Genomic DNA, 72,089 nt, shown 5'->3' on the forward strand with positions numbered 1-72,089 from the left:
CAGGACAGAGCGAGAAGCCAGTGTGAACTGCTTAAAAAAACTCTCTGCGTCCACAATACTTCCATTTTTCTCACACCTTTTCACGCCCCAAAAGGTCCTCTTCCTTTTTTTACTCTTACTCTAGGGAACAGCAGCTGCTGTCAAGGATTGTGCTAACTTTGTTTTACATTATCCATAGGCAACGTAAGGCTACTTTACATGTGCGTATTTATCATTTGGCGACTGGAGCACCAAGTAGTGACTTGCATATGTGATTGTGCCACCATGCCCCACCCCTTTCATATCACTTTACATTGCTGCTCAGTGGAGTCAGTACATGCATTCAGCTGCAGGTCCTCAAGTACTGAATAATCATACATGCATGTGTAAACTAACCCGCTGTGTTCAAGATCTACCAGATGAAAAACATATTTATAATGGTCTTCCTCCATTTTTAAGAGGTATTTATTGCAGGGTAACAAGACCAGAACTGAGCCTATGCATAAAGATACATAAGTCTTTTTAGTTTAAAGAACCCTTTTTATGTTCTAGTTAACTGACATCACCACCTATGCAAAGCAAGTATAGGGAAATTTATCTTCTGTGTGAGAGAATAAATAACCCTAAAGGAGTGCAGCTGCATAGCTTAATAGATCTAAAAATTAGGGTTACCAGGCATTATAATTATAGAAATGACAAGTCAAGCACATAGTACTTTTAAAGTAGGCAGATGCTTGGATCTGGCTTAGCCAAGTACTTCCATTCTCAGCCCACTTAAAACATCATTTTTGCACCTACCCCATTTTCAGTAAGTGCATGCTGGCTAATGGCAGCCATCCTTCTCAAAAGTTGTTTATGAGTAATTCAGTAAATTGTACACAAGTAATTTTTTTATTATATGGCTATGCACTATGATCACAGCTATTTCATAGGAAATTAATCCCAGCTACTTTACAGGAAAGTAATTCAGTTGTATCTAATTAGCCAGCAGATGTTTTCTGGAGCACAACCTCTTCACATTCAGCAGAAATGCAATAGATATGCCTGCTGAAGGCATCAAGACAACAAAATACATCTTTTACAAGTAGTTTTGGATTAATTGTCATATTATTGTTTAATGTTCAGCATTAAGTTGCACTAGCTGAGAGTGGCATCCCATTCCTTAAAATCAAACTTTTTATACATAGCCAGGACACTTATTTAGCTGAACTTTGTTTATGGAATCTCCATGTACAGTTGCAGTATCTTTCTCTGACTACCAGAGGCAGAGGACAAACACAATAGGAAGGCCATCTTTATATCCTGCTTGTGAGCTTCCAGAGGCATCAAGCTGACCACAGCTGGAAACAGAATGCTGGATTAGATGGAGCTTGGTCTGATCCAGTAAGGCAGTTCTTTTCATGAAAAAACACAAGCTTTTTTCTACCATGGCCAAAATGTATGTATGGGTTGAGTGTGAACAAATGCCAATGACTTTACTCAATGTTGTAGTGACACTTCTGTTATCTATGCATTCTTTATATCTCACAAGGCAGCCATGTTCATTATGCCTTGGATGTTTCATGTCTTTTTTTGATTAACCTGTTAAATACAGCTTAAATATTTTATTTTATTTATTCTATTTTTACTGAAATATTCAATTATGTTGACATATCTTTATTACTGGATGTGATCTCGCAAATATATCCAGTGCTAAGTAATCTCAGTGTACTATAGGTTGCCAAACGACAGAAGATTTTTGTAATTATTTGTAGTCACCTTTTTAATTGAGTAGGTAGAAGTAAATGGCAAAATAATGTGTAAAGCTAACTTCTATTATTTTTTAAAACACAAAAAGCAAGTTAGATGCTGCTCTCACAGACCACCTCATTCATGTACTCTGTTGAAGGAAGGAAGGGAGATTGTTAACCAGTCATTTATAGTAGCTCAATGCCCTTCTTCTTTCCTTCAGTCTGCAGTAATTCTTTGATGCTGTTACTTTGTTTATACAAATCAACTATTTCTTTAAATATGTTTTTCATGTAAAAATGAAGAACCGCCTACAACAGGAAAGAAATTGCATGAAATGGCATCAGTCCTACTTCTATTACAGGGAGTTCTTAGTGATAAACTTAGTGTGCAGAAATGCCCTACTTTAAAAGGGAAGGGGTGGGCCTTTTATATTTAAGTATAAAAGCCTCCGAAAGCGAAGTACAAAGATGGCACCATTTACAAAGTTGTTAAGAAGTTGTTTATTTTTAAGTACTTTTGAAGTGGATGAAACATGGATGTTGAACAAATAAGATGCAAAGGAAAAATGCTATTTTTATTGCATTAGCCCTTCAGAACTCAGCCTCTAGAGCTCTGTCATTACCACCTTTAGCTCCTCTCTTTGGCAGGCATAGTTATTTTGAGTGAGAGAAGTGTGACTGAGCAGAAGAACGTTTGATTTATTTCACTATCTGCAAAAGAGAAAGGAAAATACACAGAGTTTATCAGCAAGAGCTCTCAGTATTATGTGAAGTAGTTGATTTTAAAAAGAAGTTTTTTCCAACATTGTCCACTTTTTACACATTTAAATGTAATCTGTTGCAAGAATAAATTTAGCTGCATTAAGTGCTTGTCTTGTGTTCATGCAATTGGAGCTTAGTTTTTATTCACAAGATGGAAACTTCGGAGGTGGTTACACCTGTGAGGCTGTCTAGAAAAGCCACCGCTGCTACAAATACTTGTGTCAAGTTAGCAAAAGAAGCACAAACACAGATAATAATTCCATCTCGTACATAATCTCCAGATTAAAATATGAAAAGAGACAGATTTTAAAGAGGGGAGTGGTTTTATTAAAGGAATAAAATGAATTATAGAATATTTAAGCAAAAGTGTGAAGCATTGGCTGATGTAGTACTATTTGATAACTGGGTAGGGCTGTAGTGGCCTCATTCATGAATATGGGCACTTGTGGTAGTATAGAGGCTAAGAATATCAGCTCGGAAGTTCCCATTTGAAATATATCAACCATGGATGCACTACGTCATAGAAAATAAATACTCTACCTTCTCCCTGTAATTTGGGAATAATACTGACCTAACTTGCAGGATTTGTGTAAGGATTACTAGGGATATACAGGATCCAAAGAACCTTGGAACTACTTCCATAAACTCACACAGCGAGGAGGCGGGTGGCCTACATGCTACCCTGAGATTCTGGGGCTGTGTATCGGTGGGGTAAAAATGTAGCAGCAGCAGCAGCAGCTTTCTTTTAATACTAGCCTTCTACCAACAATGGTAAACTGCTTTTCAAACTGAAGAGTGTCTAAAAGAGTTTGCAATATGCAATACACATCTGGTGTTCAAAGAAGAGTCAAAAATTGCACTGGGCTAACACAAGCCCCCTTGCAGAAGCTTATATAGCTCTTAGGCTCCCTGCTTATATAAATACTAATGTATCATTAACCTCAACCCACATCGGTTCTTGAATACTTTTGGAGGTGGATCCAATCCTCTTCAAATTAGATGAGACATATAAATGAAGCCCCAATAACTTCCCCTTAAGATATATCTTTAATTCCATCAGATGGTCCCCATTGTTAGGCTTACTATTTTGACACCTTATTGTAAACATACTTTAAAAAAAGAAAGACCAAGTACACATTTTGTTTAGAAACATAAATTCCATCTTGTTATAGGTTGAAACACAGGGTCAGTGTTTTCACCTAATCCACTACAAAACTATTCAATGATTTAAGGAATCAGTATTATCTTTTAGGCTCATTGTGAATACTGGCTTAAAAAAAATTGAAGAGCGGCTACTTTTCTCTTGCATCCCAAGAGATTAGACTGAGATATTTACACAAGCCCCCAAGAAAAACATGATATACACTATCCAAGGAACAGATCAGAACACATAATGTTCACCTTCCTTTTTCTGGGAGAAAATTCTCTCTACTCAAGGCCCTCTTTATTCTCTTCTTACCAGCCCAGCCCACACCTGAAAATAATTCAGGTTTGTTGCATGTTATGTATCCTGCTCAAATTGCCCACCCCTCAATACTTAAATCTAGTTATGTATTACAAGAATATCCTTCTAACAAATGGTGGAAGACTGTTTTGTATGGTGCACCAACATGGGCGGCTAATCTAATAAATAATATGTCTTTTTGTTTCCACCATATCTGTAACATAGTTCCACCATGTCTGAAGGATAGTTTGAAAATGTGGCAAGAGCCATATCCAAGAGGCTCATTCAACTGTGGCTCTTTGATAAGTGTTTACTACATATTTTAAGATTAATACCCTTCAAACATTACAGAAAGAATGCAGTTAACCTATGGCGGAAGTGTAGGGCCATGTATTTACTGTAATATAGAAAGCAGTCCAAAAACCCTTTATGTTACAATTAGACCTAGAAAATCTTGAGTCAGTTAACAACATACACTAAAGCAGCAGAGGGGGAATAAAAGACTACAGTTAAGAAAGGCATTAATCAGGAATTGTTTAATAGGTTTTGTTTCCATTTAATTGTGCTGCATAATAATCTGAAGATTTATACTGACTTACTAGTGAAGTTCAATGTCTAGCAGTAGCAGAATGAAACCATCCAGTAATTATGCTGCCACACAAAGAAAGCCAGAAAAATGTTCATGTCCAAACATCTTAACCCTTTTTGTTAAGATTGGAATGTTCTATTCTTAAAGCCCAAACTGTCACAAGCTTTCAAACTTTCTGTCCTTTTGGAAGAGAAGATTTGAGTGGATTAATAAAAAGCTGAAGTCTTGAAATACCACTCTACAGACTGGAACCGATTTTAGAGAAAAAGAAAAGTTGATGTACACAAAATTCCCAAGAATATACATTGAAATGTCTAGTGAATAAGCACTAAAGACTTACTTCTATTTTTTGAACCCCTGTTCTTGTTTGTAATGGCTAGCTTTAAAATTCAGTATCTGCAAGTACACTCAGACAAAATCTCTCTGCTGTTTTCTAAGCTGATTTAGCTATTGCCCACATAAGGATAAACTAAAAAAAGGCTTAACAATTTGCAGGGTGTGCACATTTGATTTAGGCATTTTAACATTCAAAGTTTACTGAAGCGCCACTGCAACAATTACATAATAAAAGCCTTTGCAGAACAGCCCTTCTGCTACTTTCATAACAGCCATGGAAAGGAGTGCATGTTTTAACTGCCTCCTGAAAAGTTTGGTTCCTATGGAGATGAATATTTGGTGCCCAAGTGATATTTGTTTTGTTTTTTGCCATTAGAGGAATATAGGCTTCAAATTCTAAAAGGCTTATGATAAATCAGCAGTAACAAAAGTCAGTCTTCAAAGCCATGGACGAGAATGCTTGGCTGTAGACGATGGTGAGGATTCTTTAGACTTGATCAGTTTTTTGGATGGAGAAGGGCTAAGCGTGCCGTATGTCCCACTTTTTGTTCCAACCCAATGATAATAATAGTGGTTAGATGAAATTTGGGATCTGTTCCCTTGTGGGTTGAAGTATGGCATCATTACCGGAGGCAGGACGATTTCAACCGGTTTCAAGACCATCACTCTATCGTCAGACTTTGGTTTCCTAACATTTCGCTGTCTTTCAAATACTTTTTGCATGGATGATGTAGTGAGAGGGTTCTTTGACATTACAGGCAGAGAGGAGTTTGAGAGGGGTTTGGCTGTTTTCTTCACGGGAAGAGAACCATTTGTCTGATTTACAATTTGAGCGGTAGTGGCAGTTACATTAGATACTGACAAGTCTGAGTCAACAGTGCTAGGTTTCATTTCTCGTTCCAGGAACTCCTGAATTCTGGACTGTATTACAGCCTCTTTAGTAGCATTCTTTGGCTGAGTTACTTTGTGTTTCTTTTTCTTTTTCTCTTCTCTCTTAGCTGGCTTTGCTAAATCAATACCTTCCAATAATCCTTTTGCAGCAGCACGAGCTAAAACATCCTTCACTGACACCGACTCAGATGGATCCCTCTAAAAAAGTTAAAGGAACATATATTAACATAGACAAAATCACAGGTCAGAAAGAGTCATCAGTATCATGTATTGTACAGAGGAATATCAAAAAACTAAAGTTGTGTGATAATCTTAACAAGTTACCTCTTGCAGGGGTGGGTAACTTGTTGTCCTCCAGATGTCTTGGCCTACAATTCCTATTAGCTCTAGCCAGCATAGCCAATGGCAAGAGATGATAGGAGTTATAGGCTAAATCATCTGGAGAGCCACAAGTAGCCTACCTCTAATGTATCGCTATCAGCAGCATTCTTCACACCTCACTAGTTAGGCCTGCTCTTAAAGGTCACCTAGGGACTCCAACCCTTTGCCTCCATGGTACTAGCCTTACTGTATTCCAAGTTTACTATAGTAGTAAAATAGTCTTTTATACCATTTTATTATCAGAAGGTCTACAAATCTCAGTTAACAAATACCAAATGATATGAGAAAAATAAGATAGTTTTGAACTGAAGTTCATCTCTCATCTCTGCCATGGAATTATCTGGTGATCTTGAACAAGTCAACTCCTATTCAGTTTTAACAGTATCTTATCTCTTATAACAAAACAACACATATTAATTCTGGGTTGCTTGTGCTCTAAACAACCCAAGGATCTGGGTTCGGACATCATGCTGACCACCTACGAACACGGTGATTGTAGATTAATTGAAAGCAAAAATGACTAGCACGCCGGAGACAGCGCAGTCGCTCCCGCTCATTGCTTGCCCCGCAATGTGCAAATCAGGTCATTATATGCCATTCAAAAGAATCCCTGTCATTGTAGCAGACACGGAAACCAATGGTAAATCCCCCCTGCCACAAACGCTTCAAACAGTCTTTATCCCCCCTCCCCAAAATTGCCTGGTTTAGGGGATCCTTTTCATACACACGCGCACGCACGCCAAAAGTGCTCCACAGAGGACGTTTTGTTAAACCAAAAGTATGACATACCACATCTAGGAAGTCTAGTGATAGCAAAGTATGCTAATGCGTGCACCCGACAGTATAAATATTCATATAATTTAATAGTAAAAAAAAAAGAAAGATTAAAATGCTTCTTTTTACTGGTATCTACACACTCATATTTTACTAGGATTTACATACCTCTCGGGCTAGAACAGCTATAAAACAGCTATTAGAAATAGCTGATGGTTCCAGTTTGAAAAAGTTATCTGCAGAAGTACTTATTTCCGATTTGCAACACAAAGGAAGGACAGGTGGACAAAGCCTATAATGGATATAAGCACAAGATACAATTAATTATCATCACTGCCCCTTTAGGTAAAATACCATTTTAGCCAAATCATGGCCTTCCTGTAGCCTTCTAAAAACAGTAGCTATGCATGTCACCATAAAAAATAAGGGGACCTGCCTTCTCCAGGGCCCTTCAATTAAAGCACTGATTTTTCCTGAACTATATTAAACACATGTGATAAAGAGATTATGCAACACATGCTTGATGATACTCCACCTCAAACTTGCAAATCTAGCTTTCATTGTCAAAGGGGTCTACATAATTCTTTATTATTTGCCCTTTTCTTTCTCTGGCAGAGCTCCAGTTCCTTTAATAGTATATAAGAAAGGGAATGATGGTGGTTTCTACTTGTCTGAAATTTGTTGTTCTACACAAAGTTAAGAAAGCTTTGTCACTCCTTACCTCTGGCAATATTTAAGCCCTATTTGGCTGTTCTAAACTACGCAGTTACAGCCATGTGGAGCAGGAAAGTGGATCTCCGCCCACGGTCGCATCCCTGCCAGCTCCACCCGCACTGCCACTTGTTGGAGGAAGGCCTCAAGAGAGGGGCAGACAGTACCCGTCTAGGCTTCCCCCATGATTTGGAAGCATGTACAATCAGTTTCAAATCAGGGGGAAACCTACGTGGGTAGAACAGGTTATCCTCTTCAGACTTTCCCTACAATGCATGATGGGGGCAGGAATCAGAAGAGGACAAAGGTCCCTTTTTGCATGATTATAATTGTGGTTTAGAATTCCTGAATAAGGCTAGAGTTTGCCAAAGAAGCTCATTATTTTGCAAAATAATTGACAGGCCACAAATGAGTAAAGAACAAATATGAGACTTGTTCAGTCCTACAGCTAAAGTCGACACAATATAATACTCAATGCCTACTCAAAATATGAGAGATTTTTGGAGTCATACTGGGTTGTCCTTCAGAACAGGAGAAGTGATAGTCCTAGTACAAAACAAATATTGGCCAAACTGCAACAGCCACTTTGGGGACTGAGTCCATGTAAAATTATTTCTTTATAAAACATTACAATACAATTAAAAGCAACAACTTGCTAAATACTCAAATGGATTTCCTAGTTTTAATTAGTGCCTTTGCTACATAAAGTAAAATTCCTCTGTAAAAAGAGGAACATTTCATTATATCATCATCAGAAATTGAAGCTACAGCAACACATACTCTAGCGCTCAACCGACCCCAGCAGTTCACACACCCCACATCGATTCCTTAGGGCAAAAATAGTTGTGATGGAAATATGTGAATCCATCTTTTGTGTTGTGAGTGGCAGCTGAGAAAAGAGATCTGGATTCAAACCACCTGAGTCTTCACGACTGCACCGTTTTCCTGAGGAAAATCCCACTCGCCCCCAAAAGCTACTATTTGTATCAGCAAGAAAAACATATGTGAAGACATACGTTTTCCCACCAGAAAAAGGTGAATCCCCCCACCACATGATCGCAACCCAGTCTCTGCCCCCCATGGTGGCTCACTGGGAAAACCCCCCCCCCACTGCTTACTGGAAAAATATTTATTGCTGGTTCAACTTGGCCCTCAGTCTACAGTGGCAGACCCTGCTTAGGGACACACAGGTGCAATCCTATCCATACTCACTTGCAAATAAGCCCTACTATATTCAATAGTGCTTACTACCAAATAACCAAGCACAGGATTGAGTGGAACATGGGATCAATGGGAGCCGTGCAATCCACATCATTGGATTACCTGCCTTTTCTAGCAGCACTTTTTGCACTTCTACTTTAGCACTAAAAAAAACTGTCAAACCAAAGCATGCAGATTACCATCCTGAGAAAAGATACCTACATCATGATCAGAAAGCTCATATTTTAATTGAGAAAGATTCTACGCTTAAGCTTTAAATGTTCTCTGCACTTTCGGGTCAGAATAAGGCTAGACATTTACTGTACACTAAAAAAACAGAACATTATTAAAACTAATAAAAGCTTGCTCTGTACTTATAAGGCTGGGCCTTTGCTCCTTCTGTTCCAGATGCTAGTGCTTTGTTCACCACAGCTTCATTTTCTTCTGGGTAAACTGAACAGGTGCAGTAGACAACAGCTTGCACTTTACCAACTACAAGAATTCAAGGTAACAGTTAATCCAGGTGTTGTAATAATTTATAGCTGAAACACACTAAAAATTACGCATAGGTCATTAACTGATGCTAAAACATTAAAATCTGATCCACTTTGCATAGTTATGAAAATTCTTATCAGCCTATTACAAAACAACCAGGAATTCACTTTTTACCAGCAGCAATCACACGTTCCAGTAAAAACCCAAACTGTCTAGGGACCCAAACACTCTGAGGCAGACCTTAAACTACAGGCGGGTTCATCACTGAAATGTGCCCAGAAACAAATTAACAGCCTGTGCAGTTGACACAAGACTGATGTAATATGGTCAACAAAGCATGCGTAAGAAAGCAATGTGGCCACCACATTTTGCAGTAACTGCAGTTCCCAAATACTCTTCAGGGACAGCCCGACGTAGAGTGTGTCATAATCTAAATGGGAGGTGATTAATCACTGCATCACCAGATCTGCCTTCTCCAGAAAATCCCATCATATGGCAGGGAAAAGAGAGAATTCTTTAGTTAAAGTATTTATTCACAAGGGAGGCAGGAGGGCTTTCATGATGCCATGGGATATCCCTTCCCGTCTAATCGGAAGACAGGGCCAAGTGATGATCATCTAGATTAGCGTAATTTTATTGGCAACAGAAACCAGTGGAATATGTTAATTGCTCAGGATTGCACACAGCATTAACATTATGCTCCAATTCTTGGCAGTTAAGGAAAAACTTACACTGCATTGCATGTTTTAATTCTTTAAGCTGCTGTTGAGCAAGTGTATGTAGTTTATCTTCTGCTACAGATCCTTGAGAGAGGTCTCGAAGTAATTGTGCATCTAAAGAGGATATGATCAGTAAAAAGAAAAACAAATAGCTGTATAGTGTATCTTAGTATTTTGTTACTTTTGTGCCTGCTAGCAAATGATTTCATATTGGATACCACAATTAAAAGTAATAGGCCACTGCAGAGGAGTCCACATAATTAGCAGTTAGGTGACTGCTGATGTACGACATGTCGCTTCCTTATATTTAATTATTATCACAATATATCAGGAATGGGAAACCTGTGACCCTCCAGATGAGGCTGGACTACAACTCCTCTCATCCCTCACCATCGACTATGCTAACTAGGGCTGATAAGATGTTGCTGGACTGCAACATCTTGAGGGCCACAGGTTCCCCATCCCTGCTATATACACAACTGCTAATATTATTTATCAGGTATTTTTTATATAATGCTATCAATGCATGGCACTTTACAAATGCAAGGCAGCAAGCTCCTGCCCCAAGTAGCTTACAATATAAGTGATACATAACAAAATTCCAAGAGACAGGATTACCTCATTAGATTATGCAGCAAAACACACACAATAAAAGCTTTTGTAACAATCCCTCAGAAGTCTTAACAGTATCACTTGCTCATAAATGAAAAAAATAACATTTACTGCATTAGTCCTTAGACCATAGCAGCACAAAACCAAATAAAACTTAGATAAACTTACATAAAAATATAAGAAAATACAGTAATCACTCATTAAAATTAGTAGTTAAAATTGTTAAAATTAAAGCATATTCTTAAAATTAGCTCATAAATGTATTTAGAATGTTAGTTAGCATCTACTTTAAAATGGAAGACAGCCCACTCCATCCAAAACACAGGAAAAAGGACACTAATTCCCTCCTCCATTTTGTGGACAGTAACAGAGGTTTAGGTAGAGCTCTCCATTTATTATGCCCCTCAGACATGTCTTCCCTAGATACAGATAAAGGGCCAGTTTGCATGATCAAATAAGCCATCAAACAAGGCTGTGGTGCAGGCAGGCTGCCATTTTGAATATTAAAGCAGTGGCATATCATGTCAGTTAAACCACTGCACAACCCCCACTCCGGCTTGAATATTCAAAAACTGCCCAGCACACACTACAGCTCACTGTGGTGGGCCGCTGTGGTCATGAGAAACAGGTCACTGGTTGAGATGTATAATGGGGGGGGGGGGGGAGCTCTGCCCAAACACCAATTGCTGCCTCCTCTGAAGAAAAGGAAGAAAGGATTTCTCCCTTTATCTAGATTTGTCCCTCTGTCTATGCCAGCAAAAGCATATGAAGAGTATGTGTGTTGGGAGGAGAACTATTCTGGGGTCAGATGGGAACTTCCCAAGGGCTAAATTGAGCCTTGCCTGGTTTAAGATCACAGTCTGCTGACCAATTTAAAATTGGATGAACTGACCAGTAGCGGAGCCTGCCAAGTATCACAGTGATGCAATCACAAAACATGACAACGTTATGCTTAACCTGCAGGCAGAGATGACTGAAATTGTTTAGGATATGACTAGTGACCAAAAATGATGGTTTTCTGTATACTGCAGAAAGCCATCAACACTGAGAATGCCGAGCCAGATGTGAACCCAGACCAAACTTTCAATTGTATTTCAACTCAAGGAAATTGTTTTGTAAAGTAATCAATTACAAGTTACCTTCATGCTCTTTTAAAATAAATTCTACTGGGTTGCTAACACCCAAGCCTGAGCACCGCGGCAGTAGCAAAATTACTTTAACCTTCTGCAGCTTGTGATCTGTTGGTTCAATGTTTGTAAAATCCTCATGTAGTAGCTCAATATCTGGGGGTTAAACAAAAACAATGTAGTCTGCAAGTTAGACAACGGAGAGCTAATAAGTCACATGAATTTATATATATTTAACACTTCATAAAAGTCTTTAAACACATCAAGTGAGAAAACATTACCTAGGTAATACTGAAGACTCCAAATATATCCATTAACAACTGGTATGAATATACACTCCCTGCAACTAAACCATTTTTATACAATGATAACAAAAGCTACCCCATGCTTACTTTTACAGTCCATCTGTGTGAACAAGTCCTTCAGTTCAGCTTCCTTTGCTACTGATTTTACTCCACATACAAACACTTTGGACGTCTCCTGATTCATCAGCACTGACATATGGGCCAGAGTGAGCCATGAGCCCATGTGTGCTACCAATATGTCATCATCCATATTCAACAAGGCCTTCACTGAATGTACAGCAAGGCTTCGGGACTTATCCTAGGAGTTAAACATCAACACTGAATTAACAATTAGAAGGGTGATCGTCAAATTACTAGATACAAAGTATGTTCATTTCAACAGGGCCAACTTCCCAAATGACCAGTATCAAATTATACTCAAATATGTTTCAAGATGAAATTGCTTTTGCACTTGAAGTGTACAGTCATTAGTACATTCTTGTTTACAATCCAAATGGACAGGGCCTAATCCAAATGATCCTCTCCAGGGGGAGAGGCCACATTCACAGTAACGGGGTGGATACAAGATACAAGACCCTGCCTTCGACGTAAGTCAGAGTTAACCCTTTCATGCCTGCTCCACTCCCTCACTGACCAAGAACCTCTCAATCCCTAACTCCCATCTAGGAGAAGACAAAATAAGTTATTCCTGAAGCGCAACAAGCACTATCTATAAACCAAAGAAAAGATCAAGCAACCAAGAAAGATAGGGAGGATAGGAAGAACAAATCAAGCAACCACGAAGTCCTTATGTTCTGTCCCCACATATACAGTGAAAGCAGACACCTGAGAAGATCACTGGTCCGCCATAGCACTAGGGTGGGTGAAATGCCCACCAGAAGGTACAGAATGCAGGAATTAATGGTAAGACTCATCCCTTTCTCCTGTATCTTCCGGAGGGCATTCCAAGATTTTTGGGATGTAAAAAAGCAGTGCCTTTCCCAGATGGGCCAACTAATGTGCATGCACTCTCTGTAAAACCCTTCTTCCAAAAGCAGCATCCACAGAAGATATGACATTAATCTTATAGTGCTTCACAAAAGTGTGGAAGGATACCCATATGGGTTCACATGGTTGCAGAGAAACACATCTGGGGCTGTTTTGTTTGTTAGCTGCCATTATCCAGCAATAGGAAGGGCTGTAGCTCAGTGGGAGAGCACATGCTTGGCATGCAGAAGGTCCCAGGTTCACAGGTTCGATCCCCAGCATCTCCAGGTAGGGCTAGGAAAAAATCCTGCCTGAAACTCTGGAGAGCTGCTGCTGCCAGTCAGTGTCAACAATACTGGGCTAGATGGTCCCAGGGTCTGACTCAGTATAAGGCAGCTTCCTATGTTCCTATGAACAGAAAGCTTTAATTAAAAAAAAGGCATTTTTTGTTTGTTTTTTAAGGACAGGGAAGATAAATACTGCTCCTTTATGCAATCCTATGTATGCCTACTCAGAAGCCCCATTACGTTTAATGAGGCTTACCCTCAGGAAAGTGTGCATAGGATTCCAGCACAAGTTACTTTTGCAGGGAGGTTTGCACCTTGTTGATCTGCATGTTTACTCAAAAATAAGTCCTGAGATGTGAGCATGGTACTGCAGGCTTAATACAGTGCCTACCCAGTTCTGGCTAATGAATTGACTACCCTTTCAGCTCAGTCCTATGCATGTTTTGTCATTTGTGTGTGTGTGTGGGGGGGGGGGGGTTGCATGAACTCTAGCTTCAGTGGTGAGGGAAAGGCACTTAGTACATGCTCAGAGTTTCTCCATAACTTAGCCCTAGTTTTGAAAACAGACTCATTGGCTAAATCCTGGTGAAGTCTTGGCACAAATGAAGTTATGGGGAGGAAGATACAATGAGAGCTTGTGCATAATAAGGAGGAGGTAGAGGAGAATTGCTATTTTTATGACGAGTTGCTGGAGGATGGTAGGATGAGGAGGGATGGTTGCATGGAGGGGAATGGTAGGGGGAGAATGCAAGTGCTCAGTGGTAAAAGAAACGCATTCTGCATATGCTCAGAGAGACACTATATTTAAGAACATAAGAAGAGCTGAGCTGCATCAGACCAAGATCCATCCAGTCCAGCATTCCATTGACACAGTAGCCAACCAAATGCCATTGGAAACCCATAAGCAGGACATAAGTGCAATAGCACCTTCCCACCCATGTTTCCCTGCTGCTAATTTAGGTAAAATGTAAATACATTCTAGTAATTCTAAATTTGCATGCATATATATCCTTCAGAAATGTTGCAGTTTTCTTGCCTGGGGGAAACCTCTAATGACCTCTGTATTTTCATACAAATTTACCAAAGAACTATTGGGGAAGGGGTGAAGGGCAGGGAAAGTAAATCACTCCCTCCCCCAAATTGGAGAACTCCCCTTCCACATGAACTGTGAGATAAGTATGTCCTCTTTTGGAGACCTCAAAATGTCAAGGCCACCCTTGCACAAAACCCCTTGTGGATATCACTCTGAAATTTGGCAGACATGATCTCCTCTGATGGGGCAATGAATCCTGAAAATTTTATCCAATTCTTCCAAGGAATTAAAATGTTATTGGCAGTTCCCTTTAAAAGAAAATCAAGATACAAACCCTGCACCTATTTTTTCTGACACTGAGCAGGTGCAGTCCCCTTCTACGGGGCTACTATGCCTGAAATTACCAACCAGTTCTGACCAAGAGAAAAAAGCTACAGTTTTTTTCTAATTTCCCACAGTAGTCAACAGGAAGCATAAAGACTCGTTTTTCCAAACCCAGCAGGTTTGGTGCTGAGCTGAAGTGGTCCGACTACAAATTGGCCTGAGCAGAAGCGGGATGTTTTCCAAAACGCTGAATCAGGGTCTGAGTTGAAGTGGGGTGGTGGGGTCAGTGCACACGTCTTACTATGCACACATGTAAGCATACCACATGCACACCACACACACACACACACACACACACACACATATATATATATATATATATATATATATATATATATATATATCAGAGGTCTGCTTAGACCCGGAGATATACAGATATAGATATATAGATATGCATGTGCAAATTTGTGTTATGCGCCTGTGCCCCCGATCTTTTAAGAACCTAGCAACACCCCTGCCCAACATAACGCACTCGGCTGACCGATGAACCAGAACAGCCTTGCCTGTGTCCCGGATAGGAGAAGGCTGAGGGGAGGCAAGAGGAAGCAGCAATTCCAAGCAACTTGGGTAAGAGGAGCAGGGAGCTGCTTGTCCAGGCACCTTTTGCACAAAGCAAAGGTGTCTCTGCCCAGCGAGACAGGTTCCTACTAAGTAAGGGGAAAGAGCCAGGGCCAATCTAGTGCCTATGGCATGCACACTGGAAATCCTGTGTAACCCTAATTAGGTTCATTCCACAGGCAGTGAAAACCTCTGCCACAAAGAGTACACACTACAACCTAGCAGTTGGGGGGGGGGGTGATACTCTACCCCACAGCAAAAAATTGCTTAAGACTACCCTCCCCCTCCTGTGAATCCAGTCCCTGTTTATAATGCTGTGCAGGGTGAGGGAGGGAAAAGGAGAAAAACTTTACAGGAAAAGGATAAACCAGTGAGTGCACAGAGCTCAACATGGGCCGTGAGGAGCTGATTACTAGGCAGGAGTGGTCTGGGAAAAGCAGGTTGACCCCTCCCCCTGAAGGGTATCTTTTGGATTGGGCCTTGTCTGTCATACAGGAGAATTGTATTTTCCCAACAAAAAAGCACAACCATCAACACTACAAGTACTATGTGAGCCATAATGGTTGCCTATTTCATAGTGATCATGACATCACCATATCAAGTGCAACAAGCCACCATTCGCTGGCGCACCCACACGCTATCCACCCCTGCAAACAGGGCTCTTTGTTATGAAAAAGCGGGGAGAATAGCTTCATGTACATCATGGGTGCAGTGACACAGCAAGGCGCCCTCTCTGGTGGGCCTTTCGCAACCATGTATGATAGAAAGGAAAGGAAAGGAAAGGAAAGGAAAGGAAAGGAAAGGAAAGGAAAGGAAAGGAAAGGAAAGGAAAGGAAAGGAAAGGAAAGGTTCCTCCTGTGCAAGCAGCGGGTCATTACTGACCCCTAAAGGGACGCCGCTTGCGCTAGCATTTTCGTGGCAGACTATAGCGGGGTGGTTTGCCATTGCCTTCCCCAGTCATGACTACCTTTCCCCCAGCAAGCTGGGTACTCGTTTTACCCACCTTGGAAGGATGGAAGGCTGAGTTGACCTGAGCCGGCTACCTGGGATCCAGCTTCTGCTGGGATCAAACTCAGGTCATGGGGAGAATTTCGGTTGCAATACTGTATTATTATCCCTATCAGTGGGACCTGCAACAAATTGCGGTGTATCCCCACCTCCGAAGAGTACTTTTCTCTGCATTCCAGCCAACCTGGATCAGGAGCCTTATTCAGGCCTCTCAAGAGGGACGCTGACGAGGGGAGAAGGGAAAAAGGACACTTTATCCCCATCTGAGGCCTTCCTCTGTTGTTCTACATAACACTAGAGGGCTCAGATTCAGGAGTGGTTGTGTGCACACACAGATGCGCACATGCACGCGCGCACACACACACACACACACACACTTGTTTCTGTGTGCACACATATATAAAAAAGAGATATGGTACTCCAGTTGTAAGGAGTAACAAAAAGCGCAGTCTCCAAATATTGAAAGGAGATTATGCCACAGGGAAAGGGAGAGGCAGGAACAGGATTTACATGCCATGAAAAGTGCACAGAAATACAAGAGGACAAAGCAATTGGTGTGAACTGAAGTTGAACAAGTCTAATGCTAGCAGTGAACTGCTGAGCATGTATATGCAACAGAGTTTTCCAGACCCAGGAATTCAATGTAATTCAAGGCCAATTATATTAGTAACAAATTTTTCAGAACACAAATTATTCAGTTTGGAGCTTTCTTGCTAAACACTTTGGTGCCTATGAACAATACTGCTGCCATGGGTAATTACTTGGGGCCATCTGTAAAAACTGCAGCATAGTTGTACCGGAATGAGTAACGTTCATGATAAATGATTTACTTGTCATGAAGGTAATCCCTACTTTTCCCAGTTGCTCTTTGAGACAACTCTACCTTTTCCCTTCTGGAAAAAGACATACATTCTGACAAGGGCAACCAATGCATCAAATATATTCTCATGAACATCTGTAAAAAGCAGAGCCAATAGTACCAGAATTTGTTCTGAGTGAACACATCTGTCACTCTCGGAACCATTTTGGAGTAACTTTTGCACAAATAAGAACAGACTAACCATCTTTCAAACTGACACCAATCTCGGATAGCTGTCACCACCTAACTCACTTAAATAAAGTGGACTGAAGGGAGTTCCACAAGAGAAAGGAGTCAAATTGACATAGTTCTGTACAGATTGTTTTAGAGTACCTACGTGGCTTTCTCAGCTACCATTCAAACTGACCTCCTTTTTACCAAAGCAATACATTTCTTGAGAGCAGGGGACTTTTGTGGAGCTTCTGAGCATCCCATGCTAAAAACATTAACTTAGGACAGAACTAACATGACAGAAGTAGACCCATGTCTGTTGTACAAAAGGTTCATCACTTGTTCCACCTGCCCTTCCCCATCTAAAAAAAGACACTCCCACCACACTTACCCATGTCTTTGAACACAGAAGTATATCAGTTAAGTCTAATTCTGCCCTTTAGGCTTACTTAATATATGCTTTCTTGCCCCAAGATATTAAAACAAAATAAAAAACATGCAGCACTGAAAGACTATGAAGCAAAGTATTCAGCTAGATGCCCTAGTAAGGTTTTGCCAGCTATTTCAAATATAGATTAACATACCTGCAATAAGAGCTTGTAATTAGTAAAGAGTTCCAGAGTAAGAAGCTTTTCTTTAAGAAAGGAAGGGAAGATGAGTACATCCTCACAGTGCATATCCAGGCAATACGAATCACCACCAAAATGTGAGACCGATTCTACTTCAGTGAATCCCTCTTTCTGCAAAGAACTATTAACTTCTTCAAGGCTGGAGCGTAAGACACAACAGTTAATATGAAGTACTGAATTCTTTTTCAAAATCTTGTTTTTGGTATTTTTATCTGAAAGTCTAAAGATAAGTCTACACTAGCACCCTGCATAGAACTTTCCATTTAACTTCTTGGGGGTGGGGGATACGCATTGCCCCATTTCAAATTCTTGAACATTTCCTGTATATAACCTCTCATCTAGGGATGTTGTGAGAGTTCAAGAGGGGGGTGGAGTCTGGTGGACTCCCCCCTACTCAGCCTCCCAGACTCCAGTCTGCGGATGGCGCCACTTACCTGCCCCAGTTCGGTTGCTGGATGAGCTGTGGTCTGCAGTTGCTCAGCAAGCAATGTGTGGCCACCCAACCCCTCCGTGAGCTGCTATTTTGTATACAAATGGCGACTCGGGGGGCGGGGGTAAAAGGCCTTTTACATAAATGGTAGCTGTAAAGGGACCATTTATGCAACATTACAGGTGTGAATGGATCATTCAAGCCTGTAATGTTGCATAAATGGCCCTTTTACGGCCACCATTTATGTAAAAGGCCTTTTACAAAAAAACCCAAGTCACAATTTTTACGCAAAATAGCCGCTCGCTGAGGGGTCAGGCAGCCACTCACCGAGTGCCCAATGGGGCGGGAGGCCAGTGGGGCTTATGTTCTATTTTATGGTTTTAATTGTTGTAAACCACCTAGAGAGCTTCGGCTATTGGGCAGTGTAGAAATGTAGTAAATAAATAAACACACAACTCCAAGGAAAGGAAGCTTGCAAGCAAATTGGTTTATAAATTCTGAATATGTACAATTGTGCTCCTTCAAAATAATTCTGTAATAACGTGCAAAGGATCAGAATGCACCTGGAACACACTCCATGAGGCTGTTTAAACCAGGTTCGACAGATTCTGAAAATACACCCACTACTCAGAACCCTTACTAGAAAGAACAGCTGATCCCCAAAGCATCAGGCCAGTGCTCAACTAAGCCTGGACACAGATCTCTTTGTCAAAGACCAGCTGCATCTCCTACAGGGCCACACTCTCAACTTGCGATATAGGGACCTAGACTTTGGGAAAGCATCTACTGCACTATTGTTTGCCAAACCACCCAGCCGGAATTTCATGCTACCATCTCCTTCTCATGTTTGAATAAAGCATGTTTGAATAAAGGATCTGTTTTGATATTCCTTACCAGAATGTGAGGAAGCAGTTGCCCTTTTGGGCACCCAGACACAAAAGTCTGGTACCAGGGCCCCTAGATGAACACTTGAGCCAGCAAAGACTTGGCAAAAATAATACAACTCCTCGATATTTCTGGCTGGAGTAGCCATGTCCCTGTTGCTGTTATTATTATTTATACAGTGCCATCTATAGCCCTATTCAGAGTGGTGTTATAAATCTGAGTAGGCTACACAAGCAAGGAGTGGAAGCATGCTAGCCCTGCCCCCTCCTGTATACATGGAGACTCTCCTTTTCATTGCCCTCCATGAGTAGAAGACAACAGAAACGTGAGAGACGGGTTGGGGCTAGTGCACTCCCTCTCCTTGCACTTAGTCTACTCAGGTTTATAATGTCTGAATGGGGCCTACGTACGTGGTGTTTTACGAAGTACAGGTATGACACGTTCCTACCCCAAACGACTTACAATCTAAAATAGACACAGGAAAACAGAGAAAACAGGAAATAGAAGCAAGGATAAGAAGGGGAATAATATGTGATTATTTCACTTACTTTGGTCAATTTCTGATAAATTACAGGGACTATGGGAATGATCCAAAGGCTTCCCAGAAAAGGTGAACTTTTGAGAAGGGAATTAAAGGAAATAAGGGAGGAATTGTCAGGGTTCCCTTTTGTCCCTGCTGAACTTGAAATAAACAAATAAAAACAGACAAGAGGCTTCTATCTAGGCTCTTTAATCCTTTTACTTCAATGGGTTATACAGATGCAAATTGTTAGCAACTCACAGTCTACAAAGGAAATGCCTTCAGGGAGTTCAAAGGGAAGCTATGAAGGTTGAAAGTTGCCCACCATTTGAGAAAAGGCAGGCATGCTTTCCTAACTTAAGGCGGGGGGATCTCCCTCTATCTCATGAGGTCTCTACGCATAGCTGCTCCCGCCAGGCCAATCGGGAAGGTTGCTTAAGCTCTGCCCCTGCCTCTTAGCTCTGGGTCTGTGCCTGGTGTCTAGGAATTCAAGCTCTCCAAGCCCCACCTCTCTCTGTTCACTGTCTCTCACAGGGGTGTGTGAAGAGAGGCCCTCTCCGTCCAGCTGGACTATTAAAACATGAAAATTCTGTCTCTCCCTGTCTGGAAGAGTCTGGGAAAGTTCCTCCCCCACATTTTGCAGTTCCTTATCAGGATCTGAGCTACTCTGCCACTACCTATGCTCAGAAGCACCCCTGACAGGTGTCACACTGAGGCCTTCTGAGAGGCAGTTCCAGACATAAGTGGCAGCGAGGGGAAATGGACAGAGTCATTTCAGAGAGCAGGATACTTTTGGATGGCTGGACAAGGGTGGTGGAGCTGGACAAGTGAACATCACAGGAAGGGATGTGTCAGGATATAAATACAGAGAAATAAAGAAAAGTAAGGCCATGGACGGCTTTGCAGGTAAGGACAAGAAGTTTGTGCAGGATGTGGGAGCAGGCAGGAAGCCAGCAAAGGGATTTAAGGAGTAGAGTCACATGGTCAGAATGACAGGAAATGAATAATGTTGGCAGCAGAAAGCTGGATGGATGTGAGAAGATTGTAGTAGTCAAGGCAAGAGATGACTAGGGTGTAGGCAAGTTTGCATTGAAGGTAAAGAGGGGAAGGACTGTTTTAAAAGGAGAAGCAACAAGATCTGGCAACAGACTGAATTTGGGGGAACAAAAGAGAAGAGTCAAAGAGAAAAACAAGGCTTCATGTCTAATCAACAGGGTGGAAGGTGACACTGTCAATGAATAAGGAAAGTGAATAAGGAGATGAGGGCCTGGGAGGAGAGATAATAAACTTGGTCTTGGATATATTGAGCTTGAGATGATGATGAAGCATCCAAGCAGAAATATAAGAGATGCAGAACTTAGTAGAGGGTGAAATCATCTGAGCTAGAGAGGTAGAGCTGGGTGTCATCAGGTGGTAGTGAAAGCCATGGGAAGTGTGAGGCTACCTAGGGACAAAGGATAGAGAGAGAACAGTAGAGGACCAAGTACAGAGCCCTGAGGGACCCCAAGAGAAAGTGGGGAAGCAGAGAAATGGTGTCCTCTTATGCAGACATTAAAACAGTGAGTGGACAGATAAGAGTAATTATAGTATCTAAAATCTGTTGTAATATCTAAAGGGCACCATTAGCTTGACATAAAGGTTGCACATACCACCCACTTTTACATTTCAGTGGCAGAAGTGGGCAAATACAGACTACCCAGCTAAACATTCCACTCACATTAAACACTAAGCTTAGAGTATTAGGACAATGGTATGAGTATTCCTGAAAAATATGCAGTCCACATTCACCACTGATACATTTCTACATAAAAATTATGTTTACATAACACTCAATTGTGAAGCAAGACAGTATGAAAGGTACACACTACTCTAGCAATCTTTCAGCCCTCACCTTGCTTTAAGTGTATTTACCCATGCATACAAAGGCAGTGAAGAGGCCCTCTGTTCTTGTTTCCGTATCATTTCTGGCAAAATATGTTCTATAGAGAGAGCATCATGCTTGATTCGACATCTTGCTAATGCAGCAGCCAGCTTTGTCTTAAAACTATGGATTAAAAATGAAAGCAATAGATCTTGTAGCAAGTTATTATTTATACTTCTTATTCCAAAGATTATGATCAAGAGCCCCATCCCCAAGGCATTTACAGTTGCACAGGCACGATCACAACAGCTTTAAATGGTAATTGTAATGACTTGTCTGGATTAGACATAACACTGGGCTATAGTCTGTTTTAAACATATTGTTGAACAATCCCATATCCAGCTCACAGACATTCATACAAATCATTGTTTCAGCTAATGTTCATTTGTTATCCCTCTGCCTTCTCTGTGAATACTCAGCTGTTACCCTGAAGCTCACTGGAGTACCCAATGACTAGAAAGGCACTGCATCACCAGTTCTCTCACCAATGTCCAACTGTAGAAATGGGGCAAGGAACAATAAATTTCTCTCCCGTTTGGAGATTTTCAACCACTTTTGGCATGCCTCGGAGCAAAAAACAGTCCTAAAGTTTTCCTCATTTCTAGACACTTTCCAAAAAGGCTTGCTGCCCCCCTTTGTTGACCCTTCCTCAGAGATAGAAGTTATTCTCACTGCGGCCACTCTTTCAATAAAGACAAGGTTTTTGCCCAGTACTAATATTTACCGGTGAGCACCAGAACAGGTGTTAGCAATAACCTGGGTCCTTAGGATATTAAAGGGGGTGGATGGGGAAGAAATTCATGTCAAACCATGTAACAGCATCTGTTGAACAGTTGGTATAGCTTGCTAAGAGCAAAGGTGTGCCTTTAATATATATATCGTTAGATATGAGAAAAAGCACCTGTGGCCCCTTTAATTCCCCACCCCACCACAAGACTGCTGTACTGATAACCAGACAAGGGATTCCTCACCAGACAAGGGATTCCCCACCACCACCTTGCTCCCCATTTGAACCATCAATAACCAATTCAGTACTGGTTATCCAAGGAGAATCCATGTACTTTGTGTACATATACCTGCATAGATAATGCTCAACTTCTTGGACCTCTGCTATTGGTTCTTCATCATCAGTATTATAGCGAGCTTCAAATTTCCGATCTTGGAGATCATATAGCATCACGACAACTAGGCTTGTCAATTCATCTGACTGAAAAAGAGAATCATTATATAGAAAGAACAGGGAAGAACAACAAAAAACACCCCAAAATTTAACATTAAACCTGCAGGATTTCCTCCCTCAACCCTTCAAATAGAGACAAGAGGGCCAGCCTAATCAGAGAGTGTAAAGGCCACTGTTTAGATGTTATATACACAAGTTGTCTTCGAGTTATGGGCTGAAAAGTGAACACAAAAACTAGCTTTCTGAACACTTTTCTTTGTAATACTTTCTCAAGTGCAAAAATAAATTTTAAAACCTCTCTTTACTTTTAGACCCACTAGTTCTCAGTAGGCAATCCATTTTTAGACAAGAAGTGAAACACTAAAACTAGGTCTAGAAACCATACCTCATCAGCAATTGTGACCTCTTAAAATAGATGTCAACGGTAACTGGGGAAGTGGCCTGAAAAAGCAGGCATTGACACATGGCTTCCTCATGATATAGGACCTGGGATATTCCAAGAAAAGGTAGCCACTGGAGAAACTAGTGTCATATAAACCTCAGGTGTACTAATTCCAAAAGGTCAAATAAAAGACTCCTAAAATCAATCTAGAATACACAACCTAAAAATCACACATATGGTTGCATTCACACACTGGCACAAGGCTACTCAATCTACCACCGAAAACATCTTGACTGCTCTAGCTTCTCATTCCACTAACGTCAAACTTCCTGCTCACTCTTAAGTATGTCTATTTAGAAGTAAATCCATTCATTGAACTTGGTCTTACTTCCTAGTAAGTATTCTTAGGACTGCAGCCTTACTTGCTGTTGGCTTAATCAGCAATTATGTCTGTGTGCCCCCAGAAACTGCACTGAAGGAGTAGTTCTGAGACTCATACATTTTTTCCTTGCCCAACAAAAAAGCCTAGAGAGCAAATGTTGTTTTCAAAATCAGTTGTCGTAGTCCATGGCAGAGGTGGGGAACTTCAGGCCTGGGGGCCAAATCTAGCCCTTCTTTGGTCCCAGTCCAGCCCTCCTTGGGTTCCACAGATGGCCATGCTGACTTCCCCTAGCCCCAACCTCTTTCCCCCAACCTCTAACCATCAGGTAGTTCCCCAACTTTTGTGTAGTTTTTTGTCCCATTCCAAAAGGAAGATAGGCCTCTCCTAAGGCTTGGTAACTGGCAGTAAGAGATTTAAGCCACAGTATTAAAAATAAAAGATATATTTGCACCAAGGTCATTTAAGCTGACAAGGTACAACAGACCACAGTGGGCTACAGAACAAAATATTTACTTACTATTGACTGCATTGGGTAAATGCCACTGTCTATCAATATATTTTCAAGAACATCTTGATCTGCAGGAGAGAAAGGAATATAGTAGAAGACATCTTCAAATACTCCACAATTTGCTATTTTTGCACAAATCAGTAACATCTAAAAATGTCTAAGGCATATTCTGAAAATACAAATTTGTGAATTAAAACTTATTAGCCCACTGAGCATAAATCTTGATTTTCATTCTACATAAGTTGTTCAACACCATCTATGCATTAGCATTCTTACCATGGCGTAGAAAACGTAGCACACAAACTTGAAGTAAAACTGCACAATGGTCACATGCCTCCAAGAATCAATTAGGATATGTGTTGGTTTAATCATAAATATACATAAGCGCAGTGTATATATTTTAACAGTTTAATATATTTAAATTATAATGAATAAGCAGCAATTACATATGGCTATTTTTGGGCTTATAAAATGTTATCTTCTTATTTTGTGAGACTCTTCCAATTGAAAGCATTCGCTGCATTCACACATGCTGCTAATTCAAGTTTAGGGATATCAGAGAATTCTGCCATGGACTGAAATGGGACCGAATTCCCTTCAGTCCGTTTTGATATGCTGTACATAAGAAAACAGGAGTGAGAAACATTACTGAGGAACATCAGAGGTTATCACCTAGCTTGCTTATTTTATCGGCATAGCTGAGAAATGCGACCAGTTCTATCTTTATCAAAACATCTTCCTGTTAGGTGACAATTCCAAAACCATGGCGAAGTTTATGTTGAACATTATCAGAACCAAAGGAACCAACTCCCCAAATTCACACTGCTATCTTAATTCACTATATTTTAAATAAATTAATGTTGTGCCAAAAAGCACACCACCCCTACATTTTCTTCTGTTTGTATCTTGACTACAACTACCATGTTAATCTACAAGGTGGAGGAGCACAAGGCAGCAAGCTGACACCCCCTAATATGTTTTTGGGGTACCAGCTAGTGAATTCACAACCCTTTATGCCTGGGGGCAGGGAAGCCCAATACAGCAGTTGCCCTACCACATCTGATCTTTACAGTTATGGTTGCCGGATTCAACAAGGGGCAGAAAACTGGTATTTGGAAGGAGAAATTTCAGCAGGTGTGGCTTCTCCTATTACAGTGCTGCAGAAGTGGCAGAAGCTGTACCTGTCTGAATTCTCTCTTCTGTACAACTAATTAGACGCACATGAGTTCTCTTCCACATTGAATCTAAAAACTGTAGGAGAGCAATAAGCTTAGATAAACTTTTTTCCCATTTCTTTCGTGGATTACCAAGCATGTGTAAGAAGTGTTAGATTGGGAGACATCCTTCAGTACTGCGACCTTACAGAAACACATATACAAAGAAGAGGTGTACACCAACTTTTATTCCTGTGATGAAAGACCACTTGCTGCCAGAAGTGGATAGATATATGGAATGAAGATTCAGTTTTTGAGAAGGGAAAGAAATACCTCCAATTATGTATAGGTTCTGAAGCCAAGAACCTAACAGAGAGCAGAAGTGCACATAATTAACTATTGGAATATGTTCTTCTATTAATACCATGGTCCGTACCATCTTGTTCACAAAGAAACATGTCTCCAGGGAAAGGGAGGGGAGAGAACACTCAAGAGAAAAAGAACAGCATCATTTGCCAGGTTGTTGTTTGTTTTTATGTTCAGCAATGAAAGAGGTACCTGGCCTTGTTCCCAACTCTTGTCCATATGAAACTTTTCAAGGACAGCATTGCCTCTTGCCTCTCAAAAGACTTTTGTTATTATAGTACCAAGAACTAGAAATCACAGCAATTGCATAAGCTTGATTTTTAGATTTATGGACTGGGAGCATGCATTATATTTCTCCATTTAAGCAGCACTTTATATTCAATTTCACCCATGAATGTGGCTTATCATTGCAGGACAGAAGTAATTTCTCCTCCCTGCATGAGCGAGACAAGCTGATGTTACCATATTTTTAGTAGTTCCCATGGACTCCGACAGCTTCTTTTCACTTTTGCCTACTGATTCAGACATACTTATCTCAGTCCAGCAAGCTGCCAAGGTAACCCTCCCTTGCCCGCCTTCTTTTCCTATTGAAGTCCCACAGCGCCTGAACAGCCTGTGTACTTTTCACCAATAGTTGACCTTCTGGGATATAAAAGAAGTTGACTTTTGGAAGAGACATATCTTTTGGCAATTGCCTACATAAGCCTGTTGAAAGGAGAAATGCCACTTTTGCAAGATATATAGCACTTGTGTTCCCTTTTCAACAAATGTGCAAGGAAAACCAGCTGAGGTCTATGCAGGCATGTTCTTAATAAATTATGCAAAACATGCACCAGATTACTTAATATGCATAATTCATTCAGCTCACTGATTATTTTTTAACCCTAGCACATACATGGTCCTGACAGTTTCCCATTTACTACCTTCCACCTAACTTCAAGTGGAGGTTACATAATGCCCCCTGCAAATTCGGTAGATGCACAAGGATTAGTGAACTATTCTCATTAGGCATGGAATGCCTTCAGAATACTAGGGTTGCGTTTGACATGAAAACAAGGAAGTAAAGCTGTATGTAATTGTTTTGAAACACAGAGCTAGAGGGGTTCTTTCAAGAGCTCTGACAAAGTTGAAGTCATTCTACCAGGTAAAGGCCAGCAATTGGCAAAAAGGACACATACACACATAGAAGGTCATCAAAATGAATGAAGGGAATGAATATAAAGACTAGACAGAAGTAGAAACAGATGTATGGACTGTGAGGGACAAGCACACAGATTATCCAGGTTTACAAATTACCACTAATCCCCAATTCACCTGACAGCTACACCCAGGTAAGCACCTAAATAGCATCCTACCCAAGCCATTCTTCCCCAATCTAGGTCCCTCTATACATTTTGGCCTACAACTCTCATCACCTGTGATCACTGGACATACAGGACAAGGATGATGGGAGGAGCACACCAAATCATCTGGAGGGTACCAGGTTGGAAAAGGCTGAGCAGTACCGTATGTACAATTAGCCAAGCACTGATCCTGATTACACATACAGCTCAAGGAAACCAGGACCAAACACCACTGTTGGGTTGGGGGGGGGGTGCATGTGAGTATGCATGTGTACTGCATACAACCATCTCTGTTCCCCTTTTGCTTTGAAGGCTATTAGCCCATCAAGGCAGCAAAGGATGTGAGACACACACATCCAGCTAATACAAACGGCTGCATTCTGTCCTAGAGAGCAGTTAACTCCCAGCAGGATGTCCTTCATAGCTGGGAAACATATCTAGCGCCCTATTCTCCCCTTGCCCCTTTAGCTGAAGACAGGGAGAAAGAAGCTACCCAAGAATCTTGTCATAGTGACCGCAAACTGGTTGGAACATATTCTTACGTAAAACAAACTCAAATCCTTAGGAGTCATGATATCTAGAAGAGATATTAAATACCACCACATGTTTTAATTCACTACAATCATATTATCTTTATGTCAGCTAGACAAACTACACATTAAGCACCTGTAAATACACAAGTGAATTTCTTACGCATTTTAGGGTGCTTTTTTTCCAGGGAGGGTGGACAACAGACTTTCTACTTACATTTTAGGGCACTGAAAGCCAGTTCATAGGACAGACGCTGGAACTGCTCATCTTTGAAATCTGGAAGAGATGGCAATGGCCCATTCCCATACTTTACCAATATTTTATCTTGAGGCTTTTCATTATGAATGCCTTGAAAAATGTTAGCAGCATTTAGGTAAATGGAGTCCTGATAGCCATTCTTCTCAGTCAGACTTGTTGAACTTTTTTCAGAAGATAGTATTTCATTTGAAAAAGTCACTTTGTGGACACTTGAAATGTCACTTGAAATGTTATCATTTGAAGACATCAAGCTACTTCTTAGAACTGGCATTGTTTCTGTATTGATGTATCAATATATAATAGGGTGGCAAGCAGAATCCTAAAATCCCTGCAGAAATATGGGTCACATTATGAATTAATTATAAGTCAGTTGTGAAGCATTTTGTCAAGATTTGTAAGAACATAAGAACAGCCATGCTGGATCAGACCAGTCAATCCAGTCCAGCATTCTGTTCACACAGTGACCAGCCAGCTGCCCACAGGAAATCCCACAAGTATGACATGAGTGTAACAGCACCATCCCACTCATGTTTCCCAGCAACTGGTGGACACAGGCTGATACTGGAAGCAGCATATAGCCATCAGGACTAATAACCATTAATAGCCTTCTCCTCCAGGAATCTGTCCAATCCCCCTTTTAAAGCCATCTAAATTGGTCACCATCATTACATCTTGTGGAAATGAATTCCAGAGTTTAACTATGCACTGTGTGAAGAAGTACTTCCTTTTATCTGTCCTGAAGCTCCCACCAATCAGCTTCATGGGATGACCCCAGGTTCTAGTATGTCTCCCTATCCACTTTCTCCACACCATGGATAATTTTACACACTTCTATAAGTTTTACACCATACTTGCCTCTTTTTCAAGCTAAGCAGTCCCAGATGTCATAACCTTTTCTTGTAACAGGGCTGCTCCAGACCCTTGACAATTTTGGTTCCCTTTCCTGCCCTTTTTCCAACTCTACAATATCCTTTTTTAAGTGCAGTGACCAGAACTGTACACAGTATTCCAAGTGTGGTCGCACCATAGATTTGCATAAGAGCAGCATGATATTGGCAGTTTTATTTTCAATTCCTTTTTTAATTATACCTAACATCGAATTTGCCTTTTTCACAGCAGCCCCACACTGTGTGTTCCTCTTGGAATATATACTGCCATAACAATTTGTCCAGGATGTTATATTATTATTATTATTATTAAATTTATTAATCGTCCATCTGGCTGGTCACCCAGCCACTCTGGGCGATGTACAACATACAATAAAACAGTTTAAAACAATAAAATTCTACAGTAAAAACATTTTCTAAAATACCCTAACCCACCCCAAATGCCTGCCTGAACAACCACGTTTTTAATGCACGACGGAAGCTCATTAAAGAGGGGGCATGGCGGAGTTCCCTAGGGAGGGAGTTCCACAGAGTGGGGGCCACCACAGAAAAGGCCCTCTCCCTCGTCCCCACCAGTCTAGCTGTCCTGGCTGATGGGACAGAGAGAAGGCCATCCGAGGCTGATCTTGTTAAGCGGCCTGTCTGGTGCTGCTGGAGGCGCTCCTTAAGATAGGCTGGGCCGGAACCATATAGGGTTTTAAAGGTCAAAACCAACACCTTGAATTTGGCCCGGAAAACAACTGGTAACCAGTGCAACTCCTTCAGCACTGGAGTGATGTGATCTCGCCGGTGGCTGCCTTTAATCAGGCGAGCCGCCGCGTTCTGTACCAGCTGCAGCTTCCGAACCGTCTTCAAGGGTAACCCCACGTAGAGCGCATTACAGTAGTATAAACGAGAGGAGACCAGGGCATGTACTACCGATGGGAGCAGATGGTCGGGATGTTAACATATAGTAATAGCCAGCAGAAAGAAGTGCATCTTAGTATAATTTTAAAGTATTTGTTTCATATCTGATATGTATGTCCGTCCGTAACAAGATATTATTGGATATTTTTGATTACATATTGTAAGCTGTTTTGGATGTGTGAAAACACCGAAAGTCAGGATATAAATTCAAATAAACAACCAAACCAATCATGTCAAGGTGTATGCATATGCATACTTTTTCACTCCAAGAAAAGAAGCAGAAAGCAACACCATTAGGTAGAATTCTGAACTGGTCAGGTATCACAGCTAAGCTTCTGAATGACAGCTAGTATCATCTGCTTTCCATTCTTAAGGAACTGTTCATTCTCTCTTCCCCTCCCACTTTTTAATATATATTATTAAAATATATTTATATAAAAATATAATATAAAAATATAAAAAAAATAATATATATATGGGGAGACTTTCCTTCACTATCATGTAATGCCTGGATAAGCACAGCATATCCTTGTACAAAGTCAGAGTGGCATTCATGCACATTCAAGATCAGTTACTATCTTCATTGTCCCCAAAGTAGCAAAACGATACCCACTTTCTTTAAAATCATCAGCTGAGTGGCAAAAAAACGAATCCCCACAATAGGTCTGTTTCCAGTTTGACAATCTGTGAGCAAAAAGAAAAAAAATAAAGGAGTTACAACTATATATACAGTACATATTTAAAGTTATTTGTTCTCTCCAACACCTAGGCTCTCTGAGGAGCACACTAAAATCCAGGTATATGAGACACATGGAGGGAGATAGGATAGATGGGACTCCAGAAGATACCCACAGGTATAGTTTTGGGCGTTTTTATCAGTCGAGGCTGGGTTAAATGGGATTGAGCTGCACATGAGAATAAAGTGAAGGGAATGGGGGAGCACTCCTTGCTCTGTCCCACAGATACATATACGAACTCCAAGTGCTCACAGAGTAAGCCTAGAAGAGCAACCTATTCTAAACATTTGAGGACACTATTCTAGCAACAGTTTAAACGGTGTAGTCAAGTCGCTAAATGTACAAGAAAACCACCCCTACTGTGGTCCAACTCCGATCAACTTCTTCAATTGAATATAGTAACAAGAAGTCCCCAGATGGCACCCAGAAGAAGCAAACAAATTAATGGAAACTGTTAATATAACAGTGACCAGTAACAGCAACTCGATCCTAGGAACCACAGTGCCAGCAGTTACCTATACCAGCTCACGCACAAGAAATACCAAGCCAGTGAAATGTCATAATTTGTAACATGAACCAAACCAGAGTACTTCAGCAACACAGCCGTGTGTGACAAGGCCATTGTACAGCACAGAAAGAAGAAATGGTGGCATGAGTGGAGATAATGCAACGGAAGATGTATGACTTAACAATTTTGTCTTATGTTATATGTAGTTTTATTATCAGTCTGTCCAGACCTCAGATTAGAAAGGCAGGATAGACATTAATACAGTGTGCCATCCCTAAAGGCCTTGTGGCCAACAAAGAATTTACTTATATTAACAAGCAAGTTAAATTATCACAAGATTAGAACCATCAGGCTGCATAGCAGGGAAGACATGTTCACACAAGTGCAGTAGGGAGGAGAAAGATGTAAGAGAAAAAGGGGTTGATTCACAAGTAACTTCCGCTGCTTTCCTTCCAATACAACTTTTTCTCCCACATGTGAGAAATAGTTGGGGAGAGGCACAAGTTTATTTGGTTGGTGAAGCAGAATATTCATTACAATAACCATTTCCTCATTAACATACAAAAATACTACCAATTTAATACAACAGAGATCACAATGTTATTTTAAAATCAAGTGAGAGGCAGTGAAAATCTCCGCAAGTATAAGGTAATTGTAGAACGTCTCAGCTTGCAGCAGAATCATCAAAAGCCTTTCAGAAAGCAGCACTAAGGAGTGCTTAACACAGGTTAATTTCTCACATGGGTATCACTTCTAAATACCAAAATTGTTTATATCTCTTGATTAACACACAGACTATTTCATGGTACAGGAAGCCCATGATTGGTAATGGGTTGGATTATATGTACATGTGGTTAAATGAGCATACTTTGCCATGCCTAGCAAGTATATCACTATACAGAAGAGATATCCATATAAGAAAGTTATCACCATGAGTGAAAAGGTTCTTCAAAGAATTCCTTACTATCTGAAATCAGATATTTCTTAACCACCTTAGAACAATCCCCTAATGTTACAGTGCTTCTCGTCACAGAGCCCATCCCCACACTTGGCATCCCAAGAGAACTAAATACAGTCTATGATATACAAAAAGGCTAGAATATCATGTAAACTGTATTTTCACAAGAGTTTTAAGAATGAAAAAGCAGTGCATCAAGATTCAATGAATTTGGCAAGTAGAAAATTAGATTCCTGCCCAGCATTGTTCTCAGATGTTTCCTCTCAAAAACATACATGGATTTAACATTCCGACAGAAGTTTTCATGCGAATGTCTTAATCAGTCATTAACAGAAAGTACTCCCTACAACAAAAAAGGAATATTTACCCATGCATTTCCCAAAACTCTTTGCTTAAAAGAAGGGCTTAAAACAACAAGGTACAAATATTACATACCCACTATTAAGGAACGATCGGAGCCCTTACTTTTTGTCTGGTTTGGGGGGGGGGAGTACCCGTGGCAGGACTCCTCTCCCCTTTTGATGAGATGGAAGAGAGGCAGTATTTCGGCAGGTTCGGAGCGTTCCCTGGGCATGAATATGCAGCAATGGGGAGAGGACTCCACCTGTTGAATTTCTAATGTCATACAGCTATGTAAATCAGTGAAGCTGTGACGGGGAGGGGGGCAGAAAACTAAAGCGTGCCAATCCAGTCCGAGAAGTTGGTTTTGTTTTGTGTGGCTTTTTAAATGCTCCCCCCCCCCTTCCCCAGCACATCACACCGTCCCCCGCCAGTCCCCACAACACACACGCGGTCTCAGCATCCCTCGGGGATGCCACTGAATGGGACCCCGTGACAAAAGCTACTTTCCTCACGGTTTGCGGCGGGGGGAGCGCCCCACAACCCGGCGGGGCGGGGCAGAGCCACCACGCCACACTACCCCGCCGCCGCCCGGTGCACCGCTCACCACAGTGCGCTGCGCGCGCTTCGAGGACGGGCTCGCGCGCCACGACAAGCTGCGGGGCTCTCGAGCGGCCCCTCTGCGGCGGCGGCCCTCGCGCCTCCGCCAGCTCCAAATCTTCCCCGCGCTGGCACGGTCCCCTCCAGAAGGGGAGGGGCACGGGCGTCGCCCCGCCCCGCCCACATGCCACACCCACCGCCGTGAAGGAGGCGGGGAGGGAGGGGCGGGGGAGCTCCACCGGCCGTTTCATTCAAATCCGGTCCCTACCATTCACCGGGGGGGGGGGGAGAAGGGCGCGGCTCGCATTGGTTGAACTCGCGACTCGACTCCCGCCTGCCGACTTCCGGGCGCACCCACTTTTTCTAAGGCTGTCAAGGGAAGCCGTTTCTTCCTCTCTACCCCTCCTTTCCCACACGCACCCTTTGCGCAGCGGTGTTACCCCTGGCTTGCCTGGTACTTTGGTAGAGCCTTTGTGATGCTCTCTATGGCAGCCGCGAGGCGGGTTCCGCGAGTCCCGGGCGCGTGCTTGCCGTCCTCTCCGCTGGAGACAGGAGGAGGGCTGGGCGGCTTTCGCGGCGGCGATGTGCCCCTCGGGGCAAAACGCGTGATACACTTATTACCGGGGTGGGAAGGTGGTGTTGCAGTTGTTTCCTAATGGTTTGTAACAGTGGCCCCGAGGCATTTTGAGACCCCAAATGCAAAGCTGGTCCTCCTCAAAGTCAGAGCTGGTCCCGCGGCATCAGAGCCATTTATTTAGATTCGTAGATCTTTTGCACGCGTTGTTTTTGACCTGTTTCACTGAGAACTTTTGTTATAGGGCAATCAGTCAATCAATCAGTGTCCATCTAGTCCGCCCGGGATCTCAAAGAAGGCTCTGGGCCTCTCACAAGCAGAACCGCTATATACTTCGCATCACAACAGGGAACAACGTCGGGAGACTTCCCATATTGGGAGACTTCACACGCCCTGCCGCCTGTCGGCTACCGTGAAGCTTACAGCTCAGACGAAAAACGGAATTCGGATGGGCTGCCATGATGGCAGTGTCCCTGCTAATAAATAAATAAATTAAAAAGTGTCAGCGCTGTGGCCCTGCCAGGCCTGGCTCCACTGCTCCACAGCTACTCAGTCACGGTTAATCAGGGGCATATGTCACTGACTAACCCTGGAACTTCGGTATAGCGAGCTATCATGCCTTTACTTCGCCTTTCTTCTACCAGGTACACAAGAGTCTGCCCTGTGTTTTGCTCCATTTTAAGGAGTTATTGAAAGTCTTCCTACTCCAGCACACTATTACATGTGCGCAGGCAAGAAAGAGATAGGCACCTTTCTAACAAAAACAAAAAAAAAGCTCTATATGGATAGCACTGCTGTGTAAGAAAACCATGTGTACACCATAATATGTGGAATAGCTAGCAGTTTCAAGTGGTGACCTGTATATGTGTATGACACGTCACATACAAAGCACCACAGGTAGAACTTTCCATTTACCTTGCATCATCTCAGTCATTATACTATTCAGTTGAGTCAGTTTATACATTGATAAATATATTTATCGTATTTTCAAGACACAATGTAAACAATTTTAAAAACTTGAACACAATTTATATGAGTCGTATGGTTCTTCAGTTACTGCCAGTTTCATATAGCTATATCACATAACATTTAAAGAAGTAGTATCTTTCAGAAAACTTTATTACGACAGCACATCCTTCCAGAAGGATTTCTGAAACTTTGGATGGAAATCCTGGATCCTCTTGTTTATACAGGAGAGGAAAGGGAACACTATATAAATCTACCTTCTTTGGCCATTCCATTGGCCAGCCCACACTGGTGTGTTAGTTTCTCCGATAGTGCTAGTTGCCAGATGTGTTCAAACCATCTTTTAACTGTGAGTTTGGACCTGGATTTCCGATGCTCTGCTGGTACCATGTGTGCAGCTGCTAGGAAGTACATAACCACATCTTCGTGTATAATTTGAGGCTGTTGAGAGTAATGCAAACAATGGGTTTAGATGGATTAATTGTTGAGTTATATCAAATATGACTCCAAAGACCTTGGACCAAAAGTCCTCTACCTGATTACAGTCCTACCGCATGTGCATGAATGAGCCCTCCCCAACACAGAGGTGATCTCTTTCCATCTATGTGACGCAACCCCACTGGTGTAAGTTGCCATCTATGCACAAGCTTCAGCACTGATTCCTTGATCCTTGCTGAGATGATGCATAGACATATCCTGGACCACATGACTTCCCACTCAGTGTCTAATATTGGAATTCCCATTTTCCCATACCATTTTTAACTCTTTAGTGTCCCCAAAAGTAACTGTTGCCAGCATATCATATTTCATTGCAATGGCCCTTTTTAGTTCCTCTTCTTTCTGTATGCAGAGATTTTCATACTTAGCTAGGGAGCATAGGACTTCTTCAAATTGCAATCATTTCATTGTGAATGCTCTCACTTGATACTGTTGAAACCAATTTACTTTGTATCCTTGAATAGTTCCATGATCCTGGCTTCTGAGAGAGACTGGCCCCTTTCTAATAGATTTTCTCCCTATATATTCCCCTAGACTCCCACTCAGCAAATTCCTTATATTTGTTTGTATGCATGAATTTAGGATGATCTAAAAAGAGAAGTAGAGATGACATTGGTGAGGCCAACATTTTTCCACATTACTTCCAAACCCATAGAGTTGCTTTTAAAAAGGAAGGTTAACCTTTGACAGCACTGATGGTTTCAGTGGTAGGAAGAGGACTGTGCTTATTGATGGATCCTGTTGTGAGAGCTCCATCCCCACCCATAATTCTCTGCCACCTCAAATTATAATGAGTTCAAATTTCCAGGGCCAGATGAACCACATCCTAGAGTAATAAAGGAACTGGCAGAAGAACTCTTGGAACCACTATTTATTATCTTTGAGAAATCATGGAGGATGGATGAAGCGCCAGATGATTGGAGAAGGGCTAATGTTGTCCCTATCTTCAAAAATGGCAAAAAGGAGGAACCGGGGAACTACAGATGAGTCAGTCTGACATCAATCCCTGGGAAAATTCTGGAGCAGATTATAAAGCAATCCATCTGTAAGCACCTTGAAAACAATGCAGTGATTCTTTGAAGCCAACACAGATTTGTCAAGAACAAATCCTGCCAGATTAATCTGATCTCATTTTTTGATCAGGTAACCTCCCTTGTAGACTGTGGGAATGCTGTGGGCATAATATACCTCAATTTCAGCAAAGCTTTCGACAAAGTGCCCTATGATATCCTGATTAGAAAACTAGCTCAAAGTGGGCTAGATGAAACAACGATCCGGTGGATCCACAGTTGGCTACAGAATCGGACTCAAAGAGTGTTCATCAATGGGATCTTCTCAAACTGGGGAGAGGTAACGAGCGGGGTACCACAAGGCTCAGTCCTGGGCCCAGTACTCTTCAACATTTTTATTAATGACTTGGAGGAGGAGGTGCAGGGAATGCTGACCAAATTTGCAGATGACACAAAATTGGGCAGGATAGCTAATACCCTGGAAAACAGAAACAGAATTCAAAGTGATCTTGATAGGCTGGAGCGCTGGGCAGAAAACAACAGGATGAAATTTAATAGGGATAAATGCCAAGTTCTGCGCCTAGGAAAAAGAACCCAAATGCACAGTTACAAGATGGGAGATACTGGCTCAACAATACTACAAGTGAAAAGGATCTTGGAATTGTTGTTGATCACAAGCTGAATATGAGCCAACAATGTGATGTGGCTGCAAGAAAAGGCAAATGCTATTTTTGGGCTGCATTAATAGAAGTATAGCTTCCAAATCCCATGAAGTACTAGTTCCATTCTACTCAGCACTGGTTAGGCCTCATCTTGAGTACTGTGTCCAGTTCTGGGCACCACACTTTAAGAAGGATGCAGACAAACTGGAGAGGGTTCAGAGGAGGGCAACAAAGATGATCAGGGGACTGGAAACAAAGCCCTATGAAGAGAGACTGAAAGAACTGGGCATGTTTAGCCTTCAGAAGAGAAGACTGAAGGGAAATATGATAGTGCTCTTCAAGTACTTGAAAGGTTGTCCCAGAAAGGAAGGTCAGGATCTCTTCTCGATCATCCCAGAGGGCAGGACATGGAATAATGGGCTCAAGTTACAGGAAGCCAGATTCCGGCTGAACATCAGGAAAAATGTCCTGACTGTTAGAGCAATATGACAATGGAACCTATTACCTAGGGAGGTAGTGGGCTCTCCCACACTGGAGGCATTCAACATGAAGCTGGACAGCCATCTGTCAGGGATGCTTTGACTTAGATTCCTGCACTGAGCAGGGGGTTGGACTTGATGGTCTTATAGGACCCTTCCAACCCTACTATTCTATGATTCTATGATTCGATATGCACTAGTTGTTTCACATGGGCTGAATCATAATAAAGTTTGAGGTTAGGTAGACTGATCCCACCTTGTTTGGTTTGCCTATACGTGGCTCACTTGTTTAAGCGAGATTTTCCCTGTCGTTACTGAAGCCCGCTAGTAAATTTTGCCAATTCTTAAAATATCCCTCTGGAATTTCTGTTGGCAGAGAGTCAGTTCATACAGTTAGCTGAAAGTAACCAAGCACTGAGTTATGTATATGTATGTGTGAACCAGCCTGTACATTATATACATGTGATTGGTTTACTACATGGGAAAGGCATCTTTGAAGGAAATAGCCCAGTCGTAATAAACAGTGCCAAGAGGAAGAAAAGTACCAAGTTGTGCAAGGTTTTACAGATTTTTCCTTTCTCTGTGTGAACTATATGAGAGGGGGGAAAACAGGAGTGGATTTCCTGGAAGATTACAAGGGGATCAACAATGCTACTATGCGGCTTAGATATATATACTTAATTACTCACTTATGTGAATTATATTGGAGTTGAACAACATAAAAAGGTTATTGTTCTTAAATGAGTATGTAAACAAATCCTGAAATCAAACTGTGCCTTGTTATGTCCCCTGTGCACATTTTCACTACCATTGCTATTACTGTCCCATTAAGAGGGGGCAGGGAGGATGAAACAGCTTTAATACTGGTTTGAATTGTTTACATCCATTTTAAAACTATAAAACATGACAGAGCGAGCTAAATAAATAAATACTAACAAGTTGACTTCTGCCTCACTTCCTCAGATGCCTACTAAAATGAAAAGGTATAGTAAAAGTATACTAATGACTTCTCACCCAAATCCTAGCAGTTTTATGTAGATGTTAAAAACATGGGGAATGAGATGAAACTGAAGGATCCAATATGTCAAGTCTCAAAAAGCAGAGCAACAGTTTCCAAACAGCAACATCTGGGATCTACCTGACAGGTAGGCGCTAGGGATGTACGAAAGTGACTTACCTTTAACAAAATTTGATTCGAGGTGGGGGGGAGGCGCTCTGTCCCTCCCCCCGAAATTCTGGCCGGGGGGGGAGGCGCTCCGTCCCTCCCCCCCAAAATTCTGGCAGGGGGGAGGCACTCCGTCCCTCCCCCCTGAAATTCTGGCCGGGGGGGAGGCGCTCCGTCCCCCCCCCCGAATCCTGGCCGGCCGGGTGCACAAATGGCAGCGGCCATAGCCGCCACTGTTTGTGTCCCTGCAGTCAGCCGTGATAGGCTATGTAAATGTTTACGTAGCCTATCACGGCTGATTTAAAAGAAAAAAACGCGCGTATGCAAATGGCGGCACCCATGGGCGCCGCCATTTGCGTTCCTTATTTTGACACATCTTAGTCTACGTAAACATTTACGTAGACTACGGCGAAAATAAGGCGAACGCAAATAGCGTAGACGCTATGCTACTTGCGTTCCCCTTATTTTCGCCGTCTTAGTCTACGTAAATGTTTACATAGACTAAGACGTGTCAAAATAAGGAATGCAAATGGCGGCGCCCATGGGCGCCGCCATTTGCGTACGCGCATTTTTTTTTCTTTTAAATCAGCTGTGATAGGCTACGTAAACATTTACGTAGCCTATCACGGTATTTTTTTAAAATCTAGGCGTAATAGGCTACGTAGATCTTTATGTAGCTTATCACGTTTTTTTTTTTTTACTGGAAATGGCGGCGGCAGTAGCCGGTCGGAAGACCGGCAGCCACTGCCGCCAGAGCCACCGCCACCAGGAAGATTCGCCCAAGATAAGTCCCGTCCCGGGGAGGGGCGGGGGGGCAGACCGTTTCGCCACCGATTTCGGGGGGCCGAATGCACGGGCATTCAGCCTCCTTGAGATTCGTGGTGAACTTCTCTGACATCCCTAGTAGGCACAAAACCATTGCAATGTAATGTCTCCCACATCTAACCCAGCCAGGTAACTTAAGAAGGATTCAGCCACCAAAAGCCATTGGAATGGTCCAAGAGAATCAATACCTCATCAATCTCCCAGCATAGGCTATCCACCAGCACAGCCAAGGCAGTTTTGGTTCTGGAATCAGACTTTAAGTATCCAGAAAATCAGTTTCATCCTTTGAATTTATTTATCATTTAATTTATTTTAAAACCTATATCCCACTTTCTCAAAAAACAAAAAAAGAAACCTGAAGCAGCTTACAACACTGAAATATACATACACTAAAATCAAATCCACAAAATGCGTGAAACAACAGTCAGAAAACACCAACATGATAAAAACCAAAATCATAAACTCCCCACAAACCAAAGTGACTGCCTACCAAAAAAAAAAAAAAAACATACTGTCCAAAAGAAAGAGAAAACTTTTTCCCCAGCTGAAGCCATTCCTGAACAACTAGGTTTTAGCCAAATGTACTTCAGACGCTGGTTGGACAAACACTTCTATTAGTTCCTTATAACATTCTTTGTTTAATTGAATTAATCTTAGGTTTTAAAATCTTTTCATTGCGGTGATGTCATTGTAGGTTTTTGTTTTAATGCTCTGATACTTTATTTTAAATGGGAAAATTCAAGGTCAGTTATGTGGTTTGAATTATTTCTCACAGTCTGTATAGACCTCTTAGAATTATTCTCCTTTAAATGCTTTTAATAGATGTGGCGCTTCTCCAGAGCAAATGTACACATTCTTCACATACTGTGTAAATATAAACTTCTAATTTCCTCCTTTCCTTCTCTGTTCCATTAGAAAAAGTCACAGACACCAGCCACAATATTTCAGTCATTTGATATGTGAGTTCGGCACTTGGAAGAGCAGACATCGAAGGAGGCTTACTACAGGAGAGTCGTCCAGCTGAATTTAGCATGCTTCTTATGGCAGCAGTCAGGCTGGGCTTTCAGTTCAATGCAACCTGGCCATCTGTCTTGGCAAATTTTTGGTTTCAAATCTGCTTGCAAACGGATCTCTCTTCAGAACACTGGCTGCTATTAGAGCCATCAAAATGAGCCAAATGGACCATTAGTTTGACTCACTATGGCAGTTTTATTTGGCATAATAAATCAACAGGAACTGTCACGGTGACAACACACATTTCCTTCAAAGGCCAGTTTTGTCAAATCCCAGTGGCCCATCCCTTCTTCCAAAAGGTAGCACCCGGGCCCTTTTGCCATACTGTGCTAGAGAGATTCCCCATATTGAAAGCAAGCCCGGTCGATAATTAAAAGCTAATAATCAGGTTTTATATGGTTAAAAGCCAAGACGTAATTGTTTAAAGGTCATAAAACTTTAGAAATAAGTTTACCCCCCCTGATAATTTTTCTCTTCCAATTTTGAAAAGAGAAGTGACTTGCACTAGAATAATATATATATTACGGCGCAATCCTATGTGTGCTTAGACAGAAAAAATTCCTATAACTCCCAGCACTCCCTAGCCAGCAATGCTGCCTTATTTTATCCCATAACAAATATGAATGCAAGTTTTATGTCTAATTCTCATACTACTTTTTCCTACATGAAAAATGCATATTGAGATACAACGCCCCCCCCCCCCACACACACACACTATATGAGAATGACCACCATAGCAATATATATTTCAACCTTCTAATCTGTAAAGGAAGCAACAGATATGAGTAAAGGAATTTCTTTCATTTTTGCAAAGCACAACAAAAAGTATTTAGTTAAACTTCTTGTGGGAGTTGTGTACGCACACAAATTCTTTTGAAAACCTCCCTATGGAAAGTCACCTAGAGATGTATTTTAAAACCTAAGCATATAGTCAAGTAACCTTTTTAAATATGAATAATACAAACTAACCTCCAGCATCATCTCTAAGTGGGTTCAAAAGAGTGGTTTTGTATTTTGAAGCTCAGACCCCTACCTCTGCCTTATACTTACTTAGTTTCTTGGGCAAGTTATTTTTCTTGTGTTTTCACCAGTTTGCCTTTTGGGAAATGACTATTTTGTGACCAGTCATGCCCACTATGGTAGCCATTTTATGCATGGCAACCATTTTGTGAGAGCACCTACAACACCCCCTCAAAATTCTGAATGTGCCCACTGGCCCAAAAATGTTGGGGAGCCCTGAGTCAGAGTTTTACCTTCAGTTGTTGAACACAAGAGAATCAAGTTCAAAATCTTTCTATCCCATGATGTTTATGGGTTGACCTTCATCAAGTCATTTTAACTGACTTCACAGAGTTGTGATGGAAGTGGAAGAAATGGAAAATACATGAAAATAGAAATGCAAGGCATGTTGTTCATTTAACAGTGCTATTTACATTATTTATCATAATAATATATCAGGGTTCTCCATTTTCTTGGATGTATTTAAATATTTAAATAATGAAATGAAGTAAAATAATTATTAGCAACATTGCTTTTATCATACTGTCTTGGTCTTGTACAGCATAGTTCCCAGTATAATTCAGACGTTTCACATCTACTATAATTGCATTGATCCACTGTAGCCATGGCCTTTCTTGGATTTATCATTAGATCAATGATAGTTCATTTATGGTCAAGAAGCAATTTGCGACTGCTTTTGATTAGTAAATGCTTGGATAGGCAAGCCAATAAAAACAGCTCTTCAGAAGGAACAGAAACTTCCTGCATACAGTGAGATGGGGAAAGAGACCACCGTTTATAATATATATTAATATAGTACGAATGAAGCTGATTCCTATCCCTAGTAAATATCTGTAGGATTGAAGCCTTAAGTATGTGTTTTCCAGCAATGTCCAATGGCATTACAGAAATGGGGTGTTGCACCATTAATTCTGCGTTTTGTCTTTTATACTTCTGCAGATCTTAGGGTTTCCTTGAGCATGCAGCTATTCACTCTTTTTTCTCAGTGGCCCCGTTTGGCTCCAATCATGTTGGCACTCATCACCTGAGTTCACTGTTACAGGGAGTGATACATACATCAGTTGAAGCACTGTACACAGTGCTGTTCCACAACTTGGTACTGGATCTCAAGAATAAGAGTTACCCTTGGATACTATAGTAATGAACATCAATGGAGGGGGAGGGAAACAGTACATTACAAAATGCAAGATTAATGGCCAGTATGCTTACCTATTTATCTTTGCTCTACTCTTCAGAAGAGTTCACTTTGATCTCATTCTGGGTGCAGTAATTTGCTTTTGAAACACTAACGTCACTCGGCTAGGTGTGTGCGTGCATGCCACAGAGACTACATTTTCACCCAGCATTTCCTGTACAACCATAGATGACCTTTGTGATGTCACCAGTAGTACAACCAGCAGCACAGCATTAGATTCTGCTGCTCCAAAGAGAGAGTATGCACAGTCATAGAAACCCAGCTGTTTTAGGCACAGCAGTATTGTCTTGAACCTCAAGCAGGTGGAAGGGTGGAATAAAAACTAGCAATGTATCGTATCATGTATCACTGGGACTGGGTAAAGCAGTGTCGAAACACTAATGAAGGGACTCACGGTTTTGCAGATGCATGGAAAGGCGTAGCAACGGGCAAGCACAAAGTCATCAAAATAAAAGCCACTATCTTTTCACAGATTGTTGTCCATTCCTTGAATATGTATGTAGTAGAAAATCCAAACTAAAATGCTTGCAAGTCTTATAGTTCACGGTATATGTTTTTAGTGCAAAGCAAGCCCCAGTGAGTACAATGGGGTTACTTCAAAGTACAAATACATAGGATGGCAGCATTGGAACACATCAAATGCGTCTACCATTCCATTCCCCATTTTATATGGGAAAGCCAGCAGCATCATAAAAAAGGAAGATTTCAAATGTCTCCCTTTGATAACCCATCTTCATTCTTTGAGATATGGCTTCCAGGTTAACAATATTCTTTGACATGTTTTAGGTTCATAATGCATGTGCTCAGAGAGTTCTCACCGGAGTCCAGGGGTTGAGGTCAATGGGAATGCTGCTCATGTATGCAGAACTCTGCTCATATTTGCAAAACAGGGTATCAAAGCTCCTACGGATGACCTTATTGCTTCCAGCTGCAGCTGAGGGCATTTGGCGAACCCCAACACAGGAGTCTGTCACTGTAGGCCAAGGGCTATCATGAGGAGGGCCATGGCTCAGTGGTACAGCACCTGCTTTGCATGCAGAAGGTCCCAGGTTCTATCCCTGGCATCTCCAGGTGAGGATGGAAAAATTCCCAGCTGAAACCCTGGAAAGCCACTGCCAGTCAGTGTGAACAATACTGGGCTAGATGGACCAAAGATTCTGATTCCATGGGCTGGTTCGCATGATCAAACAGCCCACCTTGGCTTATTTAAGCTACAGTGAGCTGCAATGCATGCTGCCTTATTCTAGGGTTATGAGAGGGTTATTTAACCCTTGCACAACCCCTACCACCTGGGTTTGCACATGCATGCAGTGGCACACGCTGCAGCCCACTGTGGCCTCAATAAGCCACAGAGGGTTATTTGATTGTGCCAGCATAAGATAAGTTCCTATGTTCCTAGGCCCTTGAGAATAGGGCGGCCACTTATGCATCACCAAAAAAAGAGGAAATGCATCATCAAAAAAAGAAGGGGCATATATATTTAGATACAGTTTGCATCTGCTAGTTTATATGTATATAAATGTATACATAAATACATATAAATTTTGAAATAATTACTATAGTTAAAACAGGAACACAGTACATCTCACACTGGTGGGGAAGAGTGTGACCAGGTGCCTGTGCGCCTGTTCAGTCTGCTGTCCAGGTGCCCAGTGTGGATGGGCGACTTCAAGGCCTCTGCAATTCCTTCTTCAGGAGCTTTATCGTTAAACCAGACCTGGACTGGATAGACCTTCAGATAGAGGATGCCTTCAAATACAGGACTGTCCTCCAACAGCCCTTCAGTTACCGGATTCTCCTCCATAAAGTAGGACACATCACCACGTTTGAGCTAGCCACCATTCACCAACCCAGTAGCAAGAGGCTCATATGGAGAGTACGGAGATTGCGGCAACAAGACTCACTTGCGGTCTACTTGGTGGGGTGAGGAGGTTGATCCACTATCTTCCATCCCCACCTCAAAATGGCACTCCCAGTAAACTAGGCAGAGTTCCCGTGGGAGGTGGCAAAGCGGTGTCTGGACTGTACCACTTTAGGCTGCATCTGGGGACTCACATGATTGACTATTTCTCCATACAAAACATTCCCTTCACACAGAAAAGTAATGTGAGTGGGTAGGGTTGTAGCTTAGCCATCTCCCTGACATGCTAGTTTTCTATTTCTATTTTTTATAGGGAGCATGGATCCCAAAAGGGGGGCAGAGGGGATTACAGCCCCCTCCACAAGATTTGGCCAGGGTGGGCTGAGCCCCCCCCTCCGCCCAGAGAAGTTCAGGGAGGAAAGGGTGCTGATTACTGCTGGACTACAACTCCCAGCATTCCTGACCAGTGGCCATGCTGGCTGGGGCTGATGGTAGTTGAAGTCCAAAACATCTGGAGTCTGGCACCATGTTGGAGAAGGCTGTTTTCATATGTACTTTGATAGTTACTAGTTCTTAGATTTCTTTCTTTTTTTAATTACAGTATCCATTTGATTGTGGTAAACTAATTTCAACAATATTGAATGTGATCACATATCACTTTATTATCTGCCTATTAAATAAGCAGGTGAAACAAATATCTGAAAAACACGCAACATTCATCATGTCCTGATTGCCTTGAGCCCCACCCCATATCAAAAACATTTCCAGGGTCCCCAGCACAGAGTGGCATTCAGACATGTGTAACTCCCCTCCTTGCAATCTGAAGTGATACAGCTCAGACATGGGTAGATCACCTCAGCATGAACTAAGTTCCAGCTAGGGGATTCTTTGATTCCCCGGAGACTCAGAACAAAGGCATACATTCTACACTCAGTGGAGGGTGGTGGCTCCAATGTCAGTGGGGCGGTGAATCCATCCCAGTTTTCAGTCAGAACCAGTCAGGACTCTAAAGGAGCTATCCAAGGTGCTCGCATAGCTCCTTTAGAGTTCTGACTGGTTCTGACTGAAACCCGATGCAGATTCACTGCCCCATCGACATCGGAGTCAACAGCCTACACTATTTCATAAACAGAGAAGGAAACTTTTGAGGAAATTCAAAAGCATTTTTAAAAAATCAAACAGAATACAAAGCAGCAGCCTTTTTAAGTTCTACATGCTGGCTGATGTCCAACATATCTAGAGGGCACCGGGTTGGGCAGGCTGCTCCGCAGGAACTGAAGCCCTATACGGGCATTCAGCTGCACACCCAAAAGTCTAAAAGGTGGTTTCATTATAGAATTAAGATCTGAGCACTACACGAGGAACTTCCTTTCCTGCTTTTCCACTACATAACCTTTAGGCGGCACTGTGCTATAGCAGAATAGCACAAATACAAAAGAGGAAATCGCACTTTCTTTCACATTCACAATTAAATACCACATTTCCCCACTCTAAAAAAATTCATCAAAAGTGCTGGTTAGACACAGAAATGAAACTGGAGGGTCGCGTTGTCATCTAAAGAACCCGTAAACAACCATGAGTAGAGAATGACGAGTGCATGATAAATGCCTTGTGTAGAAAAGCCCTAGGACCAGTTGTCCTTAAAAGTTCCCAAATGCTGAACTCTCCCCCACCCTGCCACTCAAAGCAACAGTTAAAAGCTTGTCTTACAGATGAGTCCCATTTCTGCAAAATTAACTCTCTCTTCAGAGTCCTCAAGTCCAATTTTAAAAAAAAAAGTATTTTAGCCTTTGAACATCTCAGGTCAAAGCCATGGTGACTGATAATTCTAATTGCTCACAAGAGAGAGAAACCCTCCAGAAAGATATGTAATTGTTAGGAAATTTTAATTTGAGGCACGGCATTTTGTTGCAAATAAAGATAAAGACCAAGTTATTAGGTTCAGATGTGGAACTCTCTCTGCATTCAAGTTTTTCCTCTCTAGTTTCTTTGACACACTATACAGAGAGAAGCATGCTGTGAAATTAAAATGTAAATTTAAATTCCCCCACGTTAAGGAATCTTGTTTCCAATCTATGTTACATGGGACAGCCCTTTCCATGTAAATCCCACTGAAGTACATGTTTTGCAAGATCCATATTCTGTAGCATTATCTCCCTGTAATTGGATTTTAGACACATCAAACAATATGAGAAGAGCCTTGCTTGATCAGACCAAAGGCCTATCTAATTTAGCATCCTGTTTCCCACAGTGGACAATAACACATCCTCACTGTTCTTCCCCAGGAATTTGTATATCGAAACGTATTGCTTCAGAGCCTGGAGATAGCCCATAGCTATCATCACTAGTAGCCATTGATAGAATTATCCTCCATGAATGTGTCTACTCCACCAGTGCGGCTGGTGGCTCCGATGTCAGTGGGGCAGTGATCCACTACAGGTTTCAGTCAGAACTCTAAAGGAGCTATGCAAGCACCTTGGATAGCTCCTTTAGAGTTCTGAGTGGTTTTGATTGAAACCCAGAGCAGATTCTCTGCCCCACTGACATTGGAGCCACCAGCCTCCACTGTACTCCCCTTTTAAAGCCATCTAAGTGAATAGCTATCACTACGTCTTGATCTTGTAGCAGCAGTTTCCATAAGTTAACTACATGCTGGGTGAAGAAATATTCCCTTCTTGCCCACCAAACTATTTCTTTGGCTGTTGATCCCATGTTCTAGTATTATGCGTGAGGGAGAAAAACACCTCTTTGTTCACTGTCTCCACACCAGGTGTGATTTTATAGACTTTTATCATGTATTGTCCTCACTAACTCTAACCAAAAAGCCCCAAATGTTGTACCCTTTCCTCGTAGGGGAGGTGCTTCAACCCCCTGATAATTTTGATTGACCTTTCTGCATTTTTCCAGTTCTATGATATCCCTTTTCAGATGTGCCAACCAGAGTTGTACATGGTATTCCAAATACGGCTGCATCACAGACGTGTATAAGGGCATTACAATGTTGGCAATTTTATGTTTGATCCCTTTCCTAATGAAACGTCACATAGAATTTGCTGTTTTCACAGCTGCCACGTATTTGGTAGACATTTTCACTGAGCTACCCTCCATGACCCCAAGATATCTTTCTTGCTTAGTCATTAGTAGCTCAGACAGGGTAAATGTAAAGTTAGGAATTTTGGGCCCCAACATGCATCATTTCACACTTACTTACTTTGAACTGCATTTGCCATTTTGTTGCCCATTTTACCAGTCTGGACTGAAAGATCATTTTAGAGTTCTTCATAATCCACTTTGGTTTTTACCATCCTGAATGATTTTATGCAGGGGTGTTAAACTTCAGGTCTGTGGGCCACATCCTGTCCATGTGGGGTCCCAGTCTGGCACTCTGGGTTCCCCAAAAGGCCCTGACCCCTTCCCCCGGCCCTGACCCCTTTCCCTCAACTGCTGCTCATTTGGTGGCTTCCTGGCTTTTGCATGGTTTATTTTCCCCATTCTAAAAAGTATCTTAAGGCTTAATTACTGGCAGTAAGTGCTGTTAGCTGACATATGGTGGCATTTGGGGTATTCTGACCCTAGCACTTTTCCTTTGGCTCTGCCCACCACTGAAACGCAGCTCCTGAGAACTTCTCCAAAACTGAATTCAGCCCTTGGGCTGAAAGAGGTTCAGCACCCCTGGTTTAACGGCATCCACAAACATAGTCCCTTCACTTTCTACTACTCACTCCAGATTGATTATACAACTACAGTAGATTATTGTTCTCAAGGGATTTCATATTTTAATCAGGTCTAGCTACCAGCCTTGCCCTTAAGATGCTTTCACAGATGTTTTCCAGCAGGGCTTTATTTAAGTCAGGGCTCAGCCCCATAAACTATTATGCTTATATATTATCCTTCTTTCAGGTGCCTTCTGTGGAGCTCCTGGATAATCTTCAAGCCAGGCTGAACCTTGGCTATCTTCACACCTGGCATTTTATTCCACTACAAACAGTTTCTTTTGATTCCTGATCCTTTCCGGGATTTAGACTGGCCCTGTACACAGGCATCTCTCATAGTGCGTCCCTCCACATTATATCTTTTCATGGCTGGGTGAGCTGCATGGAACAATCAGGACAGAAGGGGGCTGCTGGCTCCATACCCCCTCCCCTCCAGTGATCATTTGTTCCTGTACCATGACTGATGGCTCCACCCCATCCCTCCACTCCTTCACAGCAGGAGGGAAGTCGGAAAAAATCTGGATAGCAGGCTATGGGAGCTGATCCCCTCCTTCCTCTGAGGGAGAGAGTCTTCTCGGTGGCTTACCCTGAGGTTGCCGGCCCTGCTAGTCCTTCTCTGCTAAATATGTCAGTGTGTGATGGAATTAAATGCAGTATATTGCTTGCACTACCTAGTTTGAAGGGTATACCGATTTCCAGGTTCCCAGCTACAGAAGTAAGAAATCCACAAACAGACTTGTATACAGTCAATGCACCAAGCCACCCCTAGCAGCCCCCGACCACTTCATGGGGGGCACCTTCTTCATTAGATCCGTCTTGCTTCCCCCTACCCCTGCACTGTTGTTGCTCTTCCCCCTTATTCTGGCTTCCCAACGACCCTGCAAGGTGGGCTAGGAGAAGAGATAGTGGATGGCTAGGTGGGAGGGAGGTACGATGGAAAACCACCTCAGCATTACTGCCTTATCTAAAACAACTCCACATCCCAAAAGGAAACTATTAAAAATGACCATTCCAAGCTCTGCATGATGAATTTATTCAGGGAGGAGAAAAGGCACTTTTAATACCCATTGAAATCCTAACTGGCAAGCCGTTGTCCTGCGTGGCTAAGAGAGACTTCCCCATCACCTGGGAGGGAAAAAGCCCATCAAACTGGTGAGCGTCAATGGGAGGGGGAAGTTCCAAGTAAATGCATTGAAGGGGATGCACTCCTATGCATGCCTACTCAGAAGCAAGCCACACATATTTCAATTGCCCTTACTCCCAGGAAAGGAAGGCCTTACAGCCAATGAGTTTACTCAGAAGTAAGCATTGGTGTGTTCAAGGGGATCTTGGAACCCATAGTGGAATGGGAGGCAGAAATGGTCACTGGAAGCCTGATCAGAGACCCGCCCCCCCCCCTCACCAATTTGTTGTCATGACAATGTTATTCAACACTACCCAGCAACACCCCCTAGCACACGCCCACACAAAGCAAGACAAAGCACTAAAGGGGAAATACCCAGCAGGGAGGAAATGGCGATTTCAGTTGCAAGGACAGAAAATGCCAGATTTTCCCCATTCTCAGATAACACGGAAAGAGGTAGTGGAAGTTGTGAGATAGCAGCAGGAGAGCAGCAGTGTCATCTAAAACTCCCATGAAAACCAGTGATTAAAGAAGAATGATCCTGCTAAAAAACTCAGGTGTGAAGAAAGCCCTTATTTAGCTTTAACAACTTGACAACATGCTACACCCATAATCCATCTTTTTTGGGTCAGGGCTTAACCTCAGAGTGTGTGATATTCCATGGAAGAACAGAGTATCTTTTAACATGTTCAGAACACATTTCTCTTACTGCCCCCACGTGAGGGCTTCCTTGGCAGAGGACACAACCTCTCACTCTAGATCTGAAAATGAAGTGCTGAGAGCTTTTTAAATATCTGAGAACTATCAATGTGTCCCCTCTGACCCCCGGTTTCTCCCCTGCCATTGGAAATCTTATTTTCTCCTGCCTAAGGTTAGAGAGCATACAGTTAATCAACTTGTCCTCCTGTGACTTACCTATATAACTTACTTATTGATCATCCTCATAGTTCTCTGAAGACACTTTCCACATCTTCTATGGATGCAATGGCATCAAAACACTACTTCCGAAACCATATTCTGGGACGTAACTATGTGCCGTAAGAAATTATGGCCTTGCTTCATTCCAACCAGTTGGTGGTGGTGTGGGAATAATTCTGCTGTATCTCTGTATCCACTGTGATTGGATCTGTCAGTGGCAGAGCAACTGCTTTGCATGGAAACAGTCCCAGATCCAGTCCCTGGCATCTCCTGGTAGGGCTGGGAAAGACACCTGTATGAAAACCTGGACAGCTGCTGACAGTCCATGTATTCTTGGTATAGGATTACTTCCTATGATACTTCAGTCACTCCCAATGCAGAGATATGGCAGAATAATCCACCCTCAGAGGAAGCTGCTGTCTCTCTGTCTGCATCCTTGCTCTGCACTTGCTTTCTTCACTTGCTAATGCAGCAACATTGTAGGGCTGTTTGCATGACAAAACATGATTATTTAACCCACCGTGAGGCTGCAGCCCATGCAGGCTGTGTGCAGCTGCCATTTTGAATATGCAACCCTCACTTGGGGGTTGTCATGTCATGCGAAGCTGGTGAGCATGGGTTATGAGAGGGTTAAACAACCCTCGCATAACCCATGGTGTGTTTTAGGGTTATGTGAAGGTTGCATAACCCATGCCTGTGGGTTCACACAACATGACAACCCACAACTGGGGGTTGCATATTCAAAATGGCAACTGCATAACCTTAAAACAGTATGGGTTATGGTAACCCACACTCACTGGGTTTGCATGACATAACAACCCCCAAGTGGGAGCTGCATATGCAACTTGGCACCATGGGCACCACAGCTCATCATAGGTTAAATAATCCACAACGAACCATGGCATGTCATCCAAACCCAGACAGAGAGTGGGCTCCTCTTAGGGCAGAATTCTTACCCTTTTCACATGCAAAAATGAAGTGTTCCTCCAATTCAGCCTTCCCCAGCCTGATGCCCTCCAAATGTGCTGGACTACAACTCCCAGCCAGCATGGCTGGGGGACGTTGGGAGTTGTAGTCCAACACATCTGGGGGGAACCAGGGTTGGGGAAGACTGCTCCACTTAATGCAATAAAAGGATGTGCATGCTGTCAGAAGGTTGAGAAACACTCAGCTGAAGGAACATCTAGCAAATTTACTCCTTTTCGCTCATTTCAGACTCTTTTGATTTTGACAGCAACCCCAGCAGAAGACGCGAGAATGAAGCAGGAGTGCATACAGTTAAAGATGTGTTTATTCAAAATCTCAGTTCTAAGATCTGGTTCATTAGCTACTTTGCTATGATAAGTCATGCAAAAGATCCATGGTAAGTAGAAAATTAAGAAATGGAATCCTATTGTTCCAACCAGAATAATTTCCAGTGGTATCCTACTACACATGTTTACTTAGAAGTAAGCCCAAGTGAGGTCAGTGGGACTTACTCCCAGGACAGTGTGTATATAAGACTGCAACCTTGAGTAAGAAATTATCTCTTACTGGCCAATATCATCTTGGTATTTTCGTAAATAAGTTATGACTGCCACCTGCTGGAAAACTGGCAATATAAGAATTTATAATGGGTTTACCCATGGTAAATTCTGTGGCATCCATATTAGCACAGTTGTTATAATCCTAGACAAACAGACTAGAATTTCTTTAAAAATAAACAACCCCATGTCAGGGATTACAATTGGACTACTTATTTTACTATGTATATAGCTTTGACTAAGCCAGTCTTTGAAAAAGAAATGAATATGTGTAAGAGAAGCCATTGTGATGTATGATAGATTTGGGCCAGGAAGACTTATGTTCAAATTCTCAGTTACAGTGGAACTACACATTACTTGCAAATGCATGTAACAAAATTCTGATGGGTCCTTCTTTTAGAGAAAAGCAACTTTGGAAAAGGAGGTAACATTCCCTCTCAGCCATCTTTTCTCAGATTCCTGACATATGTCTGGAACTACAGGAGGAGCTACTTTAGAGGGGGCAGGCCAGAGAGGAAAATGGTGGGCAGCAGAGCGGTTAATCACCCCTCATCCAACACTTCTATACTCCAAATCATCCCTATGAAGTTGCTTTTCTGTAATACACAGCTGGAGAACTCGTGGCCCTCTAGATGTTGTTGGACTCCAACTCCCGTCAGCCCCAGCCTGCCTAGCCAATGGTGAGAGATGATGGGAGGAGGAGTTCATCAACATCTGGAGGGCCACACACTCCCCAGCCGTTGTAGATGTGGCCAGTATATTATATTATGCTTCTTCCATTACTTTATTTCCATGCTTGAAAAAAAATCCCATGCTACATTCCTTTATGGCAGTCTGCTGTTAAAGGTTCAGGAGCAAACCTCATAAAAAGAAATGTTGGCAACCCTAGGCTTGGAAAAGTCACCAAAATCTTTTCTATACGAGAATTAAACCTTTTATATGGCAGACACTAGTGAGAATTAAACTTGACGGTCTTGACCATCAGCCCTGGTGAAAGATCTCTCGCTGCCTGAAGAAGGAAAGAACACGCACTGCCATATTGTGCCCCTTCCTCCCTGATTGCTGCTGCTGCCTCATTGCACCCATTCCTACTGCCACCCCTGCCATCCCTTCACATATCCCTTCCCCTGTCCCCCACCGCCCCATATCTTTGCCCCCATGCCGGCTCTATGGAAAGCAACGTGACCAGAAGAAATGGCTACCTGGGTCCCACAAGAGCTCATGAGAGCTTGCCCAGGTCTCATGAGGCCCAAGAGAGCTCTCAAGAGAACCTTGCAGCCCCTTCTTCCAGTTGTGCAGCTCTTGGTGAGGGAAGCAGAGGGTGGGCAGCTGCTCCAGAGAGCCCCACCAGCTGCACTCTCACTGCAGCAAATGCCATGGCAGGAGAGCAGCTGGTGGGGTTCTCTACAGCACCCACTAGAAGAGGCAGGGCAGCGGTGATGGCAGGGGGGCCTCCTGGGGAACAGCAGCACAATTCACCACCCTTCGGCTCTGCTGCCTGATATGGGCATCTCACCCTTCTTCAGGAGTGGACCAGCCCTGTTGACCATAGAAAACAGGATTGTAACCTATTTTCTGACAGGTGCCTTTGCATGGTAAGTAGGCCCCAAGTGTGCCCACAGAGCAGAGAAGAGACTTGGGTACACAAAAGGAGGAACTGCACACTAACTAGAAAGGAAGAATCCCCAGGTTGCAATCTAGTAATCCCTCAGGGTGCTCAACTCTGAAAAGGCTCCCACAAAATTTCCATCACAGAGGACCAAGGAACAATAGGTTTATCACATGTGCACTAAACTGCTAGAAGGTGAGTAGAGACTTTACCCTCTGTTTATTACAGTGTGTAGCGATGCTCTCTGAATGCTCTCTGTGCCAATACATTTGTGTATAATGCCCATCCTACCCATACCGAGTTCAATGGAATTTGTTGTAAATCGGAATTGCAGCCGCCCCTATTTTAAAAACTTTCCAGGATGTGCCTAGTTGGTTTTGGGGTTTTTTATCACAAAGAAAGCTTTATGCCTTTTGCTACCTCAGCAGGCAAAGAGGTTATGAAGTTATACATCATCCGACTTCTTTCTCAGTAAATAATTCAATTGCTCTTGTCAATAATTATTTAAGGAAAATCTTTGAAGGATTTTAAACTAAGCTGTTTGCTTTTAAAATGTTCAGTGCCTGAACTTGAAGAAATGCGAGACAAAAGTGTTATGTCGACATAGGTAAATAGCAGAGGTAGAAAGACCAGTATGCATTCTACAAGGAGAAAGAGAAGTAAACAGCAATAACGTTATGAATGATATTTTCAGGGCCGGCCCAACCCTAAGGCAGAGTGAGGCGGCTGCCTCAGGCAGCTAATTTTGAGTGTCATGAAAAGGCAGCAAACATTTAGTTATTTAGGATGCAATCCTACACATGTTCAGACAGAAAAAAGTCCAACAACTCCCAGAATGCCCCAGCCAGCATATAGGAGTTGTAGGACTTTTTTCTGCCTTTACATGCATAGGATTGCACCCTCAATTAATTAACGTTGTATTAATGTTATTATTGGTGGAGGTGCTATAGCTCAACGGCACATCTGTTTGCATGAAGAAAGTCCCAGGTTCAATCCCCATCATCTCCAGGTTCAGCTAGGAAAAGATCCTCTCTGAAACCCCAGAGAGCCACTACCAGTCAGTGTCGACAATACTGGGCTAGATGGACTAATGGTCTACCTCAGTATGAGGCAGCTTCCTGTGTATTTTTACTGCCAGGGAGAAGAAGAGGTGCTTGTGGGATCTTTTGCCTCAGTATCAAGATATCTTGGGCCATCCCTGGATGTTTTCCTATACACACAAAAAAATTAATGTCTCTCTATGTGCACCAAAGTAGTCCCACTAAAATCATCAGGTTGTAATCTTAACATTATACTATACTCTGAAAATCCCTGAAGAAGCAGAAGAACAGGCAGAGGTTGCTCTTTCCACGGGTCCTTTGGTCTGCCTGCCTGCCGCAAGAAGCAGTGCTTCAGGTGTGCTCGACAGCAGGTGGGGGTCAGACAGATGAAAAGTAGAAGGTAAGAACATGTGGGCAGGGGAAGCTACAGCTGCCTTGACTCCTACTACATACCTACTGTACATTTAGGGCACAATCCTATGCATGTTTAGATAGAGAAAAGTCCTGTACCTTCCAGCATTCCCCAGCCAGCCATGCTGGCTGGGGAATGCTGGACGTTGTAGGACATTTTTCCATCTAAACATGCATAGAATTGCATCCTTAACTATTTAAGAAATCTCTAGGCCACCTGTCTATAAGCTCAGGACAGCTTAGAAGAAATAAAATAAAACCACAATGAAAAAACACAGAAAACAGAAAAGCTGACAGCCTCGTAAAAGACAACTCCAGCTTACCACTCATACATATATTTTCCATTAACTAGAAAAGCCATAACCTCATATGAGAGAGAGAGAGAGAGAGAGATTTGCAGTATCTCCTGAACACAGAGGAGACACATCCTCTGAATTTGGAGGGTCAGGGAAGATTATGTTACAATCTGGGGGGCTTCACCATAAAAATTCTGTTTCTACAGCTACAGTCAGGGCCAGAAATACTGGAACAAGGATAACTGTTTTGGCAGTTGGCCTCTGTACACCACCACATTGAAGTTGAAAGGAAACACACCCAGATAGGAGCGAAGTCAGGACTTTCAGCTGTAATTCAAGGGATTTGACAAAAGTGGGGCACTAGCCATTCAGGAAGGATAGCAAGTGGCATACACACACACCCATCATTGGTGGCTCATAAGTAATGGAATGAATGGCTGACAAGCAGCTGCATGGCCAAGTGTGGCCTGTTTCCTGGGTACCCCATGACCGATCAAGCCATAAATAAATGGCCTGGAGGTGGTTCTGAGTGTTACATTTGCACTGTTCACTGGAACCCCCAACATGAGGTCCAAAGAGGTGTCCATGCGAGTGAAGGGGGCCATCATTAGGCTGAGGAAACAAAATAAACCCATCAGAGAGATCGCAAAAACAGTGGGACTGGCCAATACAACAGTTGGAACATCCTGAAAAAGAAGGAATTAACTGGCAAGCTCAGCAACAGCAAAAGGCTGGGAAGACCACAGAAAACAACTAAAGTGGATGACCGCAGAATTCTGCTCATGGTGAAGAGCAACCCTTTCACAACATCTAGCCAGGTCAAGAACACTCTTGCGGAGGTAGGCATGTCATTGTCAACATCTGCAGTCAAGAGACAGCTTTATGAATGTAAATACAGAGGCTTCACAACAAGGTGCAAACCACTGGTAACGCTCATGAACCGAAAGGCCAGATTAGCCTTTGCCAGCAAACACCTAAAAAAGCCTGCCCAGTTCTGGAATAAGTTTCTTTGGCCTGATGAAACCAAAATTAACTTGTACCAGAATGATGGAGGAGCCTCGTCCTCTTTTGCATCTGGTCATCCTAGCTAGGGTGGGAGCTAGGGTGGCCAGTTATGCATTTCCCCAAAAGAAGGAATGCATCACCCAAAAAAGGGAACAGTGGTTTGCATAACATTTGCATATATAGATTTATATGTATAGATGCAAATGTAGAATGGGTCAATAAAATGTAGAATGGGTCAATGCAAGTCAATAAGACTTGCAATAAGTATCCTCAAGCATGGTCTATAATTTAGCCTCTATTTTTTTTTCCTTCAGGGCTTGCACGCTGGCCTTGCTCCCCTGGATTCCTGGGCCCCAGTAAAGTGTACCTTCCCATGTTTGGGCCCTGCTTGGAGATATGGTTTTTCGTTTTTGTCATATATTTGACACAAGTCATGGCTTTAAATATTATACTTCTCAGTTGTTTGGTTTATTACTTATTGGTATATGGCTTAGTGGTTAAGATGCTGAATTGCAGACCGGAAGGTCGGCAGGACAGCAGTTCGAGACCCGAGTGCTGCGTGACAGAGTGAGCTCCCGTCTTCAATCCCAGCTTCTGCTAACCTAGCAGTTCGAAAGCAAGAAATTGCAAGTAGATAAATAGGTACTGCTTCGGTGGGAAAGGTAACAGCGTTCCGTGCACTTCGGTGTTCAGTCATGCCAGCCACATGACCATGGAAGCGTCTTCAGACAGTGCTGGCTCTTCGGCTTAGAAATGGAGATGAGCACCACACCCTAGAGTCGGACACGACTGGTTGGGGACACCTTTACCTTTTTATATTTTATATGGGTTTTTTATCCTGTATGCTGCCGTAAAGGTGGTCTAAAAATAATTTTTAAAAACAGTAAGTTTAGTTTAAATAACGTATACAAAATGAAACAAGTCTGTAAATTCCAAGGCTGCAATCCTATGCAGAATTGGGCACTCCCAAGCCAATTGATTTTGATTGATCTCATTATACCAAATTCTCCATTGGACTGGCCTACAGTAGGAGGAAATATAGAATCATAGAATAATAGAATAGTAGGGTTGGAAGGGGCCTACAAGGCCATCGAGTCCAACCCCCTGCTCAATGCAGGAATCCAAGTCAGAGCATCCCTGACAAATGGCTGTCCAGACTCGTCTTGAAGGCCTCCAGTGTGGGAGTGCCCACCACCTCCCCAGGTAATTGGTTCCATTGTCATATTGCTCTTACAGTCAGGAAGTTTTTCCTGATGTTCAGCTGGAATCTGGCTTCCTGTAACTTGAGCCCATTATTCCGTGTCCTGCACTCTGGGATGATCAAGAAGAGATCCTGGCCTTCTTCTCTGTGACAACCTTTCAAGTACTTGAAGAGTGCTATCATATCTCCCCTCAGTCTTCTCTTCTCAAGGCTAAACATGCCCAGTTCTTTCAGTCTCTCTTCATAGGGCTTTGTTTCCAGTCCCCTGATCATCTTTGTTGCCCTCCTCTGAACCCTCTCCAGTTTGTCTGCATCCTTCTTAAAGTGTGGTGCCCAGAACTGGACACAGTACTCCAGATGAGGCCTAACCAGTGCTGAGTAAAGGGGAACTAGTACTTCCCGGGATTTGGAAGCGATGCTTCTATGAATGCAGCCCAAAATAGCATTTGCCTTTTTTGCAGCCACATCACATTGTTGGCTCATATTCAGCTTGTGATCGACAACAATTCCAAGATCCTTCTCGCTTGAAGTGTGGTTGAGCCACGTATCCCCCATCTTGTAACTGTGCGTTTGGTTTCTTTTTCCTAGGTGCAGAACTTGGCATTTATCCCTATTAAATGTCATTCTGTTGTTTTCTGCCCAGCGCTCCAATCTATCCAGATCACTTTGAATTTTGTTTCTGTCTTCCAAAGTATTAGCTATCCCACCCAATTTTGTGTCATCTGCAAATCTGATAAGCATTCCCTGCACCTCCTCCTCCAAGTCATTAATAAAAATGCTGAAGAGCACTGGGCCCAGGACTGAGCCCTGCGGTACCCCACTTGTTACCTCTCCCCAGTTTGAGAAGGTTCCATTGATAAGCACTCTTTGAGTCCGATTCTGTAGCCAACTGTGGATCCACCGGATCGTTGTTTCATCTAGCCCACTTTGAGCTAGTTTGCTCATCAGGAGATCATGGGGCACTTTGTCGAAAGCTTTGCTGAAGTCGAGGTATATGATGTCTACAGCATTCCCACAGTCTACAAGGGAGGTTACTTGATCAAAAAATGAGATCAGATTTGTCTGGCAGGACTTGTTTTTGACAAATCCATGTTGGCTTCGAGTAATCACGGCATTGTTGTCAAGGTGCTTCCAGATAGATTCCTTTATCATCTGCTCCAGAATTTTCCCAGGGATTGATGTCAGACTGACTGGTCTGTAGTTCCCAGGTTCCTCCTTTTTACCCTTTTTGAAGATAGGGACAACACTAGCCCTCCTCCAGTCATCTGGCACTTCCCCCGTCCTCCATGATTTCTCAAAGAGAATAGACAGTGGTTCTGAGAGTTCTTCTGCCAGTTCCTTTATTACTCTAGGATGCAGTTCATCTGGCCCTGGAGATTTGAACTCATTCAAAGTAATTAGGTGTTCCTTGACCATATGCCTATCAGTCTCAAGCTGCAATCCTGCCCCTTCAGCCTGTACTTCGCCTTTGCCAGGGGGGTCATAGACCCTCTTTTGGGAGAAGACTGAGCCAAAGTAGGAATTGAGCACCTCTGCCTTTTCTTTGTCATCTGTTATCGTTTTGCCATCCTTATTTAATAGCTGAACCACCATTTCTTTCCTCTGCCTTTTACTATGCACGTAGCTGAAGAAAGCCTTTTTGTTGTTTTTATCATCCCTTGCTAACCTCAGCTCATTCTCAGCTTTAGCCTTCCTGACGCCATCCCTGCAATTCTGTGCTATCTGCCTGTACTCTTCCTTTGTTACTTGGCCTTCTTTCCACTTCCTATATGTGTCCTTTTTTGTTTTCAGGTCATCCCTAAGCTTTTTGTGAAGACACATTGGCTTCTTCGGTTGTCTTCCACCTTTTCTTCTTGTTGGAATTATTTGTGATTGTGCCTTGAGAATTTCCTTTTTTATAAGCTCCCACCCATCTTGGACTCCTTTTCTCGTTAGCGTTGCTTGCCATGGGACCTTACTGATCATTGTTCTGAGTTTATTAAAATCAGCTTCCTAAAATCCAGGGTACGCGTTTGACTACACTCAGCTTTTGTTTCCCTTAGAACCAAGAACTCAAGTACAATATGATCGCTTTCCCCCAGAGTTCCTGTAACTGCTACTTTATCCACTAAGTCATCTCTGTTGGTTAGGATCAAGTCAAGGATAGCCGATCCTCTAGTTCCTTCCTCTACTTTCTGTAGGAGGAAGTTATCCGCCACACAAGTCAGGAATTTCCTGGAGGGGCCATGTTTTGCAGAATTTGTCTCCCAACAAATATCGGGGAAATTGAAGTCCCCCATTACTACTACATCATGCTTCCTTAAAACATTGGCTATTTGCTTCTCAAAAGTTTCATCCTTGTCTTCTCCTTGATTGGGTGGCCAGTAGTAGACTCCGACCACCAGGTTCCTTTTATTCTTTGCTCCATTTATTTCAACCCAGATGCTCTCAATGGGGCTACCTAGCTCCTCCTCCTGTATTTCTGTGCAGAGATATGTATTTTTCACATATAGTGCAACCCCACCTCCCTTTCTGTTCCTCCTGTTCTTTTTGAACAAGTTATATCCTTCAACTGCTGCATTCCAGTCATGAAAGTCATCCCACCAAGTCTCAGTTATATCTATCAGGTCATAATTTCCCTCTTGTATTAAGAGTTCAAGTTCGTTCTGTTTGTTTCCCATACTCTGGGCATTAGTATATAGACATTGAAGACCATGTGCTTCATAGTCTGGCTTTCTTCCTACATGTGTCTGAAGACTATTATTGGGCGCTATCAGAGCTGTTCTCTCCGTTGCAGTGCATGCGCCTACGTCCATTGTTACCCCCAACATTACATCTCCCTTCCCTGTAGGATTCAGTTTAAAGCCCTCCTGATGAAGTTCTTCATGCTGTGGCCAAACACATTCTTCCCATCCTTTGTGAGGTGCAACCCGTCCCTAGCCAACAGCCCATCTTCCAGGAAGTATAGCCCGTGGTCCCAGAATCCAAATCTCTCTCGTCGGCACCACCTTCGTAGCCAGTCATTCACCCGGAGTATTTTTCGTTCCCTTTCTATCCCTCTTCTAACTACTGGAAGGATGGATGAGAAAACTATCTGGGCCCCAAAGTTCTTGAGTTTCCTTCCCAAAGCTTCAAAGTCTGATGTGATCTCTTTGTAGCTCTGCTTGGCGGTATCATTTGTTCCCACATGGATGAGAAGAAAGGGATACCTGTCAGTGGGCTTTATGAGTGCAGGCAACCTTTCAGTCACGTCTCTAATCTGTCCTCCCGGGAGACAACATACCTGGTGAATATTAAGCATCTTATTATAATTTGTATAGCATTTTTCTATTGTCTGTTGTGTTGTATGCCTTAAAAGTTTTTTTTTTTTTAAATGGCACATTGAGGCTGTAATCTATGCTCACTTACCTGAGAGTAAGCCTCATTAAACCCAATAGAGCTAACTTCTGAGTAGACATGATTCTATGAAGAGGATTGCACTGTCAGTGGGGGAATCAACCCATAACCCTGTTTCACCCCATGTATTTTCCCACTGAACCTAACTTAACAACTACAGACAAGTCTACTTGTGGTCTACATTATTTTTCGTGTGCTTATTTATATAACACTTTCAATGTGCAAATGAATAATTAGAGTCGTCAGCTTTTTTCGTTGTCTTGCTGCTGTGCCTTTTGAAGCAGTCCTGCATGCAGATATTTAACAGGTGAACCATTTTCTGGCATAGTTATAAGTTTTTCTGCCTGACATCCAGCTATAAAAGTCACTGGACCAGGAATGGTGAAAAAGCCAGCAACTTTCTCTTACTCAAGTCTGAATCTAGAATTCTTGGTGTTTACAAGGGAGGTAGGCCTCACAATGGTTGAATCAGTCTGATATTAAAGCCAAATATTCCCATTCTTTTGGCACAAAAGCCAAAATTTCTCAGAACATAATTTTCTGAGAATTTTCTCTCTCCCCCTCGCCCCCCAAAAGAGGGCTATTTTGTCAAATATCTTCCCGCACATTCTTGTGGTGGCGACCATTTTTCCTCACAATGCTCTGGAATGATGCTACAGCTGGGGCATTGTGGGGAATACAAAATGGTGGCTGGGCTGCTAAACACAGGAGGTCTGTTGTTGCCTCTTGTGGTAGGAGCAAAAAAACCGAAACAAACATTAGGGATGGGGGAGAAAGCCATCCCACTGCCATTGATAATAGTGAGCCTTTCCCCCCTACCTGTTGGAAAATTTTGCTCCCCTGGAGAATATTCAGCAATCCCATTTTACTGCCTGAGAAGAGAGTAGAGAATTTTGGGATGCTATTTTCACTCAGCCCTTTTTTCCATGCAGTCTATAGTCATTTGCCCAATGGCCTCATGTAAACTTCAGCCACAAATGAATTAGATCAATCAAGAGTTGTCCCAACTGGAAAAAAAATGCCCCAGGAAAAGAAACTTCAGATATTCACATGAGGTGCCTTGTCCTGGTGAGCAGGGATGACAGTCCAACTGTAGAAAAGCTTCAGAATGGACTGCACTGTACAGATAGAAGTCAAATGACGACTATGCTGCTCTCTTTGGCAGGTGATGGTAGCATCTTGCAGAGTGAATGTGTAAAGGACTCCAACTTTAAGCAAAGAACTGAAAAGGAGAGCAAGTGAAAAACCCACTAGTTATTACCAGGAAAATGCTACCTAGGGAGAAACCCCATTAAGCTTTCAGCTGTCCAGTACAGGGGCCTATCTTCACGGATAATTTGCTTTGGATTGGGACTGTTTGGAGGTCCTTTGTGGCACATGACATTGTGGCCAGTCCGCAGCCACCCAGGAGATTACCTGAGGGAAAGCCACATTTTTGCATACTTTTAATCCATTTTTTTCTTTAATTTGGGTCCCCTGAGATTCCCATCCCTCCACTTTAAATTCAGTATGATCAGGGGCTTCCAAGAGGTGTGTCTTTCACCTGGCTCTGTCCTTGATAACCTAGGTAATTAAAGTAACTAGCTTGCCTTTCCAACACATCAAAGTGCTAGAGCAGTCTTTCAAGTCTTCAGAATCACGCTTCACTTCCTTTTCACCAGTGGGAGTAACTAATTTCCGCAATTACACACTTCTCTGATGTTTGCGTTACCTCACTTCTCTGATGTGTGAAGTCACTTCTCTGGCATCATGCTACTTCACTTCTGTAATGCAAATCACTGCAAGCAGGGAGAAGTGCCCAGGGAAGGAGAAAGGGGGTTTGGAAGCTATAAGTCTGCAACAGTTTGCTGGACTGGGGCGAAATTGCAGGGGGAGGGGGATGCTCTCATAAAGAGCCTTCAGATGCTGCACTGGAGAAGCGAGGATTTTGGCTTCCTCGTGCAAAAGTGCACACATTGAGGAAAAGTGGGTGGCAGCAATAACTCTGTGACACTTTGCTGGAATTGAATTGTGAATTAGTTACTCTCCATTCATAATAACGTAGTAGCAGGTGGAGCCTGGACAGGGGTGGGATACAAGCCCCTCTCATTGGTTGAGCAGCCCCTGTCAAGATGATGATACTCAGTTCTACTCCCCCCACCCAGAAGTATGTGGGGGGAGTTTCAAGTGCTGTGTGACTCATGAAAACTGGATTTAAAAGGAACAGTACGCTTGGCTTTTCTTGATTCGTGTTTCCCTGACAGACCAAAGCCGATTCCATGAAAATCCGGATAATATCCCCAACACGCTTCTCATTCCATTATCATGAAGATCCCCCCAGGATTCAAAATGCCCAGCTGAGAGCAGACTTCATAAAGCTCAGCCTGCAATTCACTCTACGAACTACGTGGCCTAAATGACTTGCCATAGCAGAAACTGGGAAGAATTCTTCCATTGAATCTTAACTTGCTAGAAGAAGGCCATGTGCTAATTAACTGAGAGTGTATATAGCATAATATGAACCTATCTACAGGAAGCAACACATTCTTTTTCTGCTGCATAGCCAGCTCCACTGCCCGCCCACCACTTTTCCAATTAGACACTTACCTGGCACAAAATCCAGCATTAAGTTTTGCCTCCCGCATGCTTTGGACAGATTTCCAGATGATCAGGGTCAGTGCCATGGGTTGGTATTGTTGGGCACCTGGCAAGGCCCACACCAGAACAGAGACCCATTGCCAATCTCTATAGCCCCCCTGGCCCTGCTGCTTCTCTTTCTTGCTGCTGCATGTTCACCTGCCCACTCTCAGCAAGCAGTGAGAGAAGCAAGGAGCAGTAACCTCTGCACATCTTGTCTTCTTTTTCTTACTCTGGAAGGTAGTGCCCACAGGGCCAGGTAAGCAAATCCTCCGTGAGGAGGAGGAGTGAGGAGGAGAAGGGAGAAGGCAGTCAATCTGCTGAGACAATCATGCCCAAAGGCCTCCCAAAACGTGGAGCCAACCCTGATTCCAACCACCTGACATGTTTATCCAAATCCAGCTGAATTTGCTTCTTGTTTTTTCATTGTAACAGATTATTATATTATTGTTGGTTATCTTGGAGGCCTAGATTTGACTTTTTTAAAAAGCAGGATATTTTGAATCCATAAACAAACACTTATTTGCTACCTTAAATATTTAAAAAACTGGAACATTGCTTTAGGTGTCGCAAGTTTGTCGCAAGAGCTAGCTGATCTACACTCTGCACAGCCAGCTGGAGAAAAGAGGTGATTTCATGATCGCCACAAGGGCCGACTATCTCCATTGCCAACTTCTACTGGAAACAGGAAGAACTGGTTGCTCTTAAGTTTAATTTCCTGAGGAAGGTTGTTTCATCAAAATGGTGTGAGTGAGGATCTGCAGCAGGCCCACCATTTGAACAATGTATGCTGTCTAATGTATGTGGCCTGAAATGACCCAATGCCTGTGAAGAAGAATGGCGTCATATGAATTGTCATTCATCACAAAGGTCTTGACAGATTTCCTCCCCGCTCAAAAAATGGAATAACTTCCTTAAAAGCCAACATTTCACAAAGAGCCATTGTTAACAATATGGAGAACGAGCAAGAGAGATCAACAATATTTTTCCATTCCTGTGTTGCATATGTCTGGAAAAGAACCAAATATCTACTAAGTCTTCAGCTGCCAGCGATCTGGCTAGGAAGGTAGAACTTGTTCTCAAGGACACAGGTATAAAACCGAGCATCTGCCTACTGGAGTCATTGTTTCCATAATTTTATGTCTGGACGAATTTCCACAGTTTGTTTCTGGAATTAAGTGCCCTTTGTGCCATACACAAATGTGAATTTATGTTTTTGTTGCTTTTCAGTGAAAATTTCTGCTTTTAATTTATTTTATCAAGTGTTCCTTACCAGGAATAGTGCAGTGGAGAAGTAATTCTTATTTAGAACAGAATATTTATAAACTTCAGGAAATGTCTCTCTTCATTTAGAGGAAAGAGGCATTTTCCTTCTTATAATGCAAATTATAGATGCATCGTCATTCAGATTTCATTTCATAACAGTATTAGTGGGTTAGCAATATAGATCAGGAGTGGGCAACTTGTGGCCTTCTGCAAGACCATAAGAGGAGCCATGCTGATTAAGACCAAGTGTCCATCTAGTCCAGCATTCTTTTCACACTATGGCCAACCAGCTACCTGTGAGAAGCCCACAAGTAGGATATGAATGCAATAGCACCCTCCAGCTTGTGTTCCCTAGCAACTGGAATAAGGCTGGGGAACAAAGGCATACTACGTGTGAATACAGAGGTAATATATAACCATCATGACTGGTAGCCACCGGTAGCCTTATCCTCCAGATGTTGGGCTTCTTCACACAGAGCTTTTATCCTGCTTTTGAGATTGGTTACTCATGGAAGTTTGTGGGTCCTTTAGATGACGTCGTCAACCTCCAAGGTGTCTCCCGTACTAAAGGACCTTTATTCCATTTTTTTAAAAGATCAGAGATAATGAGCTATCAAATTATAGCATTTGAGTTCAGCTTGAGTTCCCTCATGAAAAAGGAAACACTGCAATAAGAGGAGCTAGAGGACAATGCCATCTAGTGGCTGTATAATGAAACACATGGAAGACTCAGATAAGGGGGGAAAGGAGGGGGAAGAAGCACACGTAAAGAGAGTCCGTCATGATCCTGCATTTAAAATGGAAGCAGAAAGCCCCGTTTTAAATGCAAAATTTTAGGCTGGTGTAGAGATGCTCTTGCTGAAACTCCCATCAGCCCTAGCCAGCATAGACAATGGTGAAGGATGATGGGAGTTGCAGTCCAGCAACATCTGGAAGGCCACAAGTTGCCCACCCATGATATAGATAGAAAAAAGCAGGCTGACATCTCCTAAAGGAAACTTCCCAAGGCCTGAAGGTACATGGCTAGGAAACATATAGCCATACATTTCCATCAATGGTTTTCAACTTCCTACCCTCAGGTAACATTTTCTCCATTAATATCTCTCCCAAAGAACCCCCATTTGTCTCCCATGAAACTCTAGCATGTTGCAGTTTATTCTGGAGATTATTCTAAACTGCATTCTTAGATATCACAAAACACTAGACATGTTGGGCCGTGCCATAGACAAACTGAGGTTGTGCAAACACACCCAATACACTCCTGCAGGCAAGCAAGCTGTCTTTCAAGGAAGTTTGCCTACCATTAATAAGCTTCCAAGGAACACCCAAGTTCCCCAGAACCACAGCCTGCAAACTACTAATGTATCTGTTACTTCTGGTTACCAAGTGTGTAACAATCACTAACTAAGAAGTTATTCTTCCTCTCTTCTGCATTTGAAGTGATTTGGAAAACAGGGAACAGCATTTTTGGTCCTATGTGTCAGGTTTGGAACTGAGCCCATACAGCCCCAAAGCAGCTCTGATTCTGAGCAAGAGCTACAACCCGTGGGAGAGGAGCCCGCTCGTCTCTCAGAGGCACAGCTGCAGGGTGAGGCCCCCCCTGTTCGCATTCCTGAGAGAGATAGTGACCCTGGCAGCGAAACAGCGGGAGATCGGTTGTTGCTAGACATAAGGCGCCGGCGCAGAGAGAGGCATGAGGTGGAGGGCGCCGAGAGGAGGCGCTCAGCCTGCTTGGTGCTACAGCAACGGCTGCATCCCGATGCCCCCTGGGTAAGCCTCCCCTCCTAGCCCATAAGTTTCAGAGCTTTTCCCGCCCGTCTCCAAACGGGGACCAACTGCGTACATGGAGCTTAGGTTACTCTGCTATGATACACTATGCAGTTCCTTGCTTAGTCGCTGGCAATTAGCATCTGAAAGAGTTATTAGGGTGTAATGGAATAAAGCCTTGGAAAGAATCCCATTTGTCTGCGTCTTGTTTTGGCTACTGGAGGGGACTTTAAGAGGCAGCTAGGCGGCTCCTGACACTATGCTACTCCAGGGACTATATGGAACCTAAGAATTTCTGGGTCAGACCAATAAGCTCTTCTCCAGCACAGTGTGGCCTCCAACAATGACTAGCCAGGTACCTCTGGGTCGCATCCCCTGTTGTGTGTTTCTTGGCTTCTGGTAATCAGACATGCTTACCTCTGGATACAGAGGTACTCGTGTCTAACAGCCTTTTCAATTTACAAAAGATAACAGATCAAAAGACGTGCAGTTGACATATCTTATTAACTTGGCTTGTTAAATTGTTATAGTTTTTAAGGTTGTTTTTAATGTTTTTGATTATGGTTTTTATTTGCTGAACATTTTGTAAACTGCCTTGATTGGTTTCACAAAGGTAGTACAGAAAAGTAATAAATAAATGATAAAAGCGCAGCAACGCTGCTAAGGCAGAATTTGGCCCAACGGCTCATGTTCATGTTTACTATTTATATTTGCCTTTTAAGGCAGAAAAAGAAATTATGGAAGAAACACTGGGTTCCCTTATAACAGAGATGGGAAATGTGAGGCCCTCCAAATGTTGTTGGACTGCAACTCCCATCAGCCCTAGTCAGTATACCCCATCGTGAGGCATGATGGGAATTAAAGCCCAACAGTATCTCGAGGGCCACCCATTCCCCATTGCTGCCTTTTAAGGCAAATGCCTGCTAATAGGAGGAAAATTCAGGAGAAAATTGGTGAGCAAATGTCCTTCCAATAGGCTGTTTTCTGCTAGCTGGAGAAAAAGCAGCCTGGGAGAAACATTTGCAGGGGGAAATCAGCAGACATGGAAAGAACTAAGTATCCCTCCTGCTTGCCTGCTGACCCTTCTCTTTAAGTGCCCCCATCTTACCCATGCATTCCTGTTATCTCAGAAAAATGTGGGGTTGATACCACGCATTTGCCAAGATAACGTTAAACTTTGCTCTAATACTGGCTTCACAACTGAGCAATTTTTCTCAAAATATAGTCAAGCTTGTTAATTTAGGGAGGAAGAGCCCTTAGCTCTTAAAGTTGCAAATCAAAATGCTTTAGGAGTTCAGAGGAAAATTATTGGATCACTTGGATTTGCTCAGTTCTACCCAGAAACTTTATTTTCTGCATTGCTATTTCTAGCCACACGTGGCAGGAGGCTGGGGAAGTTCAAAGTTTTCTGTCTTTTGTCACAGCTTGCAGCAGTAGCACTTTTGGCAACTGTCCTCATTTCATTATAGTGCAGTCACACGATAACATCACAAAAGGCTGACAGAGCATTGGCCTAGGGAGACCCAGGTTGAAATCCCTCCTCAGGCATGAAGCTCCCTTTAGACCAGTCACTCTCTCTCAGCCTCACATATCTCACAAGTTTGTTGTATTAAAATGGGGGTAGGGGGAGACTCATGTGCCAGCTTGCGTTCCTTCGAAGAAAGGCAGGATATAAATGTAATAATACATTTCAAACACATGAGCAAACATAGGGGGAAAGTTTCGGAAACATCAAGGAAAGGAAATTATAAACATACTCTTCTCACCTGTAATTCCAGGTTGCTGTTCTAGGGCCAGCTCAAAAGCAAGAGCACAAGATCCACTTCTACCTAACCCTATGTTCTGATGTCACAGAGACTGCATACCAGGTTGTGCCAGAAGAAAGTTGGCTCCTCCCCAAGTTACAGCCTGACCACCAGCTCCCTTCATGATTGGTTAGTCCGTGACTGATCTGATGCATGTTTACGTGTCCCAGTGACTTCAGTAGGAATGGAGTAGCAATCTGGTGCTTTCCATACAACTCCCATAAGCCTTGATCATTGGTTATGCTGGCTAAGGTTGATGTGAGTTGTGATCTCAAACAGCTGGAGGGCACTTGGCTGCCTACCCCTGCAGTTGGGCTTATGCTCAATTAAGTGTGCTTAGGATTGCTTGGCTGATGATATATATGCAAAGGAAGACGTAGGGCAACTCCACACTAGCCTAAAATCCTGCATTTAAAATGGGGCTTTCTGCTTCCATTTTAAATGCAAGATCACAATGACTCCCTTTTTCATGTGCTTCCTTCCCCCCCCCCTTCTCCCCATATCTGAGTCTTCCATTACCTTTCATTGATCTCCTCTTCTTGCTGCTTTAACTATTTTCACGGAGGAAACTGAAGTGGAACACAACAGGGTAATTTGATAGCTCAGTATCTGCAATCTATTTAAAAATGGAACAAAGTGCATTTAGTGCACGAGAGGCCTTGAATGATCACGGTGTCATGCAAACTTCCATGAAGGAACAATCTCAATCACAGGATAAAAGCTCAGCGTGAAGGGGCCCTTAGTTATCTGTTGTATAGAAGAGGGTTTGTTTATCAGGTGCAAGTTGAGACAAAAGAGTGAAGAAATCTACCCTGCTGAAATTCTCCCCTGTGCAGGTCCCTTTAAAGCAGGGATGGGGAACCTCTTTTAACCCGAGGGCCAAATCGAAATTTGAAGCAGCTCTTGGGGCCTGCATTCCGGTTGTGGGTGGGGCTGAAGCCAAAGGGGCAGGACTAAAGGCAAAAGGGGTGGGGCCAAAAATACCAGCGTACTGTAGCTCAAAACTCTTCCTGCCAGTCACTAGGCCTTAGAAGAGGCATTTCAACCTTTTAGAATGGGGAAAAAACTTCACAAAATCCAAGAAGCCACCAACTAATCAGCGGTTGGGGGAAGGGGATGTGGCTATCTGGGGAACCCTGGAGGAATGGATTGGGACCACAGGAGGGCCAGATTTGGCACCTGGGCCTGAGTTTCCCACCTTTCCTTTAAAGGTACAGGTGCTCTGTGTTTGTGTCTTCTTACCCTAAGGATTTCCTCCTAGACCTTCCAACATTTAATTTGATAAAGTTAATATTGACAAAGTATTACAAATGTGTCCCTGAGACCACATAATGCAACCACCTTGCGTATGCTAAACAGGCCTGGCTTTGATCAGTGCCTGAAGGGGAGGACACCTGGGAACTCCATGTAAGCCACCTTGAATTCCATGATAGAAGAAATGCACCAAATAAATCTTGTTCCTGAACCTTTAACAACCATCTGGCACACAGACACTTTAGCAGGAAAAGCTTCTGACATGGAGATAAAGTGATAGGAAGATCTTGTCTTGCTACATTTCTGTGTGTCAGGTTGCTTTTAAAGGTGTAGTAGATCCTAATATAGACAAATTAATGTATACTTGTTATGAATAGATAAACCAATAATTAAAATAAGGCATACATGAGGATTATAATGGAAAAGGAGAGGGCAAGGAAGGTACGAGGCTGAGTTAAGTTAAGGTTATATTTGTAATGGTCTAAATCTGTTCTGTGTCTTTTAAAAAATAAAATAAAAATGTATAGCTTTAACAGTGCAGAAACAAGATATGCCCTAACCCCAGCACCAGCTTGTCTGGCTGGGGGGGGGGGGCATTGCAGGTGGGTGGGGTGAGAGGACATGGCAGCTAGTCATTGGTGCACCCCCAGTGGCACCACCATGCAAGGAGGGGCTGGCAGAGTTGCCTTAAGCTCTGCCCTCCTCCCATCCTCAGCTCCCTCCCTTAAGCAGTGAGGGTTTCTTACTGGTTGCCCTTTTGGGAGCCATGTAGGAATTTTTGACTCACAGTTCAACTGGCCTTCTACTGTGAGTCTTTTTGCCTACTTCACACTGTTATTGGGGTAGGGTGCGTCCTGTAGGTGAATTAAGTAAATTCTCATCGGTCACGTTTTAGTTGGCGGCTAGGACGGGCAAAAGCAGAAAGAGATTAGGGATGGTGTGCATGCAGAGGCACCTTATGGTGACAGGTGACGCCTGAGGGCCCCCGAATGAGTTGTGCGGCTCGGCGCGGGGATAAGGGTTGCCTGGGAGACAAACCCTCCTCACTCACCCAGGTGTTGTGCGGCACTGGGAGGGGGTGACGGGAAGGTCTACCTCCCCCAGAAGGGGTAATCCGGAGGGGTGGCAAGATTGCCGCCACCCCTCAGGCTGGGTGTGCTTTTGCCCAAGAAGTGCCAGCTAGTCGCTGACACAGTCAAGTGCCCATCCTAGGCACCCCTTTGCAGATATTATCAATAAATGTGGCCCAATTTTCAACCCAAACTTTGCTGTCTGTGTCTTCTTTAACCCATCTCCGCTCGCAATAGTAAGATACCTTTTAAGGATTGTGGTCTTTCTTCTGCAATGCTATTATTACCCACTGATGACGGTTACATTAATTAGAGAAAAGTTTGAGAAGTATGCTAATAAATATATGACAAACATTTGCTACAATATTGTTAATTTGATAAATTTGATAAAGTTAATATTGACAAAGTATTACAAATGTGTCCCTGAGGCCACATAATGCAACCACCTTGCTTATGCTAAACAGGCCTGGCTTTGATCAGTGCCTGAAAGGGAGGACACCTGGAAACTCCATGTAAGCTGCCTTGAATTCCATGATAGAAGAAATGCACCAAATAAATAAATAAATAGCATATTGTATTTAGAACCTGTGCCCAATTCCTTTCTCACTGACAAACTGTTAATTGCCTCAAAGATAGACTCAGGCATTAACCATATGGAACAGCCTTATACTGAGTCAATCCTGTTCATATATTCCTGTAATTGTTTTAATTGGAGTTGCCAAGGGTTGAACCTAGGACTTTCTACATAAAGGCCCCTGAGAGCTTCGACCTATGCCCCATCCCTGAGCTATGGACTTTCCCATTCTTCCCACAAGTACCAGAATTCAGACACAACCAACAAGTTTATTTTATTGTTTTCATGTTTATTGTATTAGTCTAAGTTCTTTTCTCTTGTATCAGACACATTAATGTGTGCATTAAGCATTTCTGCTGTAATATGTAGTTTATTATTTAAGCCATAGCTTTTTAGGGCGCAATCCTACGGCTGCTAGTCAGTGGCAAGACGACCATTGGATTGGTAGGTTCCGGGAGAACTAAGCTCCACCCCCTCCCACGCCACCTCATAGGCAGTGCGGACTGGGGGAAATGGGGCTTTCCTGTGGGTGGGGTGGGGAAGTCAAAAGTGCCAGGGCGACACTTCCTATGTGTTGTCCGGCCGCCCCTTCTCGCACTCTGAGGTCCTGTGGCTAGACAGCTGAAATTGTCTGTCTAGCTGCGAAAGCAGGGCAGCAGGAGCGTGGAGGACATCTGCTCTTCACCACTCCTCCCACCCTGCACTGGATAGCCTCCAGGTTTGGAGGTGACCATCGATTCCCATAGGATTGCTCCCTCCATTGCCATATGGAGCAAATAATTACTATTTGTTTCATATAAGTAGTACAACTGCCAGAGTTGAAGGGACCCTGGACAAGATGTTGTTTGTGGTGGTGGCAGGGAGGGCCCCACGCACTCTCCGGGGTGTTCTATTCCCCACAGTTCCCCATCCCTCGGGCATTATTTCTCTCTGCACCTCCCCACTTTGGTCTTATGGTCTTATGTGATTCCCAAACTGTGTGCCAGGTCATATTATAGTACTGTGAAAGGGCTGAAATGTGACGTTATAGATACGTGGTATCATGTTATATGCAAATGCTTCATGTTGTCTTGTAGTATGTTACCTCAACTCCCACTGTGGGCCAATTAATGTAATGATCTTGGCATGGATTATTTGGTATGTCAAAAGCACTGAATCTGCAGAGACATGGTAATCTGATTATTTCACTACATACTCAGATTCTATTTTTCCCATGCCACCACAGACCTTACAAAAGTGGGTTTAGTTGTAGTGTGGTAAAGAGCTAGCCTTCATGAAATAGTTCTGCCATACATCCAGTAACTCACATCCTGCCATATCAAGACTTGTGTGTAACAGCTTCTAAGCAGAGATTAATGCTGTAATACTAAACACTTGGGAGTAAGCTCCACTGAGGTCAGTGGAGCTTACTTTTGAGTAAACCTGTTTAGCACTGGACTTTAAGAGAACTTCCTTATGCTTAGAATAAATAATAAATTGTTGTCTGCTTTTATTTCTCCTTTCAGAAAG

General features: G+C 42.7%; 1 protein-coding gene across 8 annotated transcripts; it reads right to left on the reverse strand.

Annotated features, from left to right (window-relative positions):
• Positions 1 to 2,190: 2,190 nt before the first annotated feature.
• On the reverse strand, positions 2,191 to 32,890 carry NSUN7 (NOP2/Sun RNA methyltransferase family member 7). Of its 8 annotated transcripts, none has more exons than XM_084856921.1 (13): positions 32,753 to 32,890; positions 30,217 to 30,287; positions 27,769 to 27,828; positions 24,168 to 24,226; positions 22,783 to 22,913; positions 21,677 to 21,829; positions 17,906 to 18,089; positions 12,143 to 12,353; positions 11,763 to 11,906; positions 10,024 to 10,125; positions 9,172 to 9,289; positions 7,055 to 7,178; positions 2,191 to 5,929 (listed from the first exon to the last, which is right to left on the reverse strand). In XM_084856921.1, the coding sequence occupies exons 4-13, from the start codon at positions 24,177 to 24,179 to the stop codon at positions 5,279 to 5,281; spliced, it is 1,830 nt and encodes a 609-aa protein (XP_084713047.1). In that variant the 5' UTR covers positions 24,180 to 24,226; positions 27,769 to 27,828; positions 30,217 to 30,287; positions 32,753 to 32,890; the 3' UTR covers positions 2,191 to 5,278. The 8 variants fall into 8 exon arrangements, with proteins under 8 accessions (XP_084713047.1, XP_084713044.1, XP_084713049.1 ...); XM_084856918.1 differs by having other exon boundaries at positions 27,769 to 28,138; XM_084856923.1 differs by having other exon boundaries at positions 32,272 to 32,890.
• Between the last annotated feature and the right edge of the window lie 39,199 nt (positions 32,891 to 72,089).

The sequence above is a fragment of the Heloderma suspectum genome, chromosome 5, assembly GCF_057233095.1.
Source record: "Heloderma suspectum isolate Gila_16-S chromosome 5, 16-S_ref, whole genome shotgun sequence".
Classification (NCBI taxonomy): Eukaryota; Metazoa; Chordata; class Lepidosauria; order Squamata; family Helodermatidae; genus Heloderma; species Heloderma suspectum.

Excerpts from the sequence above, each read along its gene's own strand:
- NSUN7 (XM_084856918.1), bottom strand. The coding sequence starts at position 28,081 with ATGCCAGTTCTAAGAAGTAGCTTGATGTCTTCAAATGATAACATTTCA. Across the intron at positions 24,227-27,768 it reads GGCTTTCAGTGCCCTAAAAT|ATCAAGATGTTCTTGAAAAT; the intron begins GTAAGTAGAAAG and ends TCTCTCCTGCAG. Across the intron at positions 11,907-12,142 it reads CACACAGATGGACTGTAAAA|ATATTGAGCTACTACATGAG; the intron begins GTAAGCATGGGG and ends TTTAACCCCCAG.